At 39.5% G+C, this 72089-nt stretch overlaps 2 protein-coding genes and 1 long non-coding RNA gene across 4 annotated transcripts; all 3 read right to left on the bottom strand.

The window, feature by feature from the left end:
* Positions 1 to 19298: 19298 nt before the first annotated feature.
* LOC128222225 (cytochrome P450 3A40-like) lies at positions 19299 to 39162 on the bottom strand. Of its 2 annotated transcripts, none has more exons than XM_052931163.1 (13): positions 39060 to 39162; positions 29413 to 29543; positions 26488 to 26584; positions 26006 to 26058; positions 25265 to 25361; positions 24613 to 24735; positions 24330 to 24421; positions 23754 to 23905; positions 22724 to 22839; positions 21901 to 22253; positions 21558 to 21695; positions 20758 to 20920; positions 19299 to 20476 (listed from the first exon to the last, which is right to left on the bottom strand). In XM_052931163.1, the coding sequence occupies exons 2-13, from the start codon at positions 29487 to 29489 to the stop codon at positions 20402 to 20404; spliced, it is 1536 nt and encodes a 511-aa protein (XP_052787123.1). In that variant the 5' UTR covers positions 29490 to 29543; positions 39060 to 39162; the 3' UTR covers positions 19299 to 20401. The 2 variants fall into 2 exon arrangements, with proteins under 2 accessions (XP_052787123.1, XP_052787124.1); XM_052931164.1 differs by lacking the exon at positions 39060 to 39162 and adding an exon at positions 32405 to 32510.
* LOC128221750 (sialidase-like) lies at positions 34851 to 37785 on the bottom strand. Its single transcript, XM_052930352.1, has 2 exons — positions 37768 to 37785; positions 34851 to 36077 (listed from the first exon to the last, which is right to left on the bottom strand). The coding sequence occupies exons 1-2, from the start codon at positions 37783 to 37785 to the stop codon at positions 34851 to 34853; spliced, it is 1245 nt and encodes a 414-aa protein (XP_052786312.1).
* Positions 39163 to 62748: 23586 nt separating the features above from the next.
* LOC128221163 (uncharacterized) lies at positions 62749 to 64328 on the bottom strand. Its single transcript, XR_008258905.1, has 4 exons — positions 64191 to 64328; positions 63745 to 63922; positions 63387 to 63451; positions 62749 to 63164 (listed from the first exon to the last, which is right to left on the bottom strand). It is a non-coding gene; the product is annotated as an uncharacterized LOC128221163 (long non-coding RNA).
* Positions 64329 to 72089: the final 7761 nt, after the last annotated feature.

Here is a 72089-nt window from a genome sequence, read left to right as displayed (position 1 = left end):
ATAGCGAGTGCGTTCACCACTATGCAAGCCGGACATCCCGGGTGGCCTTTGCTTATAGCGAGTGCGTTCACCACTATGCTAGCCGGACATCCCGGGTGGCCTTTGCTTATAGCAAGTGCGTTCACGACTATGCTAGCCGGACAACCCGGGTCACCTTTGCTTATAGCGAGTGCGTTTACCACTATGCTAGCCGGACAACCCGGGTCACCTTTGCTTATAGCGAGTGCGTTTACCACTATGCTAGCCGGACATCCCGGGTCGCCTTTGCTTATAGCGAGTGCGTTCACCACTATGCAAACCGGACAACCCGGGTGGCCTTTGCTTATAGCGAGTGCGTTCACCACTATGCTAGCCGGACATCCCGGGTCACCTTTGCTTATAGCGAGTGCGTTAACCACTATGCTAGCCGGACATCCCGGGTCGCCTTTGCTTATAGCGAGTGCGTTCACCACTATGCTAGCCGGACATCCCGGGTGGCCTTTGCTTATAGCGAGTGCGTTTACCACTATGCTAGCTGGACATCCCGGGTGGCCTTTGCTTATAGCGAGTGCGTTTACCACTATGCTAGCCGGACAACCCGGGTCGCCTTTGCTTATAGCAAGTGCGTTCACCACTATGCTAGCCGGACATCCCGGGTGGCCTTTGCTTATAGCGAGCGCGTTTACCACTATGCTAGCCGGACATCCCGGTGGCCTTTGCTTATAGCGAGTGCGTTCAACACTATGCTAGCCGGACAACCCGGGTGGCCTTTGCTTATAGCGAGTGCGTTTACCACTATGCTAGCCGGACAACCCGGGTGGCCTTTGCTTATAGCGAGTGCGTTTACCACTATGCTAGCCGGACATCCCGGGTGGCCTTTGCTTATAGCGAGTGCGTTCACCACTATGCTAGCCGGACATCCCGGGTGGCCTTTGCTTATAGCGAGTGCGTTCACCACTATGCTAGCCGGACATCCCGGGTGGCCTTTGCTTATAGCGAGTGCGTTCACCACTATGCTAGCCGGACATCCCGGGTGGCCTTTGCTTATAGCGAGTGCGTTTACCACTATGCTAGCCGGACATCCCGGGTCACCTTTGCTTATAGCGAGTGCGTTCACCACTATGCTAGCCGGACATCCCGGGTCGCCTTTGCTTATAGCGAGTGCGTTCACCACTATGCTAGCCGGACATCCCGGGTCGCCTTTGCTTATAGCGAGTGCGTTCACCACTATGCTAGCCGGACATCCCGGGTGGCCTTTGCTTATAGCGAGTGCGTTCACCACTATGCTAGCCGGACATCCCGGGTGGCCTTTGCTTATAGCGAGTGCGTTCACCTCTATGCTAGCCGGACATCCCGGGTGGCCTTTGCTTATAGCGAGTGCGTTCACCACTATGCTAGCCGGACATCCCGGGTCGCCTTTGCTTATAGCGAGTGCGTTCACCACTATGCTAGCCGGACAACCCGGGTGGCCTTTGCTTATAGCGAGTGCGTTCACCACTATGCTAGCCGGACAACCCGGGTGGCCTTTGCTTATAGCGAGTGCGTTCACCACTATGCTAGCCGGACAACCCGGGTCGCCTTTGCTTATAGCGAGTGTGTTCACCACTATGCTAGCCGGACAATGCTAGCCGGACAACCCGGGTCGCCTTTGCTTATAGCGAGTGCGTTTACCACTATGCAAGCCGGACATCCCGGGTCGCCTTTGCTTATAGCGAGTGCGTTTACCACTATGCTAGCCGGACATCCCGGGTCGCCTTTGCTTATAGCGAGTGCGTTCAACACTATGCTAGCCGGACAACCCGAGTCGCCTTTGCTTATAGCGAGTGCGTTTACCACTATGCTAGCCGGACATCCCGGGTCGCCTTTGCTTATAGCGAGTGCGTTTACCACTATGCTAGCCGGACAACCCGGGTGGCCTTTGCTTATAGCGAGTGTGTTAACCACTATGCTAGCCGGACAACCCGGGTGGCCTTTGCTTATAGCGAGTGCGTTTACCACTATGCTAGCCGGACAACCCGGGTCACCTTTGCTTATAGCGAGTGCGTTTACCACTATGCTAGCCGGACATCCCGGGTGGCCTTTGCTTATAGCGAGTGCGTTTACCACTATGCTAGCCGGACATCCCGGGTGGCCTTTGCTTATAGCGAGTGCGTTTACCACTATGCTAGCCGGACAACCCGGGTGGCCTTTGCTTATAGCGAGTGCGTTTACCACTATGCTAGCCGGACATCCCGGGTGGCCTTTGCTTATAGCAAGTGCGTTTACCACTATGCTAGCCGGACAACCCGGGTGGCCTTTGCTTATAGCGAGTGCGTTTACCACTATGCTAGCCGGACAACCCGGGTGGCCTTTGCTTATAGCGAGTGCGTTCACCACTATGCAAGCCGGACAACCCGGGTGGCCTTTGCTTATAGCGAGTGTGTTAACCACTATGCTAGCCGGACAACCCGGGTCACCTTTGCTTATAGCGAGTGCGTTCACCACTATGCTAGCCGGACATCCCGGGTCGCCTTTGCTTATAGCGAGTGCGTTCACCACTATGCAAGCCGGACAACCCGGGTGGCCTTTGCTTATAGCGAGTGCTTTTACCACTATGCTAGCCGGACATCCCGGGTCACCTTTGCTTATAGCGAGTGTGTTAACCACTATGCTAGCCGGACATCCCGGGTGGCCTTTGCTTATAGCGAGTGCGTTCACCACTATGCAAGCCGGACATCCCGGGTGGCCTTTGCTTATAGCGAGTGCGTTCACCACTATGCTAGCCGGACATCCCGGGTGGCCTTTGCTTATAGCAAGTGCGTTCACCACTATGCTAGCCGGACAACCCGGGTCACCTTTGCTTATAGCGAGTGCGTTTACCACTATGCTAGCCGGACAACCCGGGTCACCTTTGCTTATAGCGAGTGCGTTTACCACTATGCTAGCCGGACATCCCGGGTCGCCTTTGCTTATAGCGAGTGCGTTCACCACTATGCAAACCGGACAACCCGGGTGGCCTTTGCTTATAGCGAGTGCGTTCACCACTATGCTAGCCGGACATCCCGGGTCACCTTTGCTTATAGCGAGTGCGTTAACCACTATGCTAGCCGGACATCCCGGGTCGCCTTTGCTTATAGCGAGTGCGTTCACCACTATGCTAGCCGGACATCCCGGGTGGCCTTTGCTTATAGCGAGTGCGTTTACCACTATGCTAGCCGGACATCCCGGGTGGCCTTTGCTTATAGCGAGTGCGTTTATCACTATGCTAGCCGGACAACCCGGGTCGCCTTTGCTTATAGCAAGTGCGTTCACCACTATGCTAGCCGGACATCCCGGGTGGCCTTTGCTTATAGCGAGTGCGTTTACCACTATGCTAGCCGGACATCCCGGTGGCCTTTGCTTATAGCGAGTGCGTTCAACACTATGCTAGCCGGACAACCCGGGTGGCCTTTGCTTATAGCGAGTGCGTTTACCACTATGCTAGCCGGACAACCCGGGTGGCCTTTGCTTATAGCGAGTGCGTTTACCACTATGCTAGCCGGACATCCCGGGTGGCCTTTGCTTATAGCGAGTGCGTTCACCACTATGCTAGCCGGACATCCCGGGTGGCCTTTGCTTATAGCGAGTGCGTTCACCACTATGCTAGCCGGACATCCCGGGTGGCCTTTGCTTATAGCGAGTGCGTTCACCACTATGCTAGCCGGACATCCCGGGTGGCCTTTGCTTATAGCGAGTGCGTTTACCACTATGCTAGCCGGACATCCCGGGTCACCTTTGCTTATAGCGAGTGCGTTCACCACTATGCTAGCCGGACATCCCGGGTCGCCTTTGCTTATAGCGAGTGCGTTCACCACTATGCTAGCCGGACATCCCGGGTCGCCTTTGCTTATAGCGAGTGCGTTCACCACTATGCTAGCCGGACATCCCGGGTGGCCTTTGCTTATAGCGAGTGCGTTCACCACTATGCTAGCCGGACATCCCGGGTGGCCTTTGCTTATAGCGAGTGCGTTCACCTCTATGCTAGCCGGACATCCCGGGTGGCCTTTGCTTATAGCGAGTGCGTTCACCACTATGCTAGCCGGACATCCCGGGTCGCCTTTGCTTATAGCGAGTGCGTTCACCACTATGCTAGCCGGACAACCCGGGTGGCCTTTGCTTATAGCGAGTGCGTTCACCACTATGCTAGCCGGACAACCCGGGTGGCCTTTGCTTATAGCGAGTGCGTTCACCACTATGCTAGCCGGACATCCCGGGTCGCCTTTGCTTATAGCGAGTGTGTTCACCACTATGCTAGCCGGACAATGCTAGCCGGACAACCCGGGTCGCCTTTGCTTATAGCGAGTGCGTTTACCACTATGCAAGCCGGACATCCCGGGTCGCCTTTGCTTATAGCGAGTGCGTTTACCACTATGCTAGCCGGACATCCCGGGTCGCCTTTGCTTATAGCGAGTGCGTTCAACACTATGCTAGCCGGACAACCCGAGTCGCCTTTGCTTATAGCGAGTGCGTTTACCACTATGCTAGCCGGACATCCCGGGTCGCCTTTGCTTATAGCGAGTGCGTTTACCACTATGCTAGCCGGACAACCCGGGTGGCCTTTGCTTATAGCGAGTGTGTTAACCACTATGCTAGCCGGACAACCCGGGTGGCCTTTGCTTATAGCGAGTGCGTTTACCACTATGCTAGCCGGACAACCCGGGTCACCTTTGCTTATAGCGAGTGCGTTTACCACTATGCTAGCCGGACATCCCGGGTGGCCTTTGCTTATAGCGAGTGCGTTTACCACTATGCTAGCCGGACATCCCGGGTGGCCTTTGCTTATAGCGAGTGCGTTTACCACTATGCTAGCCGGACAACCCGGGTGGCCTTTGCTTATAGCGAGTGCGTTTACCACTATGCTAGCCGGACATCCCGGGTGGCCTTTGCTTATAGCAAGTGCGTTTACCACTATGCTAGCCGGACAACCCGGGTGGCCTTTGCTTATAGCGAGTGCGTTTACCACTATGCTAGCCGGACAACCCGGGTGGCCTTTGCTTATAGCGAGTGCGTTCACCACTATGCAAGCCGGACAACCCGGGTGGCCTTTGCTTATAGCGAGTGTGTTAACCACTATGCTAGCCGGACAACCCGGGTCACCTTTGCTTATAGCGAGTGCGTTCACCACTATGCTAGCCGGACATCCCGGGTGGCCTTTGCTTATAGCGAGTGTGTTAACCACTATGCTAGCCGGACATCCCGGGTGGCCTTTGCTTATAGCGAGTGCGTTCACCACTATGCTAGCCGGACATCCCGGGTGGCCTTTGCTTATAGCGAGTGCGTTAACCACTATGCTAGCCGGACAACCCGGGTCGCCTTTGCTTATAGCGAGTGCGTTCACCACTATGCTAGCCGGACAACCCGGGTCGCCTTTGCTTATAGCGAGTGCGTTCACCACTATGCTAGCCGGACAACCCGGGTCGCCTTTGCTTATAGCGAGTGTGTTAACCACTATGCTAGCCGGACATCCCGGGTGGCCTTTGCTTATAGCGAGTGTGTTAACCACTATGCTAGCCGGACAACCCGGGTGGCCTTTGCTTATAGCGAGTGTGTTAACCACTATGCTAGCCGGACAACCCGGGTGGCCTTTGCTTATAGCGAGTGTGTTTACCACTATGCTAGCCGGACAACCCGGGTCGCCTTTGCTTATAGCGAGTGTGTTAACCACTATGCTAGCCGGACAACCCGGGTCGCCTTTGCTTATAGCGAGTGTGTTCACCACTATGCTAGCCGGACATCCCGGGTCGCCTTTGCTTATAGCGAGTGCGTTCACCACTATGCTAGCCGGACATCCCGGGTCGCCTTTGCTTATAGCGAGTGCGTTCACCACTATGCTAGCCGGACAACCCGGGTGGCCTTTGCTTATAGCGAGTGCGTTTACCACTATGCTAGCCGGACAACCCGGGTGGCCTTTGCTTATAGCGAGTGCGTTTACCACTATGCTAGCCGGACATCCCGGGTGGCCTTTGCTTATAGCGAGTGCGTTAACCACTATGCTAGCCGGACATCCCGGGTGGCCTTTGCTTATAGCGAGTGTGTTAACCACTATGCTAGCCGGACATCCCGGGTGGCCTTTGCTTATAGCGAGTGCGTTAACCACTATGCTAGCCGGACAACCCGGGTGGCCTTTGCTTATAGCGAGTGCGTTTACCACTATGCTAGCCGGACATCCCGGGACATCCCGGGTGGCCTTTGCTTATAGCGAGTGCGTTTACCACTATGCTGGCCGGACAACCCGGGTCGCCTTTGCTTATAGCGAGTGCGTTTACCACTATGCTAGCCGGACAACCCGGGTCGCCTTTGCTTATAGCGAGTGCGTTTACCACTATGCTGGCCGGACATCCCGGGTGGCCTTTGCTTATAGCGAGTGCGTTAACCACTATGCTGGCCGGACATCCCGGGTCGCCTTTGCTTATAGCGAGTGCGTTAACCACTATGCTAGCCGGACATCCCGGGTCTCCTTTGCTTAAAGCGAGTGTGTTCACCACTATGCTAGCCGGACATCCCGGGTCGCCTTTGCTTATAGCGAGTGCGTTTACCACTATGCTAGCCGGACATCCCGGGTCACCTTTGCTTATAGCGAGTGCGTTTACCACTATGCTAGCCGGACAACCCGGGTCGCCTTTGCTTATAGCGAGTGCGTTCAACACTATGCAAGCCGGACATCCCGGGTGGCCTTTGCTTATAGCGAGTGCGTTCAACACTATGCAAGCCGGACAACCCGGGTGGCCTTTGCTTATAGCGAGTGCGTTCAACACTATGCAAGCCGGACAACCCGGGTGGCCTTTGCTTATAGCGAGTGCGTTTACCACTATGCTGGCCGGACATCCCGGGTCGCCTTTGCTTATAGCGAGTGCGTTTACCACTATGCTAGCCGGACATCCCGGGTCGCCTTTGCTTATAGCGAGTGCGTTTACCACTATGCTAGCCGGACAACCCGGGTCGCCTTTGCTTATAGCGAGTGCGTTTACCACTATGCTAGCCGGACAACCCGGGTCGCCTTTGCTTATAGCGAGTGCGTTTACCACTATGCTAGCCGGACAACCCGGGTCGCCTTTGCTTATAGCGAGTGCGTTTACCACTATGCTAGCCGGACAACCCGGGTCGCCTTTGCTTATAGCGAGTGCGTTTACCACTATGCTAGCCGGACAACCCGGGTCGCCTTTGCTTATAGCGAGTGCGTTTACCACTATGCTGGCCGGACATCCCGGGTCGCCTTTGCTTATAGCGAGTGCGTTTACCACTATGCTGGCCGGACAACCCTGGTCGCCTTTGCTTATAGCGAGTGCGTTCACCACTATGCTAGCCGGACATCCCGGGTCGCCTTTGCTTATAGCGAGTGTGTTCACCACTATGCTAGCCGGACAACCCGGGTCGCCTTTGCTTATAGCGAGTGTGTTCACCACTATGCTGGCCGGACAACCCGGGTCGCCTTTGCTTATAGCGAGTGCGTTTACCACTATGCTGGCCGGACATCCCGGGTCGCCTTTGCTTATAGCGAGTGCGTTCACCACTATGCTAGCCGGACAACCCGGGTCGCCTTTGCTTATAGCGAGTGTGTTATCCACTATGCTAGCCGGACATCCCGGGTCGCCTTTGCTTATAGCGAGTGCGTTCAACACTATGCTAGCCGGACATCCCGGGTGGCCTTTGCTTATAGCGAGTGCGTTTACCACTATGCTAGCCGGACAACCCGGGTGGCCTTTGCTTATAGCGAGTGCGTTCACCACTATGCTAGCCGGACATCCCGGGTGGCCTTTGCTTATAGCGAGTGCGTTCAACACTATGCTAGCCGGACAACCCGGGTCACCTTTGCTTATAGCGAGTGCGTTCACCACTATGCTAGCCGGACAACCCGGGTCACCTTTGCTTATAGCGAGTGCGTTCACCACTATGCTAGCCGGACAACCCGGGTGGCATTTGCTTATATCGAGTGCGTTTACCACTATGCTAGCCGGACAACCCGGGTCGCCTTTGCTTATAGCGAGTGCGTTTACCACTATGCTAGCCGGACAACCCGGGTGGCATTTGCTTATAGCGAGTGCGTTCACCACTATGCTAGCCGGACAACCCGGGTCGCCTTTGCTTATAGCGAGTGCGTTTACCACTATGCTAGCCGGACAACCCGGGTGGCATTTGCTTATATCGAGTGCGTTTACCACTATGCTAGCCGGACATCCCGGGTCGCCTTTGCTTATAGCGAGTGCGTTTACCACTATGCTAGCGGACAACCCGGGTGGCCTTTGCTTATAGCGAGTGCGTTTACCACTATGCTAGCCGGACATCCCGGGTCGCCTTTGCTTATAGCGAGTGCGTTTACCACTATGCTAGCCGGACATCCCGGGTCGCCTTTGCTTATAGCGAGTGCGTTTACCACTATGCTAGCCGGACAACACGGGTCGCCTTTGCTTATAGCGAGTGTGTTATCCACTATGCTAGCCGGACAACCCGGGTCGCCTTTGCTTATAGCGAGTGCTTTCAACACTATGCTAGCCGGACATCCCGGGTGGCCTTTGCTTATAGCGAGTGTGTTATCCACTATGCTAGCCGGACATCCCGGGTCGCCTTTGCTTATAGCGAGTGTGTTAACCACTATGCTAGCCGGACATCCCGGGTCGCCTTTGCTTATAGCGAGTGTGTTAACCACTATGCTAGCCGGACAACCCGGGTCGCCTTTGCTTATAGCGAGTGTGTTAACCACTATGCTAGCCGGACATCCCGGGTCGCCTTTGCTTATAGCGAGTGTGTTAACCACTATGCTAGCCGGACAACCCGGGTGGCCTTTGCTTATAGCGAGTGTGTTAACCACTATGCTAGCCGGACAACCCGGGTGGCCTTTGCTTATAGCGAGTGTGTTAACCACTATGCTAGCCGGACATCCCGGGTGGCCTTTGCTTATAGCGAGTGTGTTAACCACTATGCTAGCCGGACATCCCGGGTCGCCTTTGCTTATAGCGAGTGTGTTAACCACTATGCTAGCCGGACAACCCGGGTCGCCTTTGCTTATAGCGAGTGTGTTAACCACTATGCTAGCCGGACATCCCGGGTCGCCTTTGCTTATAGCGAGTGCGTTTACCACTATGCTAGCCGGACAACCCGGGTCACCTTTGCTTATAGCGAGTGCGTTCACCACTATGCTAGTCGGACATCCCGGGTCGCCTTTGCTTATAGCGAGTGCGTTTACCACTATGCTAGCCGGACATCCCGGGTGGCCTTTGCTTATAGCGAGTGCGTTTACCACTATGCTAGCCGTACAACCCAGGTCGCCATTGCTTATAGCGAGTGCGTTCACCACTATGCTAGCCGGACATCCCGGGTCGCCTTTGCTTATAGCGAGTGCGTTTACCACTATGCTAGCCGGACAACCCGGGTCACCTTTGCTTATAGCGAGTGCGTTAACCACTATGCTAGCCGGACATCCCGGGTCGCCATTGCTTATAGCGAGTGCGTTAACCACTATGCTAGCCGGACAACCCGGGTCGCCTTTGCTTATAGCGAGTGCGTTAACCACTATGCTAGCCGGACATCCCGGGTCGCCATTGCTTATAGCGAGTGCGTTCACCACTATGCTAGCCGGACAACCCGGGTCACCTTTGCTTATAGCGAGTGCGTTAACCACTATGCTAGCCGGACATCCCGGGTCGCCATTGCTTATAGCGAGTGCGTTAACCACTATGCTAGCCGGACAACCCGGGTCACCTTTGCTTATAGCGAGTGCGTTAACCACTATGCTAGCCGGACATCCCGGGTCGCCATTGCTTATAGCGAGTGCGTTCACCACTATGCTAGCCGGACAACCCGGGTCACCTTTGCTTATAGCGAGTGCGTTAACCACTATGCTAGCCGGACATCCCGGGTCGCCATTGCTTATAGCGAGTGCGTTAACCACTATGCTAGCCGGACAACCCGGGTCGCCTTTGCTTATAGCGAGTGCGTTAACCACTATGTTTACCGGACACCCCGATCGCCTTGTTGATTCACTGCTAAAGAAACAACCTTAGAACTACTGGACGCGTCCCTTATAATACTTATAGGAAATCTCTGACCAATCCATAGCGAAACTCAACATTTTAGACACGCCCAACTCTGCAAGTATTGCCATATTCTTTCTAAAGTGAGCTATAACGTATACAGTCGACCCTCGTTTGTCTGAACTCGCTTGGCTCGAATTTCTCATTGGCTCGAATGGGAAATAAAGAACGTCTTCCCCGGTTCCTGGGAGAAAATCCAATGAGATTCGACTGTATTTTAAATATGTTGTTAAAGATTTGTATTTGTCTCCATCACTTCAAGTCTATTTACTTTGTATACAAGTTACCTGAAGATACAGTATACAAGATACAAGTTATAAGATACAAGATATAAAATACAAAAGTCTTTATTTAAAGTCAGGTATATGCTCACAAAAAACATAAGCTCATTGAGCTATTTTCCAACATGAATAACAAACATGCATTACAGTCGAACCTCGTTGGCTCGAACTCCAAGGGACCGGCGAAAATACCTCGAGCCTCGAAAAGTTCGAGCCAAGCGGGAATATTTAACTTCAGTATAAATAAATCGACCCTTTACATTCAGTTCGAGCCAACGAGTTCGAGCGAACGGGGATGGGCTGTACATAACATTTTATAATGATCTGGCGACCTGGAATTTTAAACAAATATTTTTATATAGGTTAAACTTTTGAAAACGTATTTGCAAAATCCGTTTTTTTATATTCATGTTGACTTTTGCAAAAAATAAGATCGATTAGAGCACTGTGTACAATGATAAAATCAACTAGTTTTGCTCTAACCATTACTTTGATTTATAAGGTTTGACAAGGCACATTCCGAACCAATTGTTGGCTTAGATACCAGAGGTATGTGCATTTAGTAGTTTGAAAAAACAACAACATTGAAGTAGACCTTGGCTTTCTTCACGAGGCAAGACTATGTAAGTCACATACGTGTACCTTGTTTTAAGAGTACGTTCCGTCGGCTTGCCAATTGGTAAACAATACAAGAGTTTTCTAGTTATTTCAATATAAATTTTACATTTAAAATAATTAGAATAATTAGATGCGTTACCGCCTCATTTGCAAATTAGAATACTTTAAACATAACACAGGTTTTTCCCCACATATAACATCACGATAATTTCATCAATGTAGTAGACAACGGTTGCCTATGATCATTTTTCATTATTAAACATTTGCTTGGCGGTTTTTATAAGTTTTATAACTACAGTCGAACCCCGTTGGCTCGAACTCCTAGGGATCGGCGAAAATCGAGCCAAGCGGAAATGCTTACATTCAGTGTAAAGAAATCGTTCCTTTACAGACAGTTCGAGCCAACGGGCATTTCGAGCCAAGCGAGTTCGAGCCAAAGGGGTTCGAATGTAGTTGAGGATTTTACAGTAACATAATAATTATGTATGTAAAGTGATGAAATTCTTACTCTGAGCAAATGCTTTATTAAAAAAAAAGAGAAAGATTTTTTAACAAACCAATATGTTCTGTATTGAGCAACTCTATGGTTTTATACATATGTGTATGAGTACGATAACATTGTGGAATATACTTAGATCTAATATGTGTATAAAGCCTGTCTATGATGAAAAGTTGAAATTCGGCTTCTAAGACTTTACAATGTGTGCTAATTCTTTGTTCAAAATTTTTATTTATTCCACCTAACAACTTTTATATTTAAGCTATAATGGTGATTGAAGGGACCAGATGTAGAAATAAGCTTTTGATTTCATTCAGCCATGAGCGAAAATATAGAATTGTAATGTCTATATTGTGGTATGATTTAAAACGGAAGTGCCTACTGACTACTTATACGGTCGAACCCCGTTGGCTCGAGCATCATATACCTCGAGCCTCAGAAAATTCGAGCGAAGCGGTAATGCTTACCTGCAGTTAAAAGAAATCGGTCCTTTCATTCGGAATGACTCGGCCATTTTCTATCGAAAACAACCTCGGATGTATATGGACGCTTTACAATGTCTGAAATCGTATAAGTTGACTACGCTGCAAGTAGATCGCGTAGTAATTTCAATTAAGCAGTTAAACTTAATGACTTAACACTTGGGAATCATAATCATTTATGCTACATTTCATTTTACTGACAATCAATTTAAACTTAATGATACAAATAACACTTTAAAGCACCACAATCAATTGTTAATATTATTTAGAATGTTATAAACAACTTCTACTGATGCACCGGCATACATCCGAGGTTATTTTGACTGGAGAATGGCTGACGTGTTCCGAATGCGGTCCTTTAAATCAAGTTCGAGCCAACGAGGAAATCGAGCCAAAGGGGTAAACAACACAGTCTGCTGAAGGCAATTTATTTCCCCTTCATGAATTCATTACCTTTTAGCTGTACATTGTGCTTACTCGTGCTTACTCGTGGATCGGATAAATGTATTGTTTTTTTGTTCTTGTTGATACTTTCGGAAACTTTAACACATTTTTCAACTAGACACATGTTCAAGTGAGAATTTATAGAATTGTTATCTGCATGTTGGCAGTAGGTTTTTGTTGCATCTGTCTTCACATATATTCTTAAATTAGGTAGATCGGCGCATGATATAAAAACCTTATCATGCTCATATAGTGAATACACAGTTTATCCAATTAAGGTAATGGATGGGTAAACAAAACAAGGACCAAATACACGGCCTCTACTCGACAGCGCCACCACTTGGGCATCAGCGCCACCACTTTTATAGAAGAAGAAGGTTTATTCATGGAAATATAACACACAATATATATTTGAAATAGGCCAACATGACCCGTGATCAAATCAACTTAGAATATGTAATGGTGTACGTATAGAACTACAAATAGTGAACATGTAAACTATATAACAAGTATGGTGTATCAAATGAATAAATAAATAGTAACTGCATCTATCGATATCGACACATATTATGAATAATAAATAAATGAATTAAACTCTAAAATAGTACATTTGTATAATATTATTAACAGCAGTATTTATAGAATTTGATAACTTTCGAATTACGTCCCATTCACTAGTCTAAATTTGAAATCGAAAGCGAAAGTTATTTAGACTATTACAGGACTCGATTAAATAGCTTATTTTGTCGGCATGGAACTTTTGCCTTACTGAAATAAAATTCCAAATATTTTTCTATAAATTAAATAGTTGTACAGTGTGTGATTTGTTCTTTATAGAAAAATATGGTTAACAATCAGTTATCTTCGACCTTCTTTTCGTAAGTATTTCTTTGGGTTGCATAGTGTGTTTACATTTACCGACCTACATTTACGACGTTGACACACGTGTGAAAGTAAAGATTATTCAAAACACAACAAATAATACAGAATAATAAGTGTCATGTGTATATAATAGATGCAAAAATACGGAAAGTGTAAAATTGAATTTCAGATATAGTTAAGTGACATGTGCAATTTTGTTTGAAACAGGATTAACGTTACTTTCGATTCGAGACAGTAGAAACAGTTCAGTACACGATGGATAATCAGATAAGTTTATTAACTATCATTTAATACAACATTTAATGATGAGATTCTTCAGAATTGAAGGATACGGTAGACATAGAATAAATGACTTAGATTTAAATGGATAATTCAATAGTTTCAGTTATTATTAATAATTAATTACCAGTCTTTATTAAAAGTTAATTGGGAGTAGGACTGGTCCCAGTTGTTATAACCAGTAAAAGAATAAAATATAATGTAAATAAGAAAATATTTTTGTAAAATCCGATTTGAATGCAATTCTTTGTGTCTTGTTTTCTTTTCAGTTCCAGTCCCTGTGTCTGCTGTCTCATGTAATTATACATTTGAAGGTAATTCGTAGTTTATAGTTTTCTAATTGCTGCACAGTTATCAACTGTAACAGTAGTAGTTTGCCGTCGTAATTCGAAGGCGTTATATGTAGAAACAGCAAGATTTCTAAGTATGCATGCATTGTTAGACTGTAGCATATCAGTACATTTGAACATGCTTGGTCTTAATCTAAAGTATTTCTTAATATATATATCTTACACGTAATTCATCATATAACTTGCACTCAAACAGAAAATGATATTCATCTTCTAATGTGTTACAAATACAACAGAGCCTTTCATTTTTTCATAAAAACGTGCATTTTTCCTTTTTAAGAAGTGCTTATCAGTTTTGTTGTGTTCTGGCATAGGTACTATACATAACAGTTATGTTTGCATGCGTACGTGAGAATGTTATTACGGGGTGTGTAAGCACCGAAATGTACTTGCTATGCAATCAGATCTCAAAATATGCACAAGTCCGATTCGGGAGAAAAACTCATGGCACCACAGTTTGCACAATATTGAAACGAAATAGTAACCAGCCTAAAGTAGAAGTGTTCTTACACGGTACCACATTTTCCGATTTTCGAAATATGTCCGTTAAATAAAATTATCAAATAAAATATAAATCATACTCACGTTTGTTCATGTAAACATAGAGCACAGCTCCACCACGGAAGTGTCGACAGGTCTTTTTCTTTGCACCACCGTAAAGTGGTGGAGCTGGCGTTTAGAGGCCGTGAAATATGACACTACAAAGTACCTTCTTGTAAGCGACCTTTGTAAATTACCAGGTAGGCAAAGTGCGTCAGGCTTGGCTCGAATTCCTCGTTGGCTCGTTAGTTTTAGTTAATTAGTCATTGTATTCAAGTTCATGCTGGCTCCAATAAGGTTTATTTTTCTAATTGTATAATTATTGATATATTTTTGGGCAACAGGAAGGTTACGTGCATGTAAACTAGCTTAAATTCTAAATGAACTAGTTGTCTCTAAGGTGTAAACCCATCCTCATGGGCAGGGGGCGTTGTTGGCCACGCCCCTATGGCCACGCCTTCCCCCATCAATTAACAAAAAGACAAAAGCAAATCCCAAGCTTATATAATTATGATGGGGGACTGTTACAAGTACTAAATCACAGAAATGTTATTTTCTATAGTATTTAATCTATAATATTTCTTAAAGGAAGCCGACTGACTTGTTCCTGTATTTCCCTATACTTGCAGAGATGACCATGTTCAAATGTTAATAACTTTGTCAAATCTCTGTTGATACTTTTTACCAGTATTTGGAATAGTGCTACCTTTAGGATATGGCGTGTTGCTTTTGCCATGATTAAACTAGGAGCAGAGTTATTAGTTTTATAAACTTACCTAGCTTTTTATATATATAGTATGTACGCAATGTGCTGTTTGTGGAGTTTTGTGCTGTTCTTCCATGTTTCTTTTTTGTGATATTTTGTTTATGTTCTATGTCTTTGGCGTTTATCCAATGCCATTAACCTGGATTTATGTTCAAACTTTTTGCTACTGAGCTTGTTTCTGAAATTTTTCGCATACATATTAAGACAACCCACGAGCAGCACGGCATTCAAAACGGGTTGACCAAATCACTGGAACAATCACACCTTTGTTTATTACTGATTTCAAAAACCTCAGCAAGCGCTACAGTACAGTAGAACCCCGATGGCCCGAACTCGCTTGGCTCGAATTCCTCGTTGGCTCGAACTGGATGTAAAGGACCGATTTCTTTATACTGTAGGTAAGCATTTCCGCTTGGCTCGAATTTTTCGAGGCTCGAAGTATTTTCGCCGGTCCCTGGGAGTTCGAGCCAACGGGGTTCGACTGTATTTTGACCACAAAATCAGTCGTAATCCGATTGTTAAGAAGTTTCACATGAAGTAAAATGTTTGTCATACACAAGTTTGCCAGTTATAACCTGATAAATTGAGTTGATTTCCTGATGCTTTGTATTTAGTGCTTGTCGTACGTTTGTATTGTTGTATGCATTGTATATGATTGTTTCAAAATGTTAACATTGAAATCACTCTACTGTTAAAAAAAAGCATATAAGTTTATAAATAAAAATTGAGAGTTGCTGCCAGGAATAAAGTTATTTATTGTACTTAATGACGAACTTAGACTAATAGTCTTTATTAGCTGGATAGCTGGTTACTATATACACCTTTTTCAGTGACACACAGCCAGTTCAATTAGTAGACAAATGGAAAAGCAAGTACTATATTTTGCCCGCGAACTCGGCTTGTACGTCAAACTCAGTTTAGATGGAGAATGGCGCTCCCATATTAACTATATTACTTCCATACATGGAAAATTCGAGTCAATATCTGTATTCTTCAAAATCAGAGCAAAAACGTTTGGTATTTTTTATATTTTTCTCGAGCGAACGGAAAAAAATCAAGCTAGCCGAGTTCGAGCTCGGACATTCCCGGAACATCTCGGACATCTCCGCCATAAAACATGCGTCGGATGTAGGCTGTCTCATAATTAAATGTCGTTCGTGAAATTAATAGTTATGATAAATATTTGTAGTGTTTTAACGTGTTTTTTTATTACTCAAGTTCAAATTGATTCCCAGCGAAGTGAATTATTGAGTTCCCATCTTGCGAGCTCGGAATTCCGTCTTGATACGGGTTTCACATCACGCACGGCTGTTTCCGCGATACAGGAGGTTGCTGGAGATGTCCAAGTTGTGTCGAATGCTAAATTTCATATTTGAGATAGCCCTTTACGATAAGCATTCGACATGTATCTTTTCACAACGCACTTACATCCAATAAATGTTTTATAACGACATTGGAAAAAATGGGATGATATTCAATATTGATCTTATTTGACCTTTAAAACGATGTAGCTAATCGGATTGCGTGATATAAATAATGGACGTATAAAGTGCATGATATCAACCATGCATGACTATAAGATTGAATTTAGCTGCATGCTAAATACCACACAATGCAGTGTCTTTCTCTTCGCTGATAAACAACTTGTCTTATTCTGTTTCTTATTATTCGCGCATTTTGACTTAACATGAAATACAGTCGACCTCCGTTAGCTCGAACTCCAAGGGACCGGCGAAAATACCTCGAGCCTTTGGAAATTCAAGGCAATCGGGAATGCTAACATCCAGTTCAAGATAACGAGGAAATCCAGCCAAGTGAGTTCGAGCCAATTGAGTTCGACTGTTTTTTTTATGCATTTCTGTAATTGGGTACCATGTCTTATGTCTGTTAATCATCCATGTATTTGCAATTGTATGCAAACTGGGCATACTAATAAATATTGCGTAATATTGTCCAGCTCGGAGTCAAGCGAAACATTTCTTAAGCTTAAAGGGGCACACTATATGGTGACGGGGCACAATATAAGTTGACGGGGCACAATATATGTTGACGGGGCACAATATAAGTTGACGGGGCACAATATATGTTGACGGGACACAGTATATGTTGACGGGCACAATATATGTTGACGGGTCACAATATAAGTTGACGGGGGCACAATATATGTTGAAGGGGCACAATATAAGTTGACGGGGCACACTATAGACTGACAGGGCACAATATATGTTGACGGGACACAGTATATGTTGACGGGGCACAATATATGTTGACGGGGCACAATATAAGTTGACGGGGCACACTATAGGTTGACGGGGCACAATATAGGTTGACGGGGCACAACATAAGTTGACGGGGCACAATATAGTTGGCGGGGCACAATATAGGTTGACGGGGCACACTATAGATTGACAAGGCACAATATATGTTGACGTGGCACACTATAGGTTGACGGGGCACAATATAAGTTGACGGGGCACAATATTTGTCGACGGGGCACACTTTAGTTTGACGGGGCACACTATAGGTTGACGGGACACACTATAGGTTTTCGGGGCACACTAAAGGTTGAAGGGGCACACTATAGGTTGACAGGGCACACTTTATGTTGACGGGACACACTAAAGGTTGACGGGACATAATATAGGTTGACGGGGCACAATATAGGTTGACGGGGCACACTATAGGTTGACGGGACACACTATAGGTTGGCGGGGCACAATATAGGTTGACGGGACACACTATAGGTTGGCGGGGCACACTATAGGTTGACGGGGCACAATATAGGTTGACGGGGCACACTATAGGTTGACGGGGCACAATATAGGTTGACGGGGCACACTATAGGTTGACGGGGCACAATATAGGTTGGCGGGGCACAATATAGGTTGACAGGGCACAATATAGGTTGATGGGGCACACTATAGGTTGACGGGATACAATATAGGTTGACGGGGCACAATATAGGTTGACAGGGCACACTATAGGTTGACACCATATAGGTTGACAGGACACAATATATGTTGACAGGGTACACTATAGGTTGACGAGACACAATATAGGTCGACGGGGCACACTATAGGTTGACGGGACACAATATATGTTGACAGGGCACACTATCTATAAATTGACGGGACACACAATATGTTGACAGGGCACAATATAGGTTGACGGGCACACTATAGAATGACGCGGCACACTATAGGTTGACAGGGCACACTATAGGTTGACGGGACACACTATAGGTTGACAGGGCACACTATAGGTTGACAGGGCACACTATAGGTTGACGGGACACAATATAGGTTGACGGGACACACTATAGGTCGACGGGACACAATATAGGTTGACAGGGCACACTATAGGTTGACGGGACACAATATAGGTTGACGGGACACACTATAGGTTGACGGGACACAATATAGGTTGACAGGGCACACTATAGGTTGACGGGACACAATATAGGTTGACGGGGCACACTATAGGTTGACAGGGCACACTATAGGTTGACAGGGCACACTATAGGTTGACAGGGCACACTATAGGTTGACGGGACACAATATAGGTTGACGGGGCACACTATAGGTCGACGGGGCAAACTATAGGATGACGGGACACACTATAGGTCGACGGGGCACACTATAAGTTGACGGGGCACAATATATGTTGACGGGACACAATATAGGTTGACAGGGCACACTATAGGTCGACGGGACACAGTATAGGTTGACAGGGCACACTGTAGGTTGACGGGACACAGTATAGGTTGACAGGGCACACTATAGGTCGACGGGACACAGTATAGGTTGACAGGGCATAATATAGGTTGACGGGGTACAATATAGGTTGATGGGGCACACTATAGGTTGACGGGGCACAATATATGTTGACGGGGTACACTATAGGTTGACAGGGCACACAATAGGTTGACAGGGCACACTATAGGTTGACAGGGCACACTATAGGTTGACAGGGCACACTGTAGGTTGACGGTTTAGAAAAATGGTCTTTGTCAATGGTATTCTTTTTAGTAAATAGCTACGTGGCCACATATCCCAAGTTAAAAAAGCACCAAACAATCGCTAAGACAAGACTTGGAATTATTACAAAATAAAATAGAGAAAAAAAAAAGAAATATATCATGTTAAATTTAATTGTCGGTTCACATTTTAAGAAATTTGAAAAATAATACATAAAATAATCCATAAAAGTCATTATCAACGTGTTTTACTGTTTATTGTTTATGACATGCGTAACAATATCATAGAAAAATATCTTTAACAAAACAAGAATTTTGTTATTTAATTTAACAGATTGATTAATATGTCTGGAGTATACCTGAATTATAGCGTATGACATTAATGATGTCCACATTTTATTCATTGAGGTTCATGCAGAGTGTTATCGTTCATAAGAGTATATAATAATACCGATTGAAATATATTAGCGAAATATGCAACAAGTACGGTTTCTGTTAAAACTTATGAAAAGACAACTTATTACTATAAGTTTCTTTTGAAAATGGGCAAATGTTAAGTGCGAATGTCATTTTGATTGCACTGATATGTTAAATAAATCAGTTAAAAAAAACATTAGTGCGAAAGCGTTAAATATTAACAGACCATTTTTTAGATTTATTACAGTTTCTTTTTTCCGCTCCTACAGTCGAAACTCGCTATGTCGAACTGTGTTTACTCGATGTTCTGGTTATGTCGAACTTCTTTCAAATGTGTTGGGTTAAGTTATACACTTTTTGTATTACGGTTATATCGAATGTTCGTTATCTCGAAGTATTCTCGAGTTCCAAAATACTTCGACATAGCGAGTTTTGACTGAAAATGTTATCAACTTACAAACAATACACAATTGTTTTTAATGTTGTATGAATACAATAAACATTCTAGGATTTTTTGTGTCTTAAAAACATTGTCGTACTATTCTAAATTGCAGAAAGTATTCCTTATGTATAAGCACTCTTTGTACGATGATAGCGTTAATGTAAGCACGAGTGCCACGGTGCACTTATTGGTATTAATGGAAGTGCTCCACCTTGCGTCACTACTTTTCGTCGAATGTCGTTTTCGTTGATAATCAAAACATTACGTTTAATCAATAACGTCCATTCGATAATGACATCACATCTATGACGTCACCATTCCGCATCGCACTGCGTTCAAATGTTTATTGCGTACAATGGTACAATCGTCCATTCCACATGTCGGGGGTATCTAGGGGCGACTATCGCGGGTTAACGTTTACGTGAACACCGTCAGCGGGGCATAATGATGGCCGAAGTGCTTCCTTCAGTGGAATCTAAAACACACCCAGATAAGACGATAAAACACCCCCAGTTAAAACCTTAAAATGTGCTAGCTCTTCCTTAAATTCAATGAAAAATTCTGTTAACGTTAACTGATTTCAAGGCTTATTGTGATTAATACCTGCCTGATATTAAAATATTTTTATACCAATTATGATAGTAATTTAGATTCGTCAGTTTGCTAATATAAGAATTAAGGTCGCAAGTGCGTTTTTACTTCTGCGCATGCGCAGTTACTTCTATACAGAATATACGTAGTTCTGCGCATGCGTACCTGAGTTTTATTTGAGGTGGAGAAGGTGTATCGGCGTACGAGGTAGATCATGGCTATCTTCATGGTCATCGTGGCAAGCCTTTGGCCCGGACAGCCCCTTGGGCCCTGGCCGAACGGAAGAAAGGAATACTGATGTCGGGACATCCGGTCTTCTTTGGAAAACCTGGAGTAAGAATTTAACCTTATAATACTTGTAATAACAAATGTGAATCCGGTTTAAAGCTGGGAATTTAAGATCTTAGACTAACTGGCTTAAAACTGCACTCTGACAGATTTAGCTTTTTCTCAACTTTTTTATTTTTTGTCTTGGAATGAGCCAATTTTTGCGTAAATATCTGCAAACTAGTGATATAAGACTTCTCACAAAAGATCAGATTGCAGATATTCATATTTCCGTTCGAAAATAAATGTGTAATTTCTAAAAGCGTTACTAATCTTAAAGAAAAATGCATAAAACATCAATTTTTGAACTTAGATATGAAAATCTGCGATCTGAGTTTTGTCAGCAGTCTTATATGATGGGTTACAAAAATCATGCATTTTCAAATAAATTGGCATGTTCAAGGATAACATAAGTTGTCAAAACGTTCAATCTGTGAGAGTGCTGCTTTTATTTGAGATCTTGATCGAAACGACACCCTGGATTATATGTTGGTTGGTTGAGCATAATATTAATTTTACTATATTATGACCATCATCAAATCATTACAAAATAGGAGGTAATGCTAATATATGTGTTTACAACAATGGAAATATGAGCACTATTTTAATTAACTATATTGAACAAGTATATTCGTTACCTATGAGGATTAAATTTTTCTGGATGTTGGAATATTTTTGGATCAGAGTACAGCGGTGACGTCATCACACGAACTGTCATTCCTTGTCGGAAGTTAACGCCACGCAGTCGACAATTTTCGGTACAAATTCTCGAAACACTGAAATCAAACAGAAGTCATGTAATTTAAGAATACAACTTTGAGTTATAAATAAAGTACTAAGATTACTTTGTTTTACTTTTTATCTTGAATATTACATGTTATATCAAAATAAAGACAGCTTCCGAACATATCTATTATGCCAACGGGTGAATATACACGACTCTAGAAGTTTAGATGTCAACTTAAATTGATGTATTCTTACCCAGGGGCGATAGGGTGCTTCCGGTATGTTTCACTGAAGAACATGTCGAAATATTCCATATACTGGAGATTTTCCATTGTTACATCTTCCTCGTTCGGGAATAATGACGTCACTTCCTTATAGAGTTCTTCTTGGCATTCCGGGTTTCTCGCGAGTTCGTACACCATGAACTGAATGGAAGCCGTCATGGATGTGAAGATCTCGCCAATGAAAGACAAAACGTGAGCGATAGTCTCGTCTGTTTCAAGATCTCGTCTCATGAGACTTCCGTCGATATCACGTGACAAGACGCGAGATGACGTCAGATATGATAAAAGAGAAGAATGGTCTTCGTCCTTCATTTTGTTATTATTCTGAAAAAGAAAAAAAGAACGAACTCAAAATATGAAATATGGAAATGCTTAAAAACCGCAAATCACGTTTAGACTATATTTAAAGATTGATTCTAATTTTTTGTGTGTACATGCAGTATGAACGCTCGGCCGCGATTTTACATATCCATAAACCGCGCTAGCTACACTTCTTTCTTTGTGACTGCAATACACAGTTTAAATTGATAAAGGTATCCAAAAAACAAAACAGACGAACGACGGAAACCACGGGAACAGGAACTCGCACTTGGTTTTGTAAAATGCACTTTTTTGGATGACGAAATAAAGTGTGGCAAGTTATATGGTGTTAAAACTAAGATACCAAAAACGTTTCTGCATGTTAATGTTTCTTTAGATATCATCATATTGCATTTAAAATGGTCTGTGATTTTTTTGAAAATACCATTACAAACAAAACAGTTAAAAGCTTAAATAGTTCACCAATTAAGTACCTGCGCATTGATGGCTTTAGGAAGATACACGCGAAGCAAAGCAACGAGATCGTCGTGCGAGGACTTGAACTTCTTGTCCCCCAGTTTCAACAAAGGCGTAAGGGACGGGAACAGTCCTGAAACAGAGAGGAACATATTAAAACAGTTATTTGGTGAAATGAATAGATACATATTCAACTTTGTCATTAAAAGGAATCGTTCACGTGTTTTAAGTCAGGCCCTGAACAAAATGTATCTCATGTAAAATTTTAACACATTGATTAAAACAACAGTATATCTCTTCAACAGTTTTTAAAATGAAATCATTGTTAAAATATGAAAGAAAATGCTCTGTTCTACCGCAAAGGTAAGGAGACAATGACTGCGGTGGTGTCCTATGCATAGGCGTTGGAGCTAATGAAAAATCACGCCCGTTTATTGGACAAGATTACATACTAGCGATGGGAGACCTAATTGGTCGACTAGTGGGCGGCATGTGTTAATAGTGCTCGACAAATTACCTTGCGAAAATGGACCAGGGAGAAAATGAAAGTTCCTTTGTAGTGTAAACATGTTGTAAAGAACAACTGAACAGAACAGAACAGAACATTTATTAAGATACATTGAAGGTATTTATCCATGTTGCAAGACCAATGTTAACGTTTATCAAAGCTGCACTCTCACAGATTGACCGTTTTGACAACATTATTATTTCTTTTCTACGAATGAAGCTATTCTGTTGATAACTTTTCACAACTACTAGACGAAGGCGTTCTATTAACTAAGTGCTGATTGAAGATGGTTGTTTTAGATGGAAAATGGCCTAGGTGTTCCGAACGCTTACAGGATCAATGTTTAATCAAAGGACAAACATACTTAGTAAGAACTCGCTGAGGGTTACAGCAGTGATAGAGCGCTCAAGCTCACACGCGTCCCAACATAATAAAGTGTGACAGAGATGACCCCTATTGATTTTGAGGCAAGTGTGTCAAAGGTCACAGTCGTGGCGACCTTATCATAAGAAGAGTTTACAAACAAGAACATTACTCACTGGCAAGTCCGGAGATTTCGTTATCTGCGGCGGCCGACCACATGGACTCACGTTCGTAGCGATGGACAATGGCGGCGTGGCGGTCTATCTCGTCAGCGTCCATGTCAAGAACAATGCGGGCTACCGACTCCGACACGAAGTTATCAATAAACCTAGATAGGACAAAAATTGTAGATAGATTATTCGGTGAAGCGGCTTTTATGCTACGTTAAGCATTGTTCAGATAAGGTACCTAAGAGGACTATAATCTATCGAGCACAAAGAAAGGAAACACATTTGTTCTTATATATAAGTTTTAAAGGTAGTCGATTGTATGTCTTTTTTCCGTACTACATTTTTTGTATCAACGAATTATATACAGTCAAACTCCGTTGGCTCGAACTCGCTTGGCTCGAATACCTCGTTTGCTCGAATTAAGGACCGATTTTCTTCTCCTAAATCTAAAAATTCCCGCTTTGCTCGAGTTTCCCGAAGCTAGAGTGTTTTTCTACGGTTCATATGAGTTCGAGCCAACAAGGCTAGACTGTATTCAATTAAACACAAACTAAACCAGTGACATCAAACGTAATAACTTACTGTGACATATGCAGACCATCGACACATAGCTTGCGTTCAGTCTCAAGACCTTTCAGCATTCGAACCGAAGACTTCACAACTTTACCCACAACCTGAAAAGATGGCACAAATGTTTAATGCAACAGGCAACACTTTTATTTTGATAATGCTTATAATCGCCGTCTGTTGATACATTGAATCAAAGAGTTAAACAGGATACATTACAGTTGTCATTCAATATACTTCAGGGAAGAACCTAGCGGTCAGCTAAAATTCTCAGAAGATTAAGAAAACAAAATGCTACCTGCTTTAATGTCGCTGTGGAATTCAACATTTTATTAAGTACGGAACGCTGGTGCTTCCAGTGTTCACCGTAAATGCTGATAAGCCTCAAGTCATCCGGATAGTATACAAAAGGCCGGTAACTCTGTAATTAAAAAAAACTGTGCTTTTGCAAAAATGGAACTGTAATTCTGAAATATTGTTATAGTTTTTTTACTTTAATTAAAGTTTGACAGCCCTGGGAATATACTTATGTTGTTCAAAGTAAAGGGTCGATCATTCTGGCAATGAATTTGTTTTTGTATTAGGGCGATAATTCGGGTAGAAAATTTGATTTTTAACTCTATAGACGTGTGCAAAATTCAAAAGTGCCCATACAAATTAACATTGAAAGAGTTAAAGGTGTGTAATGAGATTTCAGAGTTATTATATATTATGTTAATACCGTACGACTACACAATTTCCAATGAAACAAATCAAACTGTTGCATATTTTGTTTTTTACGCGAAATAAATTAGAAAAAATACTATATACAAAATAGTAAAGCAAATGAAACAAGAATTGCAAAAAGAAAAATGTTATCAATCTTGCTGTCACAAAATGCTTTTTTCCTACATTCTGGCATTATCTGTTCATTATCAAACACTTTAATTATATCTCATAACAACAGTTACCGTTCTTATATAAAACTTCTCGAAGTGCTTGTTGAGTATGTCTCTTGCGAATTCCGGATCATTGATGACCACACCTGCTCGAAATCCTTCGTAAAACCTGCAGAGATAAAATATAGCTATGTTTATAATGTAGGTCGCTTTAATTATTGCGAGGACGTGTTTTCTAGACTTTCAGGTTTGGCCCCTTTTGCAATGTTTAAAATTCGTAAAACTTCGTAAAATAATGAAAAGGCACTCGGTAATTTAATTGTATATTTTTTAAAAATTTTTAGGCTTAAATACTCGCAAGCCAATAGATTCTTGAATAATCGCGAAAATAAGCCCTCGCGATATTTTAACAATAAACAGTAATATGCTTCTACGTAAATATACCAATTACTCTGTGACGCTTGGTATGCCCGATTTTATCACTTGATGCGTTCCGTAATTTGTGCCAGTAAAACATCGCTTATGATGTACTCTAAGTTTTGACATAATTAGTGTACACCGTTGCTTTTTGCGTAATAATTTCCACTATTTTGTACGTGTCTGAAGCTCGTTTTTTGTGACGTATATATGTTTGTTATTTGGGATTAACCTGTCTAAACACACTCAAAGTATCATAAATATTATCTGGCACGGAGCATTTACGTCATATCACAACTTCTTACAATCGTAACAACTCGCCCATCTCCGGCAAACTTCGTTAATGGCCGAGGTGTTCCGATTTAACTTTTTCAAGAAAACAGCGAATACTCTTACCCGTACACGTTTCCGTACTTTTCTCGCCACGATTTAAAAACGTCCAAAACATTCTGGAAAAAAATGACAGACATATTTATTGCGAATAAAACTCATTCAACTAATACGAATACATTATTTTAGGTAGCATTTCTTAAAGTCAAGAATAATACACTGGGTCCTATTCAAATAAAACAGAACATTCAAAGAGGAGCCTAGTCAATCTATTGTTTTTGGTTTAAAATAATCCCTACTTTTGGAACCTAAGCAGTTTGACACCAGATGGTCGCAAAATCGACAAAACCAATATTTCCTCAAAACAATATGTCGTAAGCTATGTATTACATCAGTAAGATTAAATGCGTTGTACACAACGATTACAATTTTATGTAAGGTTTTGACAATCTTCTTTTTTGGCAATGGTATCACCTGGTGCCTAGTCCCTTTAAGTCTGTCAGAACTCAAGAGGATAGTGAATCATGGGCCCTGGCTTATACACACACCTTGTCCTTGAACTCATGCGTGTTCCCAAACACCCAGATGGGCTTGGGTCCTGGAATGCCCAGTCGGTCCAGTATCGTGAACGTCTCTTGCATATACCTGTGAACAATCCGGAAATGACGTCATTTATATTGATACGAAGCTTTGTGCTCGCTGACGTTAGGCTAAGGCAGCAAAACGGGACCAATTTAAAAACAGTGGGCGATATCGAAATGTCATTTCAGTGTTTTTTAACAGTGATATATCGATTTCATATCACTGAATCATATGGTAAAATATGAGTCCGCTTTGAGACTCTGGGATTAAAGCTCAATACACACATACACCCCAAAATAGCCCCAATTTACGCTACAGTGCCCCTCATAACGCCTCATTGCCCCACTTAACGCCACATAACCCAACAAAACGCTACATTACCCCACATAATCCAACATAACGCAACCCACATAACCCCATTATCCCCACACAACACAACATAACCCACCTAACGCCACATAACCCCATATAACGCCACAAAACCCAATATTACACCATGTTACGCCATATAACCCCACAAAACGCCACATGACACAACAGAAGCCCACTTAACCCCACATAGCCCAACATAACGCTACATAACTCCACATAAGGCAATATGAAACCAACATAACGAAACATCACCCCACATAACGAAACATAACCCCACATAACGCAACATAACACCACATAACGCAACATAACCCCACATAACGCAGCATATCCTCGCACGATGCAAAATAACCCCACATAATGCCACATGACAACGAAAACAGATTGAAAAACTATCATCAATTCATATCCATAGGGGCAAACTTAAGTTTTATCGCTGTAATTATTCTTCAGGGAGTAAATCTGTAAAAACCTGGATAAGGGCAGTTCGGCCGAAACACCAATAAGAGTTCAATCAAGCCTTTGTCAAAATATAAAGAGTACAAGTGCCCTTGTTCAAGTTCAATAAGTCGTACAAAGAAAAATGGATCAAATTTTAAACATCTCTATTGGCCAACTATGTAAATTACAATATGTTTATTGTGGCTGCCATGCTTATAAGGTAATGGTTTATTTTGCACTTTATGCTGCCGAACTTTCAACCCAATCGGAACACCTCCACCATCTCCGCCATACGATGGACCGCGCATTAGTAAAATTAGTTCGTATAAGTATAATCATAATAATCAATAATAATACACGAGTAGTGCTAAAGTGTCATTTATATTATTATTAAGTGCAAATTTATTACCCAGTAAAGCGTTTAATCGCATTAATCATTAAGATTCCTAAGGGTAAAGTCCTTAGGCTTAACTGCTTATTTGAAATTCCTACGCGATCTACTTGCAGCGTAGTTTAATGTTAAGAAATATAGCACTGAAGGAAATAGTCGATGTCTCCTATTGCTTGTAACCATGCTAATTTTGCACTTTTATACGGATAACATGACATGATATCAAACTTTGTGATATAAAAGCTGATAGACGTATTATGTAAACTAGTGCTACACTCTTACTGTTCACATGATGTCGATAATGCGATTCACTATCGCATGTATATACTATTGCGTTTCAGATCAACACATTCACATGCGATGGCCCTAACGGAATTCCGTAGAACACGAGGGTTTTTGAGTTTTCACAGAACAACTTGAGCTAGGGTCGCAGTGAACCTTACACGAGCGACCGTGTTAAATGCTTTTTCTCCCACATCAGTCAAAGAAATAAACAATAAAATGCGTAGGTTAAAAAGGTAGTTCCATAAAGGTACATAAGTATTTCCAGCATGGCCAAATATTTAGAACAAGTATACCAAAACAAAACACGAAATAATAATAATAAAGAGTGTAAATTGGTTACGAATTCTTATAACGAGGTTCAACTGGATGTGATGCCAATAAACGATCATGCTATTATTCGGTGTTTATCGAACATTGCACTTGTAATGACACTTAGGAAAGACGCAGCTATAATATATTTCGTTATTACCGCTTGACATATTTTACAAATAGAATAACAATAACAACAATGACTTCAAAACAACTAACACTTCAAATTCCTAGGCCCCAATATTACGAAAATACTTAAGTCAAAACTCAATCTCAACTCAATTCACAACTTAAAAGCATAGTGTTGTTCAAAATCTTGCATGTTTTTATACTTTTTGAAAACGTATTTTCTCATAGAATGTATTTTTGAAAGATTTTGACAATATTTCAAAGCAAACTTATTCCAGAGCAAAAATATACTTGAGTAATTGTTAAAAGTCAATGAATTGTACTCAAGTACATTTTTGGCTGTAGAATATTTTTCCTTTGGAATCTAGACCCAAGGTTTCAATCAACATATTCAATGATAGAATGCTGTTTAAAAATGTGTAAAAACATATATTTGTTTTTATAAAAATTGATGTTATATGGTAAAATGAGTTGAGATTGAGTTTGAGATTTGACTTAAGTATTTTCGTGATATTGGGGCCAGATCACGATCGGAGCGCGTCTCTAACTGTTTTTACTCAATTTTCATCAATCACGTTAAACTTTAGTATATCTTGAAGCCGATGTATAGTTGTATACAATAAACACTATTATACGTTGCTGAAACGTCTAAAGGCGGTGATACTACTGACGAAATAGTTATTGTTAACGAACTAGTTTATTAGCACTGTCCACGAAATATGTTACGACATGTTTCAACAGAGTAGAATAGGGCGATTCTTCCGATGCTTAGTAGGAAAATAGAAGTTTCACTTTGATTGACATTTTTGACAGCAAGAAATAATGCGATCAAGTGACAACCAAAGTGCGCTTTATACTTAAGCCGAATTCTATTTCCAAAATTCGTTGATCTTGAAGGGCCAGCAAAACCCAATCATATTCCGTGGACGATACTTGGACACTAACGAACATCATAAGAACTTACCGATAAATGAAGACAAGGATAATAGTGATGCTTGTTACTAATAGATAGGGGTTGATCTCCAACGTCAATGACATCATTGAGGCGTAAAATACTGATAGTGATTCTGACAGAGGTGTGATGCGCAATAGCACCTGAAATAATAAAACAACACGGTTAGTGCATAAGGTCAGTTCTAAGTTGCGGCTGGGTTACGGCATAACGTCAGTTCTAAGTTGCGGCTGGGTTACGGCATAACGTCAGTACTAATTTGCGGTTAAGTTACCGCATAGTGTCAGTACTAAGTTGCGATTCGGTTGCGGCATAACGTCAGTACTAAAGTGCGGCACGGTTATGGCACAACGTCAGTACTAAGTTGCGGCACGGTTATGGCACAACGTCAGTATTAAGTTGCGGCTGGGTTACGGCATAACGTCAGTTCTAATTTGCGGCTCGGCAACGGCATGGTGTCGGTACTAAGTTGCGATTAAGTTACCGCATAGCGTCAGTACTAAGTTGCGATTCGGTTGCGGCATAACGTCAGTACTAAGTTGCGGCACTGTTATGGCATAACGTATTTACTAAGTTGCGTTTTATTTTATTAAGCAGTCGTTTGTTTTATTTGATTGTTGACAGAACTCATTTTTTTTGGAGTCGATCTCAAATTTGAATAATGCAAAATTACCGATCAGATTATCGTTAACATTTAAATTATTTTCGGTGAAATCTGATTTTAATACGGTTAGCAGGGTAGCTCTAACTAGGGTTACATTCTATCTGTGCACTATGCTCTAGAAACCTACTTATAGGAACACTAAAGTAATGGCCCTTGCACGAGTGCGAGTATAACTAAGCTTACACACACACCAAAGTGTATTACTAAACGTTTATTCAAATATAGTTTTACAAATTGCTAACAGTTCTATATTTCACAGATCCGGTGTTATTCTGATTCGTTGTTTTTGTGTGTTTTTCTTCCTCTTATATTTCATTGCTAAACTAAGAGTACACAGCGGACAGCATTGACGCGTAAATTTACCATAGATAAGTACATGGGTCATTTTACAGAAGAAACTATAGTTAAAATTGTTCCTTTTAATCTACTGAACGTTTTTTTGTCGAGAGAATGTGTTATGTTTAGTGTATATTCTGCATTCATAAAAATGAGACCTAAGATAAAAAAAAACAGAAACAAAAACACACCATTTTAAAGATTTTTTAAGAAAAATAACAGTTCCAAGTTTTATACTTAAGCTAATTTAGATTTTTTTTTCTTAAGATGCTTCTGTCATACGGACCCAGATGGCGTTGTAAAGATCTGCTCTCAGACTCTACGTACCGAATACACTCAAACATCTATCACCAATCAAATGTAACGTATTCCGACCTTCGTCCCAGTATCCTTAACTGCCATTTAATATCTGCAGATTCCTCTAAACTCTTAGACGCGGTGTGTGTAAAATATCAAACATTCTCCTCATATTTTATTGAAATGCTACAAAAGTATATATTCTTAAGTACATCCAAAGTGCGGCTGTCGTTCATTTCAGCGTATAAAACATCAAAACAAAAATGCGGCCTTGAATAAATCACGTTCTGCACGAATTAGTCATAGATTACCTTTTTCACACTTAATGAATAATACCTATAACATTTATATGTCAGATCTAAATGAGTTAAGTCATGATTGTCTACTGAATCAATGTTAAATGTCTTTCCGCAGACATTTCATTCATAAAGCAGTTACATAAACATGCAACACATGTGATTAGTTCACTGAACGTTCTGACTCAAATAAAATATAAGATTAAATGCAATAAAATATCTCCCATATGTGTCCCGGTCTTTGATCGTAGATTTCATTGAACAATCAGGTTTAATTGGTTTAAACAATATGTATTCTACATAAGTACTTTTAGCAAATACATACATTACATACAGGATAATATATATATCAAGTTTAATTGAAATATTACATACCTATATATGGTACCTTTTTGCAAAACACGATCAAATCCACAATTCAAAATAGTAAACAATTTTTTACAAATCAAATCTCACAATTCTTAAACAAGCATTTCCCCTGTTTTTAAACTATTAACATTTCAACATGAACAGATGCAGACTTATTCTGCTTAACTTTAAACCTATTATATATTAAAGAGCGCTTTGCTTTATTTTTTCGTTAGAAATATACTATGCTAAATTCACAATTTTCGGCATTTTGTTGATATTTTTAAAATTCATAGATCTTGGTCCCACTGGTCCCAGTAGGAAAATATACTTATAATTTTAATTCATCATTTAATTCAATCATTCACATCGTATATACCGAACCTAAGTGCCCAGTTTTCCATACTTAGCGGTTTACTTTTGTTGTTCTATCTAATATGTGAGTTTTGTCATTCCATTGACATAAAATCATTTATAAACATTTATAAACATTTACAGTGCTTATACCGACCCTAAGTGCCCAGTTTTCCATACTTAGCGGTTTTCTTTTGCTGTTCTATTTTATATGTGAGTTTTGTCGCACTAATAAAATCCAAACAAAACCTCATTCCATTGACATAAAATCCAGACTCTCTCTGACCACAACTAACATGGTATTTTGTGAATGAAATATCTGTTTGAAAATAAACACAGTACGATTGACGGATAGAGCTCATTAATTCATATATTAACACCATAGTGCACGTTTTCTTTCGGAACACACAGCTTTTTTTCAACCTCTTACATCTAAGTAACTATCAATTTAATTTGCCTCAGTATGTTGCAAAAATATAAACCAATTTAGTTTGTTTCATTAAGACTCAATCAAAAAGTTAACTTAACCAATTCTGCAAGAAAAAAAAATGCAATAATAAATGCTTGCTGTATAACTTTACAACTCTGATATATAAATGATATTTCTGCATCATGCGAGTAATCTATGCATCACAATGTCTTAGCAACTCTATGTTATATTACGGTTCACAATTATACAAATGACAATATACACATTTCTTACATTTACCTGAAATAGTATGAATCGCAGCAAAATTCCCGATGCTGAGAAAAACGGTGAATGAAAACATTTCCCTCTCGCTCTATATATATTCCAGTCAATTGTCTAAAAGTACAAAGATTTCCAATAGGCTATTATGCTAGCAAGGTTAGAAATCAATCAACCAATCGCAGCGCTTCTTTTTCATGATGTCAGCAACCACTTCTATAAGAGTGCGTTCGTACGATATTGCTAAAATACCCATCTCCTGTCTATCTTTCCTCGTGTATCGTCTTGTCCGCTTTACCTTTTTGTTCGAACGTACTTTTAGTTATGTTTTGTAACACAATAAGCAAAACACACACGCGAACAGTGAGTTAAAGCATCATTGGTTAAAGCTAATACTCATAACTTATAATATCCTGTTACTTCGCATTTAATCTTTTATTTATCGGATTTACTTTATTTAATTTAACACAATTTGGTCTGTATACCATTAATTAAACGATGCAAAAGTAATTAAGTTTTAATTAAATGCGGTGTTTTTTTCGTGAATTCTAACAGACGAATATCCCCTTAGTGCCATTGGAGAAATTATTAATTATCAAGGGAGAGCATTCTTGTAAGCTTTTACTTTAGATTGGGTTGTTCGTTTTATTCCGGAGCCGACGCTGATTTTCACGTTTAAGCGTATTTCGGTTTACAACGATTTTGAAGACATTAGTATCACGGATCTATAAAGCATGGATTGGCAACTGCCCCATATCGGTGAAACGATAAAAAATAATAATTTACCCACAATACTTAGCTCGCGCTCGGCAAATATCGGAAAATTCCGCCGAATCTCCGATCGGTGATTAACGGCGATCTTCGGTTATTTCCGCCAACTCTATAGGTTTATAGGTTCATGGTGGTATCAAATTGTGCTATGGTGCTCTTGTTAGCACCGTGTTGCGCGAGGTGTGGTCTTGTAACAAAACCCACTTGTCCGGCTTGGTGACTTTAATTTCCTTATTTGAAGCCAATTTATTCGGCAAAATTAAATACTATATATTTCACAATTTGTGTTTTAATTTCTTGTTTTTCCTGACCACAATAATGTTGTAATAATTTGTTTCATCATTTGTCGCAAAATAAATTAGTTTAAACAAACTGATGCGTCAATCTTTAAAAAAGATACTTAAATCTATGCTTTTGATATGCATTTTGCTGATCGAAAACAAACCGACTTCGATGCAATTTTAAAATATGTTGTTGTTTTTTTTAAATAGCTGCAGAGTTGTAATACAGCTAATGGTTAAGAAAATCAGACCATTGGAAATTTCATCTAGTTTATTTGGGAGCATTTCTGTAAACAAATACAAATCTCGTCGTCTCATTTTTATTTGAGCCATTTAGAACACTACTGTTCGGCTTTGTATAAGTACGTTTCTTAACGGATTTAGAGAATGTAGATACGAATTATAATTAGTCCGGCTGAGGCCAATGTCAATTAATTGCTTCATTTTCATCCATTTTTTTAGATGGGGGTGTGGGGTGACATTTTTCTGTTCCTATTATTGTTTTTCTTACATAACTGTGTCACCGTTGAATATGTGTTCATGCTCTTTATTATTGCATTATGGACCATAAACTTGAGTTTTTAGACGAACCACGGACACCATAGTAATAATTCTATTTTTTCATGTGAATGTTTTACACCGACACCGCAGATATAAATAATCTCCGTTCCCGGGCAGTGCTTGACCAAAACGCAATTACAGACACTAGTTCAATATTTCATTTGGGTCAATACGGCTCAAAAAGACGGGGGCTAGCTGGTATGAAAATCTAGCAATTAATTTATAATTAACTAACCACAATAAAAACGACAAAAACACATTATTCACCCTTCCTATCAACCTAGTCTCTGCTTGTCAGCTTGTGACAAGAATCACAATGTAAATCTGTTTCGCCTTTAGTGAGAGGCAAGTGCAGCAACAACAGCAGCATTTTCATTAAGCGGACAACCACACCATTAGAAATTGAGAACAACCAACTCGGTTGCTAATTCAAAACCGGAATAAATTCGAACCTTAATTAGAGTAAAGTCTATCTTTCTTTCCGTCTTCCCACACACAGCACGTAATAGGTAATTAATTTCGTCACATAACAGTCTAAGATGTCATTGCCCTTGCGCCTGAGTCTTCTTAATCATGTGTGTTCCATCAATCAAGAGAGTGTTGTCAAGAAGCGAGACACTATATAATGCTAACATTAAGATCATGCAAATGTTGTATTAGCTGGTGAATTACACGAGTTTGGGTCCAGCATAACTAAACAGTGTCATTGCACATGAATGTCAATGCTGGTTTGCGGGTGTCAATGTGGTTTGCGGGTGTCAATGTGGGTGTAAGTTTCAATTTCGATGTGTGTGTCATAATAGATGTAGTTGTGTGCGCCAATATGGCTGGGGGTGTCAATATGGGTGTTGGTGTCAATGTGGTTTTCGGGTGTCAATGTGGGTGTGGGTGTCAATTTCGGTACGGGTGTCATAATGGATGAGGGAGTCAATGTGTGTGTTTGTGCCAATAGGCGTGTTGCTGTCAATAAAGGTGTTTGTGTCAATATGGATGTGGGAGTCAGTATTGGTGCTGGTGTCAATGTGAGTGTTGGTGTCAATAATTTTGTTGGTGTCAATGTGAGTGTTGTTGTCAATGTGAGTGTTGTTGTAAATGTGAGTGTTGTTGGTGTCAATGTGAGTGTTGTTGGTGTCAATGTGATTGTTGGTGTCAATGTGAGTGTTGTTGGTGTCAATGCGAGTGTTGTTGGTGTCAATGTGAGTGTTGTTGGTGTCAATGTGAGTGTTGGTGTCAATGTGAGTGTTGGTGTCAATGTGAGTGTTGGTGTCAATGTGAGTGTTGTTGTCAATGTGGGTGTTGTTGTCAATGTGAGTGTTGGTGTCAATGTGAGTGTTGTTGTCAATGTGAGTGTTGGTGTCAATGTGAGTGTTGTTGTTAATGTGGGTGTTGTTGTCAATGTGAGTGATGGTGTCAATGTGGGTGTTGGTGTCAATGTGAGTGTGGGTGTCAATGTGAGTGTTGGTGTCATTGTGAGTGTTGGTGTCAATGTGGGTGTTGGTGTCAATGTGAGTGTTGGTGTCAATGTGGGTGTGGGTGTCAATGTGAGTGTTGGTGTCAATGTGAGTGTTGGTGTCAATGTGGTTGTTGCTGTCAATGTGAGTGTTGGTGTCAATGTGAGTGTTGGTGTCAATGTGAGTGTTGTTGTCAATGTGGTTGTTGGTGTCAATGTGGTTGTTGCTGTCAATGTGAGTGTTGCTGTCAATGTGAGTGTTGGTGTCAATGTGGTTGTTGGTGTCAATGTGGGTGTTGTTGTCAATGTGAGTGTTGTTGTCAATGTGAGTGTTGTTGTCAATGTGAGTGTGGGTGTCAATGTGAGTGTTGGTGTCAATGTGGGTGTTGGTGTCAATGTGAGTGTTGGTGTCAATGTGAGTGTTGGTGTCAATGTGAGTGTTGGTGTCAATAAGAGTGTTGGTGTCAATGTGGGTGTTGGTGTCAATGTGTGTGTGTGTGTCAATGTGAGTGTTGGTGTCAATGTGGGTGTTGTTGTCAATGTGAGTGTTGGTGTAAATGTGGGTGTTTGTGTCAATGTGGGTGTTTGTGTCAATATGGGTGTTGGTGTCAATATGGATGTTGGTGTCAATCTGAATGTTGATGTGGGAACAGTATATGCTTGAAATAGAAATGTTCAAAGTAATAAAATATAAATGACATTTTGCACTTTTTACCTTTCAGCCCTCGGGATGGAGCTTCTTTTGCGATAATTAAATAATGGCCGTAAATGTCATGACACCTCCCAACTTATAATACCCGTAATCAGCGGTCAATTGAAGTCCGCCCTAATATCCAAGACTGTAATAGCTGTCTTAAGTTATAGAAGTAGTTACTGTTAATCATCCAAGCCTACACAAACGTAGCAGCTATGTGTATTATTAACTCGAGCCCTTTGCTATTCATTAAGCACTGACGTTAAGTATATCACGTGATGGTGATCAAATCACGCGACCGATTTCAAAATATAAATACAGTTCACTGACAGAAATTCTGGGTGTTCAACAAACCAATATGGCGATAAAATAATTAAGATAAAAAATAGCTATTTTCTCGTCAAGGGAGATCACAGCTAAGGAGCTTACGTGTTGTTATCGAATGAGTTACTGCTATACTTGAAAATAACAATTGGCCAGAATGTTAAAGTACATCTGTAATTTTCCATGTGATTCCAAAATTCAGTATTTCGTCTTATTGCCCACACAAGAGATAGGCAAATATAGCATGGCTGTTTTCTTTTCTTTTTTTTTGGAATTATGTACATGAGATTCATAATTTGTGGTGTATTGTGATAGGTTCCGATATATTGTGGGCTGAATTGTGCGATCATGGGTTCCGTTTTCTATATTATCTAATGACAAATAAAAAAGATATAGAGAATATTTGTTTATTTCAGTGGAAGATCGTATTTTATTTCACGAGTGTCATAGAAAACCATATCTTCACGAGTGGCGAAAATTCTAACTAACTTTTAAATATCAAATTGATATTTTCAGTGTTGTTATTTCACTGATAAAACTCCATATCTCATCGAAAAGCATGAAAGAAAAATTACGCGTATTATAAAACGTCGCAAATTCATTTTGTTTAAGGTATTCGATGTACTAATAAACTTGTCGTGGTTACAATGTTAAATTGTCATTACTGGTGACCCAGTAGAATGTAGGACAAAACGTCCCATGGACAAAACATCCCACGGACAAAATCTCCCATGTCATTTTTGACTAGTCGGATATAACATTCCACATAATTTTACAGGAGAGACAAAACATCCCAGATCATTTTGACATGGTGGACTAAACATCCCAGATCATTTTGACAGGATGGCCAAAACATCCCAGATCATTTTAACATGGTGGACAATACATCCCAGATAAGTTTGACATGGTGGACAAAAATTGAGCCCGATGATGTCGGTGTTTAAACATGTGTTCAGTCGCGTATCTTCAAGGCAAGTTTCATATTTAGGTGGTTTATAGAAACGAACCCGTACACATACATGAATGACGTAGTGCACAGAAAGTAGCCCAAACGTACACGAACCTGTACACACACCTGAATGACGTAGTACACATAAAGTAGCATAAACATACACTAACCCGTAGACACACTTGAATGACGTAGTACACATAAAGTAGCATAAACATACACGAACCCGTACTTTTACCTGATATACGAAGTGCATAGAAAGTAATCCAAACGTTAACATACCCGTATACATACCTGTACACATACCTGTACACATACCTGTACACATACCTGTACACATACCTGTACACATACCTGAGTGACGTAGTACATATAAGTAGCCCAAACGTACACTTAACTGTACTTATACTTAAATTACGTAGTGCACATATAAGTAGCCCAAACGTACACTTAACTGTACTTATACTTAAATTACGTAGTGCACATATAAGTAGCCCAAACGTACACTTAACTGTACTTATACTTAAATTACGTAGTGCACATATAAGTAGCCCAAACGTACACTTAACTGTACTTATACTTAAATTACGTAGTGCACATATAAGTAGCCCAAACGTACACTTAACTGTACTTATACTTAAATTACGTAGTGTACATATAAGTAGCCCAAACGTACACTTAACTGTACTTATACTTAAATTACGTAGTGCACATAAAGTAGCCCAAATGTATACATAATCATACTTGTACCTGAATAACACAGTGAACAGAAAGTAGCCCACACAACCACGTACACGTACACACACCTAAATGATGTAGTACACAGAAAGTAGCCCACAAGTTCACGTACACACACCTAAATGATCTAGTGTAGTGAAAATAGACCACACGTACACGTATCTAAATGACGTAGTACAAAAAAGTAGCCCACACGTACACGTACACACACCTAAATGACGTAGTACACAGAAAGTAGCCCATATGATCGCGTACACATACACTTACCTAAATAACATAGTGCACAGAAAGTATCTCACACGTACACTAGCACATACCTAAATGACGAAGTACATAGAAAGTAGCCCACACATACACGATCACGTACACTTACCTAAATGACCTAGTGCGCAAACAGTAGCCCACACGTACACGTACCCATACACATACCTAAATGACGTAGTACACAGAAAGTAGCAGACACGTACATGTTCACGTACACTTACCTAAATGACCTAGTGCACAAACAGTAGCCCACACGTACACGTACCCATACACATAACTTAATGACGAAGTGCACAGAAAGTAGCCCACACGTACACGTACCCATACACATAACTTAATGACGAAGTGCACAGAAAGTAGTCCACACGTACACGTACCCATACACATAACTTAATGACGAAGTGCACAGAAAGTAGCCCACACGTACACGTACCCATACACATAACTTAATGACATAGTGCACAGAAAGTAGCCTACACGTACACGTACCCATACACATAACTTAATGACGTAGTACACAGAAAGTAACCCACACGTACACGTACCCATACACATAACTTAATGACGAAGTGCACAGAAAGTAGCCCACAAGTACATGTACGCTTACAAGTAGTGTTTTCCTATATGTCTTATAAACAACTTACTTCTTCGTATTGTTGATTATTTTCCGACCATTATATGTTTCTTCTGTTCATGTTATCCACGTCAACACAAATCATCATATAAATAAAATAATCCGTATTGTAGTACTCGGCAAAACATTCTTCTTTTTGCTTGATTAAAAGAATGCAAACTAAGCCAGTCACAAATTCACATTTAAATAAAAAAAATCAAGTACGCTCTGGAATGTTGTTTACGTCCGATTGTTCTGAGGTTAATCTGCCTAATATATCATACCATTATTTGCAAATTAGATTCTCATTAATTGTAATTGTAACTGATCGAATTAAAAGAAATGAGAATAAATTTATTATAATGCGGCTTATGTCATGATACTGAAATCGAGACTTTCTAACTGTCTTAAAATATCACTTGCTATTTAACAACTGTCTGCGAGCTGATTCTGTGCAGTACAATATTTAATATTAAAAATGTAAACTTTTAATGTGTATTTTTTTTTTCGCGGTTCTAGATTTTTGCAAATCGTTAGAAACTTGACTTTTTTAACCGTCATTACTTCATTTAGCTTAATACCAATCGAACGCAAATCTAGCCACTCCCTAAAATAATAGACTTTATCCTGTCACTTGCATTGAAATCGGTCCGATAACAAGGTAAATTTTAGTTTATTAGGTTAGTTGACCACGTGATGTCTATCTACAGTCAGTCGGTTATGTGACCACAAAAGGGGACTATTTTAAATTTTGAAACGTCAGAGGAAATGCGCAAATAGTCTTCTACGATAGTCTCGTATTATCTTTTCAATAGTCCGCCAAAAACCAACCTCATCAATCACTCGCCCATCACTCTGCATAATAATGACAGTGGCAAAACAATCAATCGACCAGAAAATCTACAAGTGACGTGAAAATCTTACCCCACCCGCACATGCTGGAAACTGTGCAGTATTCAACGATAATTAATTCCATTTCTGTGGTGAATGACAAAATCTCACTTACAACAGAAATGAATGATCTCTTTGCCGGTGCAGTTCCGAACATCCAACACTAGCACCATACAAAATCCATTCAATATGTGGCGATTGTATCTAAACACTCGTGATCTTGAACCGTGACCTGTGTACTGTACTCTGTGACTTGCGGAATAATCAGATAATGTTTTGGTGACTGATCCGTGTTTGTGCATTTTTAAAAGCTTTTTATGTTTTGAATTGAATTTTTCATATTAAAAGCAATGACTTTGACTATGTGCATATTGAAAAAAGTTCAACAATTTTAAGAACTATTTTGGGGGCGATTTAAACATGGATACCTATTATGCTGACGTCACCAGTGAAAAAACAGTTGTCCCCCTTATTTAAAAAGATACTTAATAATTTAAGGTAATTAATAGTGTTAAAATAACAAAGTAACATGATAAAAAATACTAGGTTAGTGTCGTGGATGGAGAAACTTTATTTGGCTCGGCTCGGCCTTCGGCTCACCCGATAAATTCCTCCGCCTTGCCAGATAAAATTCCTTCCATCCACGGCACTAACCTAGTATTCTCTATTTACAGTAGGTAATATTTTAACAGGCGTAAAGTACATATCCTCCCAACAGTGTGACTATCGTATATCTTCGCTCTGGAGAATAGCCTTATACAGTCGGTATGATCGAAGTTTATATCTCAATACAAATGAGTGTTTTTCTCGTATTTTGCATCCGTTAGAGGCAGGTTATATTACCTCGTTGTATTGAGTCAAGGCTGTTAATTAGGTAACTAAATGGTTTGATGCGCCCCGCCTCATAATCAATTATTTTGTGCAAGTTGAGCAAGTTTTATTTGTAACTCATGAACTTTTACCGGCTTATAATGTATCGTTTCAAATCAAGTTGTACACTACCAGCCAAAATAACGTGCAGGAAATACTTGACTTTGATTGGCCTTTAAGTATGACGTCACGGTTCGATGAATCAACTCAATCAAGTACACTAACAACTAAAAAATGTACAAAATACTAGACTCGGATTGGCCTTTAAGTATGACGACGCGGCCCAATGAACCAGCTAAGTCAAGTTTTCTTCCAACTAAAATAAAATGCACGAAATATTAGCGTCACGGTCCAAAAAAAACAACTCCATGCATCCGTGGCTGTTTTTGATGGAAAAACGAGGTGTTCCGAATGCATCCGAGGTTGTTTTCGACGGAAAATTGCCGAGGTCTTCAGAATGGTTCTGACTTACCGTGGTGGTGTATATATGACCTTAGAGCGTTTGTCTTGGTAATAAACTAGTTTTGGTTTTATATTGGTTTCACAAACAGTGTTTTTGTTATAAAAGTTTAAAATAAAATGAAATTAACGAAATCCCTCTAGAGGTGGTTTCGTCGGTTCGCTCCATCGGTAAACAAGCGCACTTAGTAAAAAGCAACATGGCGGACAGAGGTTGAAACACAATTTAGTTAAATCAGCCAAACTACCATCTGCGGTATCATTGTTTTGTAAAAATTTAGAAATAATGGCTATATGCAGAAACCCTATCATGTTGTGGAAGCTGTACATACATCTATAAATTTGCTACTTCAAGCAAGACAATCATTGCCGGAAGGGGGGGGGGGGGTCAAAACACTCCGTTGTTCAAAGAAAGCATTGTCGGATGGGGTGGGTCAAAACACTACGTTGTTCAAAGACATTCACTGCCGGAGGGGGAGGGCAGGTCAAAACACTACGTTGTTCAAAGACATTCACTGCCGGAGGGGGAGGGCGGGTCAAAACACTACGTTGTTCAAAGATATTCACTGCCGGAGGGGGAGGGCAGGTCAAAACACTACGTTGTTCAAAGACATTCACTGCCGGAGGGGGAGGGCAGGTCAAAACACTACGTTGTTCAAAGACATTCACTGCCGGAGGGGGAGGGCGGGTCAAAACACTACGTTGTTCAAAGACATTCACTGCCGGAGGATCACACACACACACACACACACACACACACACACACACACACACACGCACACACATACACACGCGCGCGCGCGCGCACACACACACATACATCGTTCGGATACAATTCATTGTAGAAGAAAGTTTGTTGACCCTAAATTAGCCATTAAAATCATGCCGTAAAAGTGACGACAAGATTTCTATTCCTTAACCAACACTCCAGTTGTTATTTTGCCGTCAACATCGCTGAATAATGAGCCCTCTACACCAAACAACCAAACAATAATAATAACAAGGCTGTTACCGATTTATGGTCAGATAAACAATTGTTGTTGACCACTTTGACTTCAAAAATGACCTCTTACATGCAGTTCAAGGCTTGGAAAGTACATCAAACGATTAGAGATCGAGTCAACAGCTTTATACGAAGAGTAAACAACAGTATTTGTTTTCTGCTATCACTGGTTCAACAACAGCAATGTACGTGACACCAGGCACCAATAGTGAAGCAAGTCATGTTGTCACCAGCAGAACACAAGTACCTACTGCAAGGCTACCACAGAGTTCGTTGGATCTTGCCATGGGAACTGTAAATGTCAACCATCCTATGTCAATTAACAGCCCGGACAATGCAATGACATCCATCTACAGTTAACAGTATTAGCGTTCCTGTTCAACCATATGAACAGTTTTAATCAAGAAGCAGTACATATACCAGTAATATTCAAATAAGAGGCCTATTGAATCAAATATTCTTGAAACTCAAAACAGTATGAATCTCTACAAACAAGTAATAAACTGTTATTTAAACACACTAGCAGTATTAAATTTCCCTTTGAAACCAGTCACACTATAGACACTGAGTCTGGTTTCACTTACAGCCCCATTAAAATCCATTCGACTCCCCTTTCAACGGAGCGGCATTTGAAAAGTAGCTTTAGTACTCCATTTTTACCTGACATTTCTCCGACTCATACACCAAATCATTTTACCAAAGCGCTTTTAATCGTGGAGGAACGCATCGCTGGACAGACAATATCTCACGAATTACTGGCCACAAAACATAGATATTTACCACCGACAAAATTGAGACAAGTTTAGTTACAAAAGAACTGACCAATCAGTTTCATTCTAAGATTAAAAGCACTGCTGTAACCTCTTTGAGTCAAAAGAGCGGTGTTGACAAAGGCGTCAATGGGCACTACCCCGCTACACCCATCCCGGACAGGCGTTGAGATAGCGCCACCTGGGCAATTTATGGCGAAAACAAACATGGGCGGGACACAGGTAACTATTATTCCTAAAATGGCATTGTGATACACTACATCCAAACTATCATACCAAAAATCGAGTATTACTATGAAAAGTACAGTGACAAGCCCAGTATTAAGACAGTCCTACATTAGAGGCGCAAGGTAGGGGGCCAAAACATCACTGAACGAGATACACAAATGTCCACACACACCGACCAAACATGCACCAAAACAGCTGGAGCGATAAATGATAGGATTGTCTCTTTGGAACATGAGTTCATTCAAGAATATGTTTGGGGTTCACGTACAAACAAATGAAATAATGTATTGTCCTTCATGTTTGTATTATATACTGTCGAACTCCAGCCAAGCGGGAATGCTTACAAGAAAAGAGTTCGAGCCAACGGGGTTCGACTGTAACTGTTCTCTTTATTTCTTCAGGAATGGGTGATCCCGCTGGTTGTGTGCGTGGGCGGCGTCATGATTGTCGTACTCATTGTGGGTCTCCTTGGGTATTATATTCGCAGTAGTACGTGAGTCAATTTTGTTTAATTTTTATCTGGCCTCATTTTGAGGCAATCTTATAATCACTGTATCGTGCATTCGATTTTTCGAATAGTTTATTCTTAATCTTACGGTTAGCCATCAATCATTCTTACAAAAACGGATCGAGCCAGATTACTTCTCGGTGTAAATGGTCATGGATATGATTAGAGATTAGTGGTATCTTAAATGCACGCCATGATATGTCTCTTCAAGACTTCAAAAGTCACGGACGCTAGCAAAAGGAACAAAGCCGCTGGCAAGGTTCGATCCAAAACAAGGGATATGGGAGTTTACTGTTATAGTTACTATTAAGTATCATTTTGAATGAAAAACTAGTAACTATTTGCAGATTGGATATGCTCTTTCTTTTCTAGACGTCAAGCTTTAAGAACGCTGGCAAAAACACCAACGGCGTTGTCAGGGTTCGACCCGGAACACTTCTCCGTCCAGCCTGACTTCTCCAACCCCGGGTACTCCCCGGACTGCGACTCGGATGACGAGGGTGTAAAACAAGACATGTATATTGTCAATGATTGACACACGAGATCCTCCGTGTTGTATTTGTATTCTATGATCGGCCTTTAAAGGGACAAGGCACTAGATGATACATTTGCAATATCTATTTTTTTATCAAACACTAACACATAATTAATATCGATTTGTACATCGCAATAAATCTTATTTTAAATAATTCACATCGCTTACGACGTATCTTTTGAAGTGTATGCGTATTTCTCCAATTCCAAAATGTACTGGGTCTGTCTACCAGGTAAATCCCATTTAATTGAAAAATAGCGTCGTTATATGTATCTGTACTTATCACGTGACTTTGACATGCTAAATACACACACCATAATTTGTGGAAATACTGTATATGTATATTTGCCTATTTGTGGACCATCTAGTCCGTTTTAAAATTACCTGAGTTTAGGGCAACGATCTTAAAAATGCTAGGTAGGATATGGAAAAGGTATATTTTAGTGGGTTTTTTTGTTTTGTTTTTTAAATCCAGTCAAAACAGCAAAGTAAATCGCAAATACTTACAATGACATTTCTTTGTATTGTGTATTAAATAATAAATACTTTACACTTTTAATTGTCATCGATACGAATGGTCAACAATAACTAAAAAAGGGAAAACGGATTTTATTTTAATATAGAGACAAAAACACATTAGGGTGGAGGAGTTTTGCCAGGTACGTTCGGATTGCCCTAAACACAGGCATTCTTTAGGCCTTCATAAATGAGGTAGAGACCTCGTTAACTCTTGCCACTGAACTGATATGTCCCTTATTTGTATTCCTCTAATACTTTATGATAAATTATTAAAAGTGATATACTTTTGATTTGTATGTGTATATAATGCTTTCATTCTGTTTTTGTACAAAAGTTTGGTCTTTCGTTCGTTAAATGATTATCAGTACTGCCTTTAAATCCTGAAAGTTGTATTCGACTCAAGGATTTTTGAGGATTCGGAAACCCAAATCTGCCAAATACCATAGAAAGTCAAATTCGACTTTCCGGATCAAAACGCAGTTCAAATACCCTTTTGTTATAAGTTATTTTTTTTATTTTTGTTGTCTAAACGAGTTTCAAGACACGATATTACTTTATTAATTATAAATTCAATGTTCATGACGCACTTTTTTGTGAAAAGACGTCATTTTAAAATCGCGCCATGATATTTTTACAGCAGATTGTATTTTGCATTATTTATTGCTTGCAGAGTTATAATGCGTAAATTATCAATTTTCTTTCATGTTTTTTTTATGAAATATGGAGTTTTGTCAGTGAAATAACAACAGTGAATTTTCACTGCAAAATAAGGAGTGAAAATATTAACTTTCAGAACTACTTTTATAAACCATTGTGGTAACTTCCCCTTGATTAAAACAAAAAAGTTGAAAATGTTGGCAAATAAATTATATAAAATCTAAAGAAATGTTACATAAGTTTAAATAAAGATATATTAGGGAATTAACAACTTACCGTTTATTAGAAAAATGGTTATCCCGTTTTTCAAACGTGTTCTAGATCTTTGAAGCTCAATGTTCGAACATTTGCTTTCATACTAAACATATTACTGACAAAAACAACTGATCGAACATAAAAAGGATGTTATATCATCGTTCAAATGTATTTTGAACTGTTTTTCGTTTTAATACGTAATACGAACTTCCCAGAAAATTCACACAACAATTTACAGATATATTTACCCCACCCACGCCACAAAATTTGTCAACAAACTAACGTGGTCTTCATTATGACCTAGAAATCGACCTGTCTTTAAGCAAAAACAGACTGGTTTCTGACAGTTACAAGATGACTGAATATCCATATATCATGAGAAACACTCTAACACATTTGACCTTGCAAATTTTCATTCAATAAATGGCGGCGTAGTAATTTGGCTATGTATTCATGCCCCGCTTAAAATAAAAGTGTTTTCGTTATTTTTTGGAACATAGATGCGCTAATAAAACTTCATTGGTTACTGTTCATAAATTGTTGCACTAAAAACGAGCGAGTAATTAACTATAAAAAATAATAACAGAGAACTTATTCTCAACAAATCGGAAATATAAAATTGACAGCTACGTCATCTGCTATTTGAAAAAAAGATTTTGCGTGAGGGGCGTCCCGCGGGTTTCAAAAAAGGGGTAATCAATAAAATAAAGAAACTCCGAAAATAAGCATAAAAGAAACAGAAAATTTGTTTATTTCAATGTAAGATCGTATTTTATTTCAATCGTGATCATAGAAACACTATATTTTCACTACCATTCCACTTAATCTTAGAAATGATTGAATACATTTAGTGCATACCGGCCAAGGTAAGTATGACGTGCATATTGCGTTATGACCAATTGTTTTATGTGAATTATAAAAACAATTAGTTGTGCGATTGTTCATATAGCAGTAGACCGATTGTTCCTCTCGTTTATTGTGAATTATTAACCGAGTTTTGCCCTCGTTTATTGTTAATGATTGACCGAATGTTTCCTTCGATTATTGTGAATGATTGACCGATTGTTCCTCTCGATGTTTGTGAACGATTGACCAATTGTGCCTTTCGATTGTTGTGAATAATTGACCGATTGTTCCTTCCGATTATTGTGAATGATTGACCGATTGTTCCTTCCTGTTACTGTGAATGATTGACCGATTTTTCCTCTAGATAATTGTGATTGATTGACCGATTGTTCCCTCCGATTATTGTAAATGATTGACCGATATTTTCCTCTTGATAATTGTGATTGATTGACCGATTGTCCGTCCGATTATTGTGAATGATTGACTGATTGTTCCTTCCGATTATTGTGAATGATTGACCGATTTTTCCATTCGATTATTGTGAATGATTTAGCGATTGTTCCTCCCGATTATTGTGAATGATTCACCGATTGTTCCCTTCAATTATTGTGAATTATTGACCTATTGATTCTCTCAAATATTGTTAATGATTCATTGATTGTTCATCTCGATTATTGTGAAAGTTTGTCCGATCGTTCCCTCAAATGACGCGTTTTTTTCTTGAACAATTTCAAAAGGCGAGGGCTGGGAGGGCAATGGCCCTATTTGGATTCCGTACAAAGTAAACATAACAGTCATAAGGTGCAATTCAATGGCAGTGATGTAGTTCCAGGTTCATTTGCCTCAGTTTATTTCTTGAACGATGACATATATTCCTGATAGTCACGATATGTCTTCATCAAAGTCTAGCATGGCGGAACGTGTTGAGATAAGGCATGTTTGTGTTGTGTAAACAAATAAATAATGCACGAACTCATGCTAACTTGTGTACGGTATTTTTAGTCCTGATATTGGCTCAATTGGAGCGTACTTCATTGTTACACGCCTTAGTGTTTGCCCTACATTTTCAGCCAACTAGGGGCGCAAGGTTTAAAGAATGCTTATTTTCTAATTGCGAAAAATCTTTTTGCCGAATACGGCTCTTCATGATTAATTAAATTACTATAACTGTGCAAGCGCATTTAGCCATGCCTGCTGTTTGTATATGCAAATGCGCAATTTCTTTGTCCACGCTATCGCATTGATAGGATTATGGTCTTAGTCGAGGCCTATATCATGTAACCAACTTGCGACCCCACCCCCCTCATCCTCTAAAATCCAACTTTTTATTTCTATATTGCAGAGAAAGTAATAAATTACGTCCAAAATGCACAATTTCTGACAATAAAATGGTTAAGATTGTTTTACGGGTGTTCCCTAAAACCTCCCTTCCAAAACTTTAAACCAAATTAATTTCGGTTCAGGGGGAGGTGCACAAATCTAAATATTACGCCCCAAAGTAACGCCCCTCTAACGTCAACTCCTGGAACCGCCCCTGTCAACCGAACCAAGGCGATGCGCATAATTTGGATGAAAATCCGATAATAGGATTTGGGGTAATCGCCCAAGAAATCTTTAACAATTCATGTCTGAAATGGTGCTCATTTAAGCGTATAATAATTACTTTTTTTCTCCGAAAGTGTCATAAAAAGTAAACTTTGACTTGTTTTTATGTGTGTGGGGGAAGGTCGTGCGTCTGGTGCCCCCCCCCCCCCCCCGAATCCTCTAGTGGTAATATGAGATTATTGCCCATCAGCATTTAACATCAATATATAATTAGAGAATTGGATATAGCCATAACAGAATTAAGCTTACGTCATTCTTCGCAGTAATACGGCTACTCGCCCATAGACGTACAGAAGCGAACGTCACGAGATGTTTTTATGAGTTTTTTTATTGTGGATCATATTCCTTATTTGGTAAAACATGATGAAAAAGCTAAACATAAACATAAACGCGCATGTAAAACCATTATCATTTGGTCTTAAAGTGCACAACATAGTGACGTATTTAAGTCTAAAGAGAATAATTTAACTAGCTATTTCCAGTACTCTTTTCATTTATTATCAGTTTTATTTCCCGTACTAAGACATTCATTTCAGCCAGTCGCGATAGCCATACAATGTTTGTTTGTGTAATGTCCCGACAAAAGTTCAAGTCCGTTAACAATTAAATATTAAAATAGTTAATGCCAAACAACAAAGTGTTGTCGATATTGTTTTTGGTTAAACAGGCGCGTCGGATGGAATTTAATTGAATTCGCGCACTTCATGAGCTATCAATGTCGAAGAAAATTGCCTTTTTAAATATATTTTTTCCTTTGAAGAAACCATGTGGTTCACGGAAAGTGGATTATGTAACTTTTTAATCGGTACGTCAGAAGGTCCTGAAAGTGGAAAAATGTCTTGATATTGACAAATAGAATGATACATGATACAAGATACATGTACGATACGACCTTGACCTTTGACCAACTGACAAAACAAAAGTTAGGGTACTGGTATGTTTGTGGGATCTCTAGGGTACTGGTATGTTTGTGGGATCTCTAGGGTACTAGTATGTTTGTGGGATCTCTAGGGTACTAGTATGTTTGTGGGATCTCTAGGGTACTGGTATGTTTGTGGGATCTCTAGGGTACTAGTATGTTTGTGGGATCTCTAGGGTACTAGTATGTTTGTGGGATCTCTAGGGTACTAGTATGTTTGTGGGAACTCTAGGGTACTGGTTTGTTTGTGGGATCTCTAGGGTACTGGTATGTTTGTGGGATCTCTAGGGTACTAGTATGTTTGTGGGATCTCTAGGGTACTAGTATGTTTGTGGGATCTCTAGGGTACTAGTATGTTTGTGGGATCTCTAGGGTACTAGTATGTTTGTGGGATCTCTAGGGTACTAGTATGTTTGTGGGATCTCTAGGGTACTGGTATGTTTGTGGGATCTCTAGGGTACTGGTATGTTTGTGGGATCTCTAGGGTACTGGTATGTTTGTGGGATCTCTAGGGTACTGGTATGTTTGTGGGATCTCTAGGGTACTGGTATGTTTGTGGGATCTCTAGGGTACTGGTATGTTTGTGGGATCTCTAGGGTACTGGTATGTTTGTGGGATCTCTAGGGTACTGGTATGTTTGTGGGATCTCTAGGGTACTGGTATGTTGGTGGGATCTCTAGGGTACTGGTATGTTGGTGGGATCTCTAGGGTACTGGTATGTTTGTGGGATCTCTAGGGTACTGGTATGTTGGTGGGATCTCTAGGGTACTGGTATGTTGGTGGGATCTCTAGGGTACTGGTATGTTGGTGGGATCTCTAGGGTACTGGTATGTTGGTGGGATCTCTAGGGTACTGGTATGTTGGTGGGATCTCTAGGGTACTGGTATGTTGGTGGGATCTCTAGGGTACTGGTATGTTGGTGGGATCTCTAGGGTACTGGTATGTTTGTGGGATCTCTAGGGTACTGGTATGTTTGTGGGATCTCTAGGGTACTGGTATGTTGGTGGGATCTCTAGGGTACTGGTATGTTGGTGGGATCTCTAGGGTACTGGTATGTTGGTGGGATCTCTAGGGTACTGGTATGTTGGTGGGATCTCTAGGGTACTGGTATGTTGGTGGGATCTCTAGGGTACTAGTATGTTTGTGGGATCTCTAGGGTACTGGTATGTTTGTGGGATCTCTAAGGTACTAGTATGTTTGTGGGATCTCTAGGGTACTGGTATGTTTGTTGGATCTCTAGGGTACTGGTATGTTTGTGGGATCTCTAGGGTACTGGTATGTTTGTGGGATCTCTAGGGTACTGGTATGTTTGTGGGATCTCTAGGGTACTAGTATGTTTGTGGGATCTCTAGGGTACTAGTATGTTTGTGGGATCTCTAGGGTACTGGTATGTTTGTGGGATCTCTAGGGTACTGGTATGTTTGTGGGATCTCTAGGGTACTGGTATATTTGTGGGATCTCTAGGGTACTGGTATGTTTGTGGGATCTCTAAGGTACTGGTATGTTTGTGGGATCTCTAAGGTACTGGTATGTTTGTGGGATCTCTAGGGTACTGGTATGTTTGTGGGATCTCTAGGGTACTGGTATGTTTGTGGGATCTCTAGGGTACTGGTATGTTTGTGGGATCTCTAGGGTACTGGTATGTTTGTGGGATCTCTAGGGTACTGGTATGTGTGTGGGATCTCTAGGGTACTGGTATGTTTGTGGGATCTCTAGGGTACTGGTATGTGTGTGTGGGATCTCTAGGGTACTGGTATGTTTGTGGGATCTCTAGGGTACTGGTATGTTTGTGGGATCTCTAGGGTACTGGTATGTTTGTGGGATCTCTAGGGTACTGGTATGTTTGTGGGATCTCTAGGGTACTGGTATGTTTGTGGGATCTCTAGGGTACTGGAATGTTTGTGGGATCTCTAGGGTACTGGTATGTTTGTGGGATCTCTAGGGTACTGGTATGTTTGTGGGATCTCTAGGGTACTGGAATGTTTGTGGGATCTCTAGGGTACTGGTATGTTTGTGGGATCTCTAGGGTACTGGTATGTTTGTGGGATCTCTAGGGTACTGGTATGTTTGTGGGATCTCTAGGGTACTGGTATGTTTGTGGGATCTCTAGGGTACTGGTATGTTTGTGGGATCTCTAGGGTACTGGTATATTTGTGGGATCTCTAGGGTACTGGTAGGTTGGTGGGATCTCTAGGGTACTGGTATGTTTGTGGGATCTCTAGGGTACTGGTATGTTTGTGGGATCTCTAGGGTACTGGTATGTTTGTGGGATCTCTAGGGTACTGGTATGTTTGTGGGATCTCTAGGGTACTGGTATGTTTGTGGGATCTCTAGGGTACTGGTATGTTTGTGGGATCTCTAGGGTACTGGTATGTTTGTGGGATCTCTAGGGTACTGGTATGTTTGTGGGATCTCTAGGGTACTGGTATGTTTGTGGGATCTCTAGGGTACTGGTATGTTTGTGGGATCTCTAGGGTACTGGTATGTTTGTGGGATCTCTAGGGTACTGGTATGTTTGTGGGATCTCTAGGGTACTGGTATGTTTGTGGGATCTCTAGGGTACTGGTATGTTTGTGGGATCTCTAGGGTACTGGTATGTTTGTGGGATCTCTAGGGTACTGGTATGTTTGTGGGATCTCTAGGGTACTGGTATGTTTGTGGGATCTCTAGGGTACTGGTATGTTTGTGGGATCTCTAGGGTACTGGTATGTTTGTGGGATCTCTAGGGTACTGGTATGTTTGTGGGATCTCTAGGGTACTAGTATGTTTGTGGGATCTCTAGGGTACTACGATATGGAAAGCTAAAAAACAACATAAGCTCAATGACCTATTTTAAGATTATATCGGATTTAAATAAAATGATATTGCATTGTTTCCAATACAGGTGAATTTAACCTAAAGATGCAAAAATAGTTTAGTGTGTAGTTAAATATGAGTAGGGGGGGGGGGTGCATCCCACACTCCTGGACCCGCTGGTTGTACCTTCCTAACCACTTTTTGGGGGGATGTTAGGGGAAACAAAGAACATTTTTTTCGGCGTTACCGCAAGTTAAGTTTAAATTGAAACAACTAATTGTATTCCAGTATGTCTACGTTATAGATGTATTAACATATTCTTGAATAAAGGGTTAAAATGCATCAACGATTGTTAACATTTTTATAGTAATACTGCAGTAGTTTTAAAAATGAGGGGAAATGACAGTTATGCCTGCACCCGGTTAAGAATTCCTGGATTGGCCATCGCTTGGATAAAAACTATTTTATATTTCACAATTGAGATCGTTGCCGTAGAATTGTTTCTACTAGGCTAATGAGCTACCGTAACTACATGACTACTGTGCCTACTTGGTTACAATTGCTACTTTGGTGACTAGGTTACCGTGGCTACTGTGGTATTTGAGGTTTTGTGTCTACTAAGCTACTGTGGCTCATGGGCTACAGTGATTACTTGGTCACTGTGGCTACTTGGTTACCATGGCTAGTGTTGTTTAGATATATGGTTGCTACTGGAATACCATGGCTACTTTGGTTATTATGTTACCGTAGCTAAAGTAGTAATTGAGCTATTTTGCTACTGTGGCCACATGTCAACTGGGCTACTATGGCTAATGAGCTACCGGTAATACTTGGCTAATGTGGCTATTTGGCTACCATGCTTGTGTGTATATTGAGCTATGCTTGCTTCTGGGCTAGTGTGGCTACAGGGCTACCATGGCTAGAGTGGTGATTGAGCTATGGTTGCTTCTGGGCTGGTGTGACTACAGGGCTACCATGGCTAGAGTGGTGATTGAGCTATGGTTGCTTCTGGTCTAGTGTGGCTACAGGGTTACCATGGCTAGAGTGGTGATTGAGCTATGGTTGCTTCTGGTCTAGTGTGGCTACAGGGTTACCATGGCTAGAGTGGTTATTGAGCTATGGTTGCTTCTGGTCTAGTGTGGCTACAGGGTTACCATGGCTAGAGTGGTGATTGAGCTATGGTTGCTTCTGGTCTAGTGTGGCTACAGGGTTACCATGGCTATAGTGGTTATTGAGCTATGGTTGCTTCTGGTCTAGTGTGACTACAGGGCTACCATGGCTATAGTGGTTATTGAGATATGGTTGCTTCTTGGCTAGTGTGACTACTGGGTTACCATGGCTATAGTGGTTATTGATATATGGTTGCATCTCGGCTAGTGTGGCTAATGGGATAACTTGGCTAGAGTGGTTATAGAGATATGGTTGCTTCTGGGCTTGTGTGATTATTGGGCTACCATGGCTAGAGTTGTTATTGAGATATGGTTGCTTCTCGGCTAATGTGGCTACTGGGCTACCTTGGCCAGTGTGTTCTTTTAGCTAAGGTTGCTTCAGAGCTAGTGTGGCTACTGGGCTACCTTGGCTAGTGTGGTTTTTGAGCTAAGGTTGCTTCAGGGCTAGTGATGCTACTGGGCTACCTTGGCTAGTGTGTTTTAGCTAAAGCTGCTTCAGGGCTAGTGATGCTACTGGGCTACCTTGGCTAGTGTGTTTTTAGGTCAGGTTGATTCAGGGCTAGTGTGGCTACTGGGCTACCTTGGCTAGTGTGTTTTTAGCTAAGGTTGCTTCAGGGCTAGTGTGGTACTGGGCTACCTTGGCTAGTGTGTTTTTAGCTAAGGTTGCTTCAGGGATAGTGTGGCTACTGGGCTACCTTGGCTAGTGTGGTTTTTGAGCTAAGGTTGCTTCAGGGCTAGTGATGCCACTGGGCTACCTTGGCTAGTGTGTTTTTAGCTAAGGTTGCTTCAGGGCTAGTGATGCTACTGGGCTACCTTGGCTAGTGTGTTTTAGCTAAGGTTGCTTCAGGGCTAGTGTGGCTATTTGGCTACCTTGGCTAGTGTATTTTTTAGCTAAGGTTGCTTCAGGGCTAATGTGGCTACTGGGCTACCTTGGCTAGTGTGTTTTTTAGCTAAGGTTGCTTCTGGGCTAGTGTGTCTACTTGGCTACCTTGGCTAGTGTGGTTTTTGAGCTAAGGTTGCTTCAGGGCTACTTCGGTTACCAGGACAGTGTGGCTATTGGGCTACCTTAGCTAGTGTAGCTACTGGGCTAGATTGGCTACTAATCTTGTGTGGCTACAATGCTACCTTTGCTACTACGATAGAGTTGCTGCTAGGCTACTTTGTTTACTTCTGTTACTACTTGGCTACATTGCCTACCATAGCTAGTGTTTTTGTTAGCAAACTATGTTTGCTATTCAGCTATGGTGGTTACTGTGGCTACCGGGCTACCCTGCCTACTGTGCTAATGTGGAAACTAGGCTAGTGTGGGTACTGGGCTACTTTGTCTACTAGGCTACCATGGCTACTGTGGTAATTGAGTTTTTGTTGCTAGCGTAGGCTACAGGGCTGCTGTGGCTAATGGGCCACAGTGACTCCTTGGCTATTATGGCTACTCGGTCTCATTTGCTACCGCGAAAATGGGCTACTGGGTCACTGTGACTACTGGGCTATTGTGGAAAGCTGGCTACTATCTCAACTGCGGCTTCGTCGTCTTGCAACCATTTGGACGTAACACAAACAGCGTTCAAGATGATAAAATGAAACTCACTACACACGTTGCAAGAGGCGTTAAACATATTAATGTAAATGGAAGGGCCGTATGTATTGCTTAATAATTGTTCTTGTTGGACTCAAAAACAGCAACTACTCCGCGTAGCTTTTGTAATATTGTCAGACATGGAAATCCTCGGTCATTGCGTACATTTCTCATAGTTGTTATGTAACTCGTCCAATAAAGAGAATAATTAGGCAATTAAGTCTGGCTATTTCCAGTACAAGTTTCATTTGCTTCAGTTTTATTTCTTGAAAAATGACATTAATTCCTGCTAGTCACGGTATGTCTGTTAACATATCTAGCGTGGCGGAACGTGCCGATAGAGGCACGTTTATGTTGTGTAACAAATAAATAATGCAAGAAGTCATGATAACCTGTGTACGGTATTTAAAGCTATGAAATACATGTATGTAAATTAGTCCTGACATTGGCACAAAAATGGAATGCACAATATCTTACGATATTTTATTGAAACGTAGATTCGGCAAAACAACGACGTTACGACGAATTTACGAATCGAATCCTTACGACCTTTATTAAAACGTGGGCGAGTTGTGTATCAATTTAAGATGAATTCATTGTAGTCACACAACCACCGTATTATATCATGTATAGGACGCTAGCATAGATAGGACGCAGTCAAAAAAATAGTTGAAAAAAACGGGTAAAAACCCTTAATATATAAGATAGGACGCAGCGGAAAAATGTACTTCCATGTCGCTAAATCTTCTCTTCGGGGGTATGTAGCATCTATTAGTAAGGCATCATTTTCATTTAAGGCTTCATAAGTTAACTAATTTTGAGAAAATTTAATAATTATCAAGGGAGGGAACTCTTTCTCAGCGCCGAATGTTTAATTGTCCGCCATTCTTTATTTTGGCGCCTTTCTCAATTGTTCTCTAGTTTTAATCCGGTTCGGACGTGTGTTTTCTCCCTCCCTCCCGCCCGATTCTTTTATTTCTTTTTGTCGAACAAGTTCTCAAGTTTATCTTTGCTAACATAGTTACCCCTTTTCTTCCCTCTTTTATTTAAGGATATTGAATATTATATTATGTTTTTTTCACTTTATTATGCTTTCTGATGTAGTGTATCCTTGCATTGAGGATTTTTGGCTGCTTTTGACAAAACTTTATATCTATGTTAATTTCATTTATAATCTAGCAGCCCATTATTTCGGCCAAATTAAATTTATATTTTACATTTGTCTTTGTTTTTCCTGAGCGCAATAATTATTCGTTAGCACCTCCCGGGACCGGTGATGTGCTCAAGCCATAACACATACATGTACAGGCGGGCCTTTAAAGCTGCACTCTCACAGATATACCATTTTTTTCAACTTTTTTTTTTGGTCTTGGACAGAGCAAATTTTTGCGAAATATCTGCAAACCAATAATAAAAGATTGCTGACAAAAATTCAGATCGTAGATTTTCATATTTCCGTTCGAAAATTAATGTTTTTTGGCTTAAACCGTTAATAACGGTTTGAAAAAAATGCATAAAACATCAATTTTTAAACTTGAATATAAAATCTGCAATCTATTTTTTGTCAGCAGTCTTATATAACTGGTTTTCATGGATTTTCGCAAAAGTTGGCTCAAGACAAAAAATAAAAAAGGTTGTCAGCTTTAAAACTGTACTAAAAGTAATGATTGTTAGTATGTGTTTACAATTATAAATGGTTTAATGCGACAAAATCGTATTGTCGTTTATTTTGTGTTATTTCGTACTAACAATCTTTAAGTTGTTCAGTGATCTACATTATATGGTGTAAACCACAAATTTACTGAATCAGCCACTGTTTATATCCACCGCTTCACCTGATAACAACCAATAACGGCAAAATGAGATGATGAAAAACTAACTGCTAATTTACAGAAATAGTGTATTGGGAAACATGAGAAATACTGCCTTTTAATACTGACAATATATTATGTTGACCACTAAAAACTGTTATGGATATATCACGATAAGTGCCTATTGTGTTATAACTTTTATTAACTACAGTGACAAGACGATCCGTGATCGTGTTTGCAAATATATCGAATTAAATCCGTTTTGAGCTACTGAGCGTGTGGTAGAAATGGGTACTCCGGTTTCACCTACATCACATGACCACACTCTCGCGCAACGTCGTGCCAACGAGAGTGACTTAGTTAAGATAGCTTCCTTCCCAAGCGTTAAATAAACACAGTTGACGTAAAATGGTTGTCGTATAAATAATTCCTATTTGGAAGAAGTAAATTTCTCCTAACTCAGATAAGTAGATCTTGACGATGCTGGAAATCTTGCCCACGGGATAAAACAAGTACACGTATGGAACTCCGTTCAAATTGCCATCATACAGTTACCTCCCTTGCTGTACACCGTCGTCTGTAACATCACGGAAACCTTGTATTGCGGCAATATTTAAAATCCAAATTATTTTTTTCTCTCTTTAAATGGAACCAAAAAGGAGTTTTCACCCTTTGTTCAAAAATCATGATGTACCCTCCTCAGAACTATTTAAAGAAAGATTTGACTATTTACATAATCTGAATCACTGCGCGCATACCCACGGCAACCACCAATTATCACATAACTATACGCAAATTTCACTACGCACAAAAAAGTTCCAGTAGTCCAGCAGCGGAAGTCGAGAACCTTGCATCGGAGTATATAGAAGTTGTTGTTGTTGTTTTTAGCAGTTTAGATCCCCTAGTTAAGGAATCCTTTTCATGACCTCGCGCCACCCTTGGGGAATTCGAGATAATCGAGATGGCAACAAAATTTTACCAAATTCAACAAAAGACTTTTACTTTTGTATCATTGCTTTGATTCTTGTGCAAATCTATACTTTTATGGTTTCTGAATATAAAACAATGAATTCTAAAATAGTTTATACCATCATGGCGTCAAATATGGCTACCAAAACATAACTGTCTAATTCGTTATATTTTGTTGCAAATACCATCATTTTGGATTGTTTTAATATTTTTACAATACATGTGTGCAATATTTATTTTAAATAATAATACATTGTCAAAACTTTCCAAGATGGCGTCCAAAATGGCCATAACAATCTTAAATGAACGCAGAGTAGATAAAACTTGCACAACTTTTTACGTATGTATAAAAACTATGGCATTTTTCTTCATTTAAATTAACAGTATTTAATATGGTATGAATTGATATATCTGTTACATAGCGCAACTGTTAAAGCGTAATTAGAGCTTATTGTTTTTCAACAGTTTTACTTGACAGTTGCAAAACATTGTACAAGACAATTATACGCGCATGCAAGCAAAGACATCGAATGGTGTTGCATGGACTGTGACTCACAGGAACACTTTGTCATTTAAAGAACATTATCAGAGGCTACTTTTCCCTACATGAACCAGGCATCGACTCCATATAAAGGGGCAATATCAAGCGTTATGCAAGCAAAGAAATAGGGAATCATGGACTTTATGGCTACCAAATGCAGACCCCAGTCATTTTCTCTTTTATGTAAAGCATCATAATTAACACCGTCTTAATAACGTAGTTTAACCTTAATTTGCATGTTCAATTTCAGATGACATCACTGCAAGGATCTCGTTGAGGTAACTCATGTTGTCTATATTTGAACTTAAAAATGTTTCACCCAGAAGTTCTTCTGATAGCATACGTATGGCTTGTATATTTTGTGGAAACTTTTTTCCCGATAACATCTGCAAAACCCAACCGAATGAAGATTCCAACAATTGTACAAGTCCGCTCTCTCCCATTAGAGTTCCGCGCTTCCTTCACAACTAATAAGCATATGCATTTCCCCAAAACGCAGAACAACATCCGTGTACTGGTCTGGGTTTGACCATATTGTAACGTGCCGGCTGTATGTTCAATCGGTGTCGTGAAATACACCGCCAGACATTTAACTTTGTAAGCGCTTATAGCTAATTTATAACAAAGGGCGGTAATCGTGCAACTATGCGGTTACGCTACAATATGATATTAAGAGCTACTCTGTACAGTTGTAAATCTCCCGTAAATACTGCGTACTCTTGACCGCACCTGGTGGCAATAAGCTGGGTTTTTTTTATAAAGCTGCTTTTATTGTGTCTGGATCAGTGCCTTGTTCAATAAGTGGCAAGTATATTGCTTTGTGTGTGTGTTCTTGTATGACCTTGTTCACGACATAAATGCTTATTATACCAATTGATTTCTTAACATGACTCTGATCAACAACATTATTAAAAAATCAACATCGATGTCGTTTGCTCGTCTTGTTTATCTTGCTATTTTTGCTAATACCTTCTACGGCATTACCGTCTTTGTGCTGATTCAACTAGTTTGTCAGCCTTCTTTGGTCCGTTATTATGTTCGACGTTAATTTGGTTTGCCATTCCACTCCTGTCAGCACGTCGTATCACGTTGCCATCGTCTCTATTATTTTCTTTAGAATTAGGCCGTGTAACAAGCATTGCAAGAGATAGTTGTTGATAATCTCCCATTCTGTGAAAATATGTCCGCATCAAAATTATCCACAACCATCTAAACTAATTCATCTGAACAATTTGATATTCCCTGAAGAGTTTCCGTACAGCAGCTGCCGCTGGTACAGGTAACCCCAAAGCTGTTCATTTGGTTTACTAGTGCCTTTGGAATTCGCAGTATTACACTATTAAACTACTATTGGAAGTGGAGTTGGAAAATTGGTCAAAATGGTGGTCACGATGCTTCCAATCAGTTATGCTGGTGCAGCGTCTTAAAGTTTCGTAGACCCTTGAGATGAAAGTTTCATTACCGTTGGACTCAAATGATTTTCAATTGTTTGTTTCTCCAAACGTATGTTATACATTTTTTTTCTGTCGCACTCAATATCATTGCTTTTGCGAACGATATGTTTCGCTACTTTTAGTTGCTATATTGATATCTGATTCATCGTTGTCGTTGACAACTTTCAACAATGCCGGGGCACTTGCTTTAAATACGACTATACTTGCAACACCAGGTGTTGTTAAAACTAGCAGATCGTCACCAAAATGGTTCAGTTAACGAGGCTATAATATGCCGTTGGGTCAGTATCACACCTCCTTCAGCCTTATACTTTCAAAGAGTTCAAGTTTATTCCACACAGTCGAAGGATTCTCCAATATCAACCCACAAAGATCTTCAAATGCTAAATCAACATCTCTGTCTTCATTGACAGACCCTGTAGACGAACTTGATCAAGCATGGTGAATATTTAGGGTGACATAAATTTACACTTACAGTCTACATAACATGATCAATAATTTAAATCAGCATATAATATAAGTAATCATGTTAAAGCATAGAACTTTAATAAATGGCTTTCCCGCTTGAAAAAAACTGTAAACAAACGCCAATATACATTTTTTTTTTATCATTTTACGATATATCCGTGGTCAAATTGGTCGCCATATTGGTCCTGTCATTGCTGAATATGTAATATATGAAATAATAGTTCAAGTAATCTAATTCGTCGTAAAAATGTCTTTTTATACAGGTTTTTGCAAAATTTATTGAATTGATGTATTCGGGCGACCATCAATATTGTTATTTTGGACGCCATCTTGGTAAATATGTAACTATATTTTATAATTTGCAATAGATATTGCACACATGTATTGGAAATATAATAAAACAATTCAAAATGATAGTTTTTGCAACAAAATATAACGAATAAGACAGTTTTGTTTTGTTAGGGCTGCCGTATTGGACGCCATGGTGGCCTTAATATGGTGTGGAATATCTTAGAATTCATTCTTGTATGTGCAGAAACCACAAGAGTATTATTCGCACTAGAATCAAAGCATTGACACCAAAACAAAAGTCAATTGTTGATTTTGAATGCCTCGATTTCCCCAAGGATAGCGCAAGGCCATCAAACGGATTCCTTAACTAGGGGGTCTTAACTACTTAAAAAACTAAAGACATTTTCTATATACTCCGATGCAAGGTTCAGCCAAAAAAGCAAGTTGGCTTCTTGAATACAGCGAAAAAATATATTTTAACTTTATTTTGTTTAACTGAGGTAGGAGAAAAATTATCTAAACATCGTTTTACTTAAATTTGATATTGATAAATAAAAAAAAAATTATTGTGATTATGAAAGAGATAATTCATTTTGATCAAAAGTACAAACATTGCAGAAAACAAAAATAATAAGCTTAAGAGACTTAAAAAGTTACATAAAATTGAAAAAGAAAATTCGGAAAATAAACCTCAATTATCAGAACTCAAGTTTTATGGTCTTGAAGTATTGATCTGACACTTGAAAGAAAGGGCAAATATTGAGACTGTAATAACTTTATGTGTGAGGTTATTTTGGCAATAACCTACAGTCGAACCCCGTTTGCTTGAACTCCAGGGGTCCGGCGAAAATACCTCGAGCCTCGGAATACTCGAGCCAAGCGGAAATGCTTACATTTAGTACAAAGAAATTAGTTCTCACATACAAATCGAGCCAAGCGAGTTCGAGCGAACGGGATTTATCTGTCCTTAAGTTATACCAAAAATAATGAGATCTCATCGGGTTTCAACATTTAACATTTATAAATTATTACAGAAATAGATACAAGAATCACATCATTAGCTTACTTTCAATCTAATTAAAATCGGATTCGCAGTAATTAGGCTAATCGCTCCAAGACGTCCACAGCGTAGTGAGTAAAGCGATGTCATATGATTTTAATGAGATACTCTATATAGTTAATTTTACATGATCTTCAAAATAAATCGTTGGGTCTAAAAGTGCACAACATACTGACGTATTTCCAACTAAAGAGAATAATACAAGTAGCTATTTCCAGTACTCTTTTTCATTTATTGCCAGTTTTATTTCCCGCACTAAGATATTTATTTCAGCCAATCACCATAGCCATACAATGGTTGTTTGTGTAATGTCCCGGCAAAAGTTCAAGTCCGTAAACAATCAATTATGAAAATATCTAATGTCAAACAGATACGTGCTATCAATATTGTTCTTGGTTTAACGGGCGCATCGGAAGAAATTTAATTGAATTCGCGCACTTCATGAGCTTTCAATTTCGAAGAAAATCACCTTTTAAATATATATTTTTTCTTTGTAGAAACCATGAGGTTCAAGGGAAGTCGATTATGTAAACACGGACAGTCGCTATTTATTTTGTTGCTCCGAATAACATCAGAAGGTCCTGAAAGTCGAAAACGATGTCTAACTTAGTATACATCGATCCGAGATGCCAAGATAAGCTCCGCCCCCTTAGATATTGTTACTACGCGCCCCAAGCGTAAATTCAAAATGGCGGCTCTCGCTGCTACGAAAGCATCAGAATCCGATTCTCTTGCGAAGATTCCGGACAATATATCAGTTAAATATTTACCAGATCAAGCCAAATTATCGGGAAAGGTGTTAGAAAAGGGATTAAATTACTTTCTACAAGGTTATATTCATGACATTAAACTTTTGGAAGAGGAAAGTATCTGCCATGTAACCGCGAGATGCTGGCCTAAAATGAGAAAAAACGACAAGCCTCATATGTTAAGTGTCGATGTGGAGAGGGATTCCATACGATATACGTATTGCTCATGAAAGGCAGGGTATGTGGATTTCCAATTGTATTTAACAAATTTTATTATACTAGTAGCTTTATTCTTAAATATACATTGTGTAATATAAGCAATTTTAGATCGCCATGTCTTTTACATTTCATGCCGTAATACGGAATGCGAAAAAAATATTTGCAAGTCGTCGAGTAGAGAAAGAAGTAATATACTGTATGTTGTATTTCAAATTATTGGTTTTCATATTTCTACTTACTGCCTCGTTTTAGACATTTTACATCTGGAAAGTCAAATGATACTTCACGGGTCAGTGTAGGATAAACATGCCAATTTCACAGCATGATATCATGCTTTTGTTTTGTTCTGTCAACAATCTCTGTTTTCAATTTTTTATAGATTGAGCGGTCATTGTTCACATGTGGTTGGCTTAATCAAGTCACTTTAGGAACTCAAGTTGCACAACTTCACCCATGTTCCTGATCAACAAAGTTACACAAGTATTCCCCAACAATGGAATGTGCCCAAGGGATCAAAGATCAAGCTAGTTCCAGTGAACCAAGTCATAGTAGCACAGTCGGAAAAGGAAACCTGTCCTTTGCCAGATAGATACACAGACCAAGTTTACAAATTTTAAATTTAATTAAATAAATGAACTACAAACACACAATTCACTTTACAATGCTTTATTCCAAACATGAATAAACTAACAGTTATTCAATTATATCAAAGAAGCAGAAATAAAATCATATGATTCCTGTATAATATTTAAACAAAATTTAATTTTAACTCTTGCTTCTTTGAGCAGAACTATATCGACATTTAAAGTTGGTTTATATTCCCACCAGTTGCTTTAAAATCTGAATTTCACAACAATTTGATGAAAGTGCAAACTGTAATTCTTCAACTTGGACTTCTTTTTGTGACAACTGTTCTTTTAGGGAAGCATTCTGAGCGGTAAGTGCAAACATATCCAAAGGTGATGTCCCTGAAAATAAATGCATAATTAATTTTACATTTAAGACAAGATGTTTAAAACTGACTCCTACCATTTCTCAAGAGTGTGGGAATACCTCTGTTTTAAATGCAGCACCTATTGATTTACCGAAAGAGTTCACACCATTAAATTACCACACAACCTGTGAAGACCCAAGTAAAACAAGACTGACAACAAGATCACAGGCATTGTTAGAGTGTTGGTTTCACTTACATGGACATTCGGTCTGTGTTTCTACTCCTGGTACAGTGTCTGCAGGATCCTGGACCAGCTTTTCTCTGAAAAAAATTGTTGTAATGTTGATATATTTATATGCAAATTTACACAAAAAAACTGTATAATTTCCGTGTAATAATGTTCTCTTCAGTTCTTTTGAGTGTTCTGTTCTGTAACATACAAAATACTTGTATTAAAATATATGCTACTATAATGCTGTTGTTTTGTATTGAAAAAGGAACAGTGGCATTTTAAAAATGAGTAGAAGTCTACAAAATAATACAGTCTCAGTTAAATGGTACATGTTATTCAATCTTTCGCGCACTCCATAAAGATAAATAAAACTCTAACGTACAGGCATGTGATATCTTGTATTAAATGCATACACTTGCATTTTGTGTATAAATGCTGCCATAAGTTTCCTTTCCAAGTGACCGCTTTGTGGGGAGTTTTCTTGAAGATTTTATTCTCCAGCCATCAGCTGATAATGGATCAGGATACTCTTTAGATGGTCCATTTCCTCCATGAAAAAGCTTGACTATGCATAATAGTAAAATATAATTAGTGTGACAAGACTCCACAATGCCAGTCAGTAACATATTATACAATAAAAAGTAGTTTAAACTTGACACATTCATAACCTGATGGAAACTGTTTAAGGTTTCAAATAGCATGATCATGGAGGTCAATATTTAGGACACAAGAAAGTAAACAAAATAAACATTTGCAGAATTCAGAATTATAATTGAAATGATTGTATTTTGACCGTTTTACGAGAAAACCAAATTTTAATATACTAACCTTCGAGCAGACATCTTCGTGCTGGGTTATCCTGTTAACATTCAGTTTCTCGTGTGGCCGTCCACAGGCTTTAATCCAGCGTTTGCACTTCTCAATGTCGGATTATAGGTCGGAAATCGTTTAAATCGGCCTCCATTTACTCCCTCCGTATACCTTTCATCCGCATAACATATTCCCCATCCGCATCGTTTAACCATTTTCACAAATAAGTCTTAAAACTCCAATAAAATGTCCGGTTGTAAACAGTTATCGCTGCTGTGTGTGTGGGTAAAGATGGCGGACGGGACTCGGTGAATAATTTGCAGCTTTCTCATTGGTCAATAATGATTAGTTTGATTGGCAGGTCGGATCGATGTATTGAAAAAAATGATACAAGAAAACACACGTCCGAACCGGATTAAAACTAGAGAAAAGAAAGAAAGGCGCCAAAATAAAGAAGGGCGGACAATTAAACAATCGGCGCTGAGAAAGAATTCCCTCCATTGATAATTATTTAATTTTCTTAAAATTTGTTAAATTAAATATGAAAGTATATAATGCCAAATAGATACGTGCTGTTAATATTGTTCTTGGTTTAAAAGGCGCGTCGGAAGGAATTATTTTTCTTTCCAGAAACCATAAGGTTCCAAAGTGTGAATTACGTATGCCGTTTAATGGGTACATTTTTTGTTGCTCATAATGGCTTCGTTCGGTACTCATGAAAGTTGGAAAGCAATCGGAACACCTCGGCCATTTTCCATCGAAAACAACCTCGATTGTATAAGGACGATTTACAATGTCAGAAATCTTTACATTTAACTAAGCTGCAAGTAGATCATGTGGTTATTCCAATTTAGCGCTTAAACAAAAAGTGCTCTTGTGAGCCTTGATTAATTATGCAATAATACACTTCATCGGCAAGCCGCAATATCTCGGAATATATAAAAGGGACTAGACACCAGATGATACCATTGCAATTAAAATGTCAAAAACTTAAAATTAACATCGTTGTGTACGCATGGAATCTTACTTACTGACGTATCACATCCATCTTTCTCTGATTTGCGCATTTTTCAAATTTGTAATGTACTGTGGTTGTCTTCTACGTAAACCTCAGTCAGTCTAAAAAGCATCGGTATATTTATCTGTACTCATAAACAGATATGATCTATACTGGAAAACTATTCTGTGCTATTTTAAAATGGGGAAAATAAGATGAGACAGCAACACGAGTGTTGTGTTTTCTTTTACTAATGTAAAAAATATGTATTATCTGCCTCCTACCAGCTTGCATTGACAATTCTATAGGCTTTTGGGGAAATTCTGTGCTTGCCGATATTAGGGCAATCTGTTGTCTAGTCCCTTAAAGCGTAATAAGCCTTTTGTGTATCAATTGCAGCTTAACTAATAACTTCATATTGTTTTACGAACTAAAATATCGTGTTCATACATATTACACATATTACACATATTACACATATTATACATATTACACATATTACACATATTATACATATTACACATATCACACATATTACACATATTATACATATTACACATATCACACATATTACACATATTATACATATTATACATATTATACATATTACACATATTACACATATTATACATATTATACATATTACACATATTACACATATTACACATATTACACATATTACACATATTATACATATTACACATATCACACATATTACACATATTATACATATTACACATATTACACATATTACACATATTATACATATTACACATATTACACATATTACACATACAATTCTACTGTCAACAATTAGATATTTCCATGGATTATACATAAACATACATAAGCGGACGGACATTTTGACCTTTATTTATTACTATGGAAGCATCACGTGATAATGTCAATTAACCAATCACGCTACAGCCGTTTGCTAGATCGCGTTACTGCAACGCTTTTCAAAAAGGTGGACTTCAAAGACAATATGAGCATATATCGAGATAACTTGAAGAGATCCAGACGTTTTTATCGTAATTTTGAAACTCGTAATGATTTGCCCTATTTTATTTCGTAATAAAAAAAATAATCTGTAAATAGTGCATTTTAATTACAATGAAATGGTTTATATAAAAGTGTTTAGGTTGACCGGTAAAGGTATGCAGAAATTATGCCATGAATGGCTTTGGGTTATTTTTATTCAAAAACGAGGTTACGCCGGAAAAGTACGATGGTAAGCTTTACGTTTTTTTCATTTAAAGAGGCCCAAGGAATGGAGCAATCTGTGTGCACTGGGGATTGTAATGTGATCACATTCCATAAATATCCGACCTGAATGGCGCAATGGGTCATTACATTTTAGAAATACTTGAATTGCCAATATAGTTCAAACGCTTACATAAGGCCTATATAAATGTATCACAGCGCACTGAAATGTTACCACATTAATATAATTCTACGAGTACTTGTCACGTTGTCACTGTCAATTTAATTTTTCCAAATGAGATACAAATGGGCCATTTACATTGCACTTTCCGCAAACATAGCTTTTAATGTTCGTCGACAGACATTGAGTATAAGAGGTTTATGTGTTCTGGTCACGAGATGTTCGTACTGAATAATTCATACGTGGAGTAAAAGTTCATCGTGTGGGATATGGCCATTTACGAAGTACAGTACTACTTGCTCTTATATAAAATCTATCCAGTCTCAAAAGGACAATGGCAACTGCAGAAACGATACCAGCCGCAAACTGTTAAACCATGACCATCTCTAACGCGGGTCAAAATGTAATAGACGCTTGAGGATTTATTGTCTAGTGGGTTCATTTTACTCATTCGGAACTCCTCGGCCATTTTTTCAAAAACAACCTCGGATGTATGCCGGTACATCTGTTGAAGTAGTCCGTATTTTTTTAATAAAAGCATTAATTAAATGTAGTGTTTAAGAGTTGTATTCATTGCTCTCAGTTTAAATTGATTGCCAGTGAAGTGTATTATTGCAAACATAATTACGATTCCCAAGAGTTAAGTCATAAATTTTAACTACTAAATAAGATTACTACGCGATCTATTTGCAGCGGACTTAAACGTACCACTTTTTAAGTATGTAAACCGTCCATATACATCCGAGGTTGTTTTTGAAAAAATGGCCGAGGAGCTCCGAATGCATTTTACTGTTACAGCAGCCTTTCAGATGCATCTATATTCCGATGAATGTAGCAAACCCTTCTGCATACCGCTTTTAGTGCAAAAAAGAGGCCGGTGATGGGAAAAGACGATATAATAACTTCTTCGAAATTCCTAGTATAGTACAAAAAACTGTAATTGGTCAATAGTTGACATGTACGTTACGTCGATAAAATGACGGTGCCTTCAAACAACCGAATAGAAGCGTTATTTTAGCGTTATAGATGTATATTCAAGGTCAATGAGATAAAAAATAAAAATAAAATGTTTTAGAACTGCTGCTAATGTATGTATTGCATTATTTGGTCATTGCATGGCTTTTTGTGTTGTTTAGTGAACACACGTTCATTATTTACATACATTAGAACCCCATTGACTCGAACTAGTTTTGCTCGAATTGTTCGTTGGCTCAAACTGGATATAAAGGAACGGTTTCTATATTCTGAAATAAAGCATTTCCGCTTGGCTCGAATTTTCTAAGGCTCGAGGTATTTTCGACGGTCCCTGTGAGTTCGAGCCAACGGGGTTTGACTGTGTATTTGCCAATGCACAAATTTTGTTCTTAAAACGATCGTACCTAAATTCGTTTAAATTCTGGGAAACGCACACTTTTCATTCACAAAACCAATGGTTAAGTAAAGAAACCGACAATTGAAGGGACATTATAAAGATTGATGAAAAAAAAACAAAAAAAAAAACACCGTTTTCTTTACTATAATGATTAACTCATTTTTACACTTAAATGATAAGAATGCTTATGGTTTGTGTATATATAAATATATACCATGCTTTACAAATGGGTTTGTTGAATTAAAAACTATGTGGTTACAAATCCCCCAGTAAGTAAAACGCCAAAATATCCATATATTTATTTAACTATACACAAACATTTTTTTTAACTTTTAATCATTCAGGTCAAAAGAGTTAAACATAATGAGACATTAAAATGAATTCGGTTAAATTGCATCGACCTTCTCTGTGCCCCTTTGAAATATTAAACCTACAAACGAACCAGTTATTTACGAACGTTGTTTTCTATGTTGTTCCTTACAGCATGCCAAACATAGATAATTTATTATTTACCTAAAGGATAATAATACAAAATAGACACGTAATACTTACATCGAAGATTTACACACATATAAAGCAGATGAGTCCAAATTAAAGCACCTGGCTCCATTGTTCTTATACATTTTCCAAATTGAAGAAAACATACTGCTAAAAATAGTCGTAAAATGTCTCAGATTCAACATCAATTGTCGTGTTTATAGAAAATGCAAAACTGAAAAGATAAAAATATGCATGAGACAGAGCTCAAAATGATGTATAAAACAAAAATGCCATATATAGAAATCCAGAGCCGAATGTAATAATAATATATAAATACAGTCCAACCTCGTTGATGTTAAACATCTCATTAAGGCTTGCAGATGGCACTGATATTATATGCGTCCATATACATCCAGGGGTGAATACTTTATGGTCCTATAAATAGTTCAAACAACAGTAGGCGGACTACTTTAGTTGATTTTATAACTAGCGCCGGTAGCAATACACATGTTATTGTGGGCGCAAGTGTCCGCTTTAGTTATAAAGACGTCATGAATATCCAGATGCTGAGTGTATTTAACTTTTGTTTAATTTATTTAGGTTGGACTTTGAAGACAGTTGAAATCTGATATATATCACTCTCGACAGACACCAGAACTGTGTCCTTTTTCAGATGCAAAGAAAACGTTCGCTTTGGGATCAAACGCCTGACCCTAAATGAGGCGTACAGCTATACTCATAGGCCGTGTGATATTTATGACTTAAATATGGAACTATCTAAAATAGATGCAGTCTTTAGTGGAAACTCTGGAAGGACTTACTTTTAACATTTTCAAATGTATTTCTCATAATTAAACCATCCAGATTTCGTAAGCTTCAAAAACATTTTATATTCGGAAATGGCCAATATATCTCTAATACTATATTTAAAAGGGACACTCTTTTAAAAACCAATACAATACACATGTATAACAGACATATATTTTAACTGATAAACCTTTAACTACACAATGTACTTATTAGATAATGCACTAATGGCAAATATTTATTACTGATAACGAGAAAGTAATCGTGTATTTAATAGCAGAAAGCGCAAAAAAATAAATGATTGGTGATGCTAAAAGAGTAACTGTAGTCTACCATAGTATCATAAGGTAGAAATACCGTGTGTTATGCTCATTTCTTTAAAATTAAACACAGTATACTTAATAAGAACCATCTATTCATCCTTTATGGTTTATTAAAGCAATATTATTAATTGTGGTAAATCTTATCTGGGAGTAAAAGTGCATCATTAAAAGTTAAAGAACGATGCATTAGGAAATATAGAATTACCTGAATTAAATGTATTCTTTAAGACTGGTGATCAATATCAGAATGTAGGTCTACATGTCTTATATTCACATTTTAATATGTTCAAAGAAAGTGCATTTTGTGATGATTTCAAAGAGTACATCCACATAATACTGCATCAAACAGCTCACATTATTTTAGATGTATAGAGCAATCGATTTGCATCAATCTTTTCTACTAATTTGTTTAAGCTCGATTATGAATGCAGCTAAACTTTTGATATAAACCAGTATTTTTCTCCTTTTTTTAATGCGATGAAAAAGTTCCCTGGCTGGTGGCAAAATTATGAACTTTTAAAGTTAGAGGCGTACACCTATATCACAAGAGCACTCCGACTCTGGTAGGGTTCAAACACACAAAATCACTGATGAGAATAAAACACCAGTATTTTCACCGTTTAAAGGGGTTGTCTCACGTATGATAAAATAGCAAAAAAAAATGACGAAAACTGGCATAAACTTGGCGTCGATGTGTACAATGCATTGAAACTTACTAACTGAAGTACATGTACCACATAGTTTACAATTTATTTATGTTTAGCAGTTATTTCGTATTTTTCCATGAAAAAGATTACTGGGTATGTCTACTAGGTAAAATTCATTCCTTATGCGTGATTGGCTGGTCGGTGTTATCACCTGATATTACCGAGGTAGGTGTATACCTTAATTATGTTACCCGATTAGTATAAGCCTTTGTAGCTCAGTAAGGAAAACGCTGGACTTCTATTTTGGCGACTCGGATTCGAATCCCGTCTCCGACAAAAAAAAATTCTTTTACATTTTGGTACTTTTTTACAATTATGATATCAAAGCGTAACACATTAGATAATTGTCCTGAGATTCGTTGCAGAAAAAAAACAACTTTTTTTGGTGCCAATCTGTGACACAGTCCCTTTAAGGCGATAAGAAAGTTCGCTGGCGTTTGAATCATGAACTTCTAGAGTTTGAAGTATACACATATACCACAAGCCCACTCCGACCCTGGTGGGTTCAAATACACAAACTCACGGATGAAGAGCGGACACCTACACAAAATAAACCACTCTCATCCTAGTAGGGTTCGAACCCACACTCTCTAGGGTGATAGGCGGACACCTATAACACTAGACCACTCTCATCCTGGTGGGGGTATTCGTCAATCTGTGTATGCGAATATTGTTATTATTATATTATTTTATTTTTATTATTATTGTTTATTTATTTATTTATTTACTTATTTATTATAATTATTATAATTATTATAATTATTATTATTATTATTATTATTATTATTATTATTATTATTATTATTAATAATAATATTCTTATTCTTATTATTCTTCTTCTTATTATTATTATTAACACTGTCACGGAAGCCACTACATGGACTTCTACAAATGAAATTTGTTGTTATTTTGTTGTTGTCTATCTTCTAAGTTTAATGTAGTTGCACTTTGATCTATCATGATTTTCATAAATACATATTGACATACTTTAAATCGGTGGTTTTACAATTAACGGAAGGTTCATCCATCACACATTCACCATAATGAATCGTTCAATAAACATTCCCGTGCATATTGTATATTGTTGACCTGCACTCATAGTTTGAAGTTTGTTTGAAAACATTTATGCATCACCATTTCAATAATTGATTACATATGGATAACATTATATCAATTCATGAAGATCGATGACTAGAAAATAGGTTGATATCAAAGCGACGTTTTCCTTTACTGATTTTATCTAACGGGAGCAAGTAGCTTGAAATTTTCAGCAAGATTACCAGTTTTATGTCTTATAAGCAACCAGGTGACATCAGTATTCTAGCAATAAGGTCATGCTAACAGTATTATGTCTACGTTATAGACAGACTGACAGCAGTGTTCTAGCAATTAGGCCGTACTAACAGCATTATGTCTACGTTATAGACAGACTGTCAGCAGTGTTCTAGCATTTTGGTCATACTAACAGCACTATGTCTACGTTATTGCCAGACTGACAGCAGTGTTCTAGCATTTAGGTCATACTAACAGCATTATACCTACAGTTCATTCATGACTGACAGCAGTGTTCTAGCACCTCAGCCAGACTGACAGCAATATACTATGTTTTCATCCAGACTGAGCACATTATGCCAGCTTTTAAGTCAGACAGCATAATGCTAGCTACCTTTATTTAGCCAGACTGATAGCATTATGCTAGCTAATCAACCAGACTGACGACTGTATGCTAGCTACTAGGCTAAACTAACAGCTGTTCTCTACCTATTCAACCAGACTGACACCAATATGTTATATATAAGGGAAATTAGACGGCATTGTGCTAGCTTTTCAGTTAGATGGATGGCAGC

This window comes from Mya arenaria, chromosome 16 (genome assembly GCF_026914265.1).
Source record: "Mya arenaria isolate MELC-2E11 chromosome 16, ASM2691426v1".
Classification (NCBI taxonomy): Eukaryota; Metazoa; Mollusca; class Bivalvia; order Myida; family Myidae; genus Mya; species Mya arenaria.
Note: the sequence above shows the minus strand (reverse complement) of the source record. Positions and strands in the feature narration are given on the sequence as shown.

Bases quoted from the DNA above. Each gene is read 5' to 3' on its own strand.
- LOC128222225 (XM_052931163.1), bottom strand. From the start codon at position 29,489: ATGATGTCATTGACGTTGGAGATCAACCCCTATCTATTAGTAACAAGC. The intron at 24,736-25,264 runs GTAACTGTTGTT...TTTTAATTACAG, and splicing joins AGAAGTTTTATATAAGAACG to AGTTACCGGCCTTTTGTATA. The intron at 24,422-24,612 runs GTAGCATTTTGT...CCATCTTTTCAG, and splicing joins CCACAGCGACATTAAAGCAG to GTTGTGGGTAAAGTTGTGAA.